Raw genomic sequence first — 72,089 nt, 5'->3', positions numbered from 1 at the left:
ACATAACAACATGTATAATAACATTGAGCAAGAAAGCTGAAGAAAGAGACAAAGGGGCTAATTCTGGCTGCACAAGACCATTAAAACAAATGCACACAAGGCCAGAATTGAGAAAACAGCAACAGGCAGGAAGTGCCACCTCTGCAAAGAAGTCGAAGAAACAGTGGATGACCTGGTTAGCTGCTGCAAGAAGATCACACAAACTGGATACAAGGAACAGCATGACAAAATAGCAACTATGGTGCTGGTGCATTGGAAGATCTGCAAGAAATACCATTTGCCTACAAGCAAGAACTAGTGAGACTCATTGAGAAACTCATAGAAAATGAAGAAGCTAAAGTGCTCTGGACTTTAGAATTCAGGCGTCTGCCACATCACATGCCAGACTTAACAATGTTGATAAGAAAGACAGAAAAGTCTGAAGAATGGACATGGCAGTATCTAGAGACAGCAGAATAAAAAAGAACTGGAGAAGATAATAAAATAAAAAGACTTGCAAATAGAAATAGAATGGCTATGGCAAAAGAAAGCAAAGGTAATACCTATAGTAATAGGCATCTTGGGTGCAGTCCCAAAACAACTGGAGCACCATTTGAACACCATTGGCATTGACAAAATCACTTATCAATCAATTGCAAAAGGCAGCTTTACTCGGAACAGCTTACACCCTGCGATAATACCTCTAACACCATCAAACATCAACAACATCTGCCTATCCAAGGTCTTTGGAAAGGATTCAATACATGGATAAAAATGCCAAATCCAGTCTGAACATCTGGCTGAGTATGCAATGAACCACAACAATATAATACAATAGCACTCCAACATTCAATCCAACCACAGATCTGTGGTATGGAAGCATTCTCTCACCTTCTGCTTAATCTGCTTTAAAGAGCTTTTATGAAAATACAACCTATTCATAAAAATCTAGCCAGCTTAGAGAAAAAAGAAGATAAATACAAATCAAATGATATTCAAGCTTTAAGGATTATTGATGTTGTGACAATAAACAGCTCACATTTGTCTACCACTTGGCTGCAAACACACACAAGATATGTTTACTGTTGCTTTCTTCACTCCTTTTACGGGCTAATGGAAGTCTGTGGAGGAGCTGATGGCCAGATGAGTTCTTCTGCAGCACGCCACTGAATGAGATGAATGGCTAGTCTCTTTTGTTTATGGTCTTTTATTGATATGGTGAGATTTATAACTCCATAATCAAAATCAAAATAAAAGCCAGATTTCAAAGTAAACAGCCAACATTGGGGTTTATGGCCAGACATATAGAGAGCAAACTGAACAGGTAATCAAGTTACCTGCTCAATATCTCATGCTCTACTCAAAATTAAAATCAAATACCCTTTGAGTGGAGCTCAGTTCCTGGTGATTTACAAAAATACTTCTGTACGGAATGATATGGCTCTATCTTTGTGTGTGCATTATTTCTCAGTTGTATTTCTATTTTAAACTATTGGAATTCTTGCTATATTTGTATTCATAGAAATACACATTCTAATCTATGCCAACCTACTTCCCATTTGTGTTGTTTTATCAAGGCAAGCTGATTGATGGAAGTATTGGTTTTTTTAAGATCACCCAACTCCCTAAAGACTGTTCTATATCTTAACCTTGGTCCCACTTTGATCCCAAAAGGATTGTCTGATTGATTGATTATGTGCCATCAACTCAGTGTTGATTCTTATAAGCAACATAGATAGATTTTCTCCATGACAATCTGATCCTAACCTTGTCCTTCAGGTCTTCCAACCATGCACACATTCCTGAGCAGGTTGGTTGTCCTTGCCTTTTCCAATGTTAAAACATTCTCCAAATAGTGAGGTCTTCTTATAATGTGTACAGGTGTGATAATTTGAGTCTAATATTTTTGCCTTGAGTAAGAACTCTGGATTAACTTGTTTGATGATCCCTTGGTGCTTATTTCCCCCTTGGTTGTCCATGTACGCTCAAGAGTTTTCTCCAACATCAAAGTTCAGAAGTGTCAATTCTCTTTCTTTCCAGCTTCTTCTTTTGCTTCCATAGAACGTCACAGGGAATATCATGGCTTGCACTTATTCTGATCTTTCTGGTATAAATGCATCACAGCCTCTGAATATCTTTTCCAAGACCTTCGTTGCTGCTCTACTAAGGACTAGTTGGTGGCCTATTTCTTGACTTCTTGCTCCTTTACTTTTGATAGTTGAACCTAAAAAGAAAGAAGCAATCTATCACTTTACTATCTCCATGGTTAACTCTAACCAAATGGACAAAATCCTTCAGATAAAACTCCCAAGGATGACCTCCTATCCTCTACTTGAGAGCCAAACTAAGAGAAATGTTGAAAGGTGCATGGCCAATGTTTCTGTTCGCTGTTTTTATTAGATATTATATACCTAACGCCATCTGCGTGCATTGTAATTTATGAAGTATGAGGGGCAGGTCTCTGCCTTGAGGCATTTGCTATCTACCATTTGACAAAGGGGAGATAACAGAGGAAGGAAAGGGAGGGCAGCAGAAGAGGAAAAAACAGGAGAGGAATATGCATCTATTTCAATTACACATTCTTAGCCTTGGCTACAGTAGGAAATAGAGATTATGGGACTAGGCAATTTTTCCCTTGAAGGGAAAAAGGTCCCTATAGGACCTTATTCAAAGGTCCTATAGAAGTAAAGGAGAGCAGCACTGATGGGAGGGACAATTTCCTCATCTAAATTGCCTCCCCATTGAAGCATTTATTAGTCCAATGAGGAGTAAAGCATTGCAGCACCCTGAGTTAGTAAACAGCAGCTTGAGGGTGGCTGGGGGAGGGGTTGGAATTGAGGATGGGGATGGGGCATGGAAGAAAGCTTAAATACCACTCCCCGCATTGTTTTCCAGGTCAAAGCTAGAGCCCAGCTGCTTTGAATGATAATAACAACAGCAGCACACCAGTGAAAGATCATTTCTCAAATCTCATCTTGCCTACTGCAAGGGCCCAAAATACCAGGGGGCACCTGTAGGTCATGAGTTGTGCACAGGTCCAGGCATTTTTTTCCCTTGGTTTTCTTTGCCCCACAAAGTAGATGACATTGCTGAAGTTCAGTGACAAACCAAACTGTGGCAGAAAGACTTTCACTAATCATCAAAATAAAAGCAAAGAAAAAAAAAAAGGTGCATCACAAATCATATTTTTTTAAAAAAAAAAACACATTCCAAATTCCCTACCCTTATCCCTGCACTGTCCCCGTTCTTGAGGTTGAATTAAAAAAGTTACCTCCCTGATACAGAAAAAGGATCTACTGTATTGCTGGGTTAAACAATGCCCAGCCTTTAATCTGGAATCATTTATGGACATGCAGAGTTTATTTGAGAAACTCTATCCACTTACTCCAGATTTCCCCCCCCCCCCCCCCCGAGAATGATGGTGGTGGTAGGTTTCCCACCCTTAAATTTCTCTCTTGAAAACCATGGAACTTTAAAACGGTGACCTTTGGTAGCATTTGTGCACGGTGTCCTAGCTTCTGAAAGGGCAAAAGCAATGAGATTTACCAAATTTATATATTTAAGAGCAAGAGAAAGATCACCGGAAAGGGAATAAGCCTCCCAAGCAAATGTTGCCAAGGCATTTATTTCTCCCTCTATTTTTTTACTTCTCCGTTAATTAGATAATTAATCTTTATTGGTTCTTTCTTTTCTTTATTACATGCCTCCCACATCATCCTGCTCTTGCTCTCCCCCCTCTACCACCGCTGTATGCATCCCAGCTGCTGAGGCAATATTTTTCTAATAGAGTATTTAAAAAGGAGATGTGAATGCACAAAGAACACGGGGTGGGGAGAGAGGGGATATGTCTTGCAGAAATAATTTTGCTTCTGTTACTAGCTAAAATAAAGCTGGTAGCAGGTAATTAAAAGGGGGGGGAAGGGGAGAATAGCACGATTCAAAGAGATGATAAAGTCATCTTTTATAATAAAAATCTCATTTGCTCACTTGCTCCCTCTTGCCTGCATGAGTTGCTTCTACTTTGTCCAGGAAGAATAGAAAGAGAATATGAGGGCCAAGAAATACTGCTTTGCTTTCGTTCCTCTTTCATTTTTTTTTTTCTTTAAATGTTCCCAAAATGAAACTATTGCTATTCTCGGCCACATAGCCACTGCTAATTAGTAATTTCTACTTATTATGTGGTATTGAGGAAAGCGTATTTGAATATATCAGTGATATTTGTGTGGTTCGTCCTTGGCAAATCTCTGGGCTGTTTACTTTCTATGGAAGGATTAAAGACCTGTTAGAATGAGTAGCACAGAAAAGGCTGCTGGATCTGGCCTGCTTCTCCCAGCCAGGGAAAACAATGCTGAGGTAGCGTTATGGGTTGATAGAAACATGTCGCCAATCTGTCTCTTTTCCTATTGATCCTTGCCTTGCAATTTGCTGAACCAAAGCATTTTCTGTCCAGCCCCTTCCACAATTACCCATGAACATGTAGGGTCATTCTGTTGGAAGGACCTCTTGTGGGATACTTTTTTCCACAATACTGGGGCAGATTTCAGCTCTGTCTGAATAAACTTTAGGTCTCTTCCCCAATTTTAAAGCCAGATTTTCCTCTTAGCAGGAGATTTGACATGGGGACTTATCTTTCTCCAGAGTAAAATGTAACAGGCATAGTTTTATAAAAGAGAAAATATCCACTAGCTCAGCTTCAAGAGACGTATATAGGAAGTCTATGTGGTTCCGGGAAAAAACTTTTGGACAGATTAACTGAGTTGAAAGGGACCTTGTAGATCATTTAGTCCAACCCCTGCCCAAGCAGAAATGGTGTAGACCCTACACCATTTCTGAGAGGTGGCAGTCCAGTCTCTTCTTGAAAGCTTCCAGTGATAAAGCTCCCACAGCTTTATCTGAAGGCAAGCTGTTCCATTAGTTGATTACACTCACTGTCAGAAAGAAAAAACTTGTTAGAACCTCTCCTTATGAAAAGGTTTCTCTTTCATTTTTTTACATTTTACTTGATATGCGTGGAAGAGCTTTACAAAATACTCGATAGGGCAGATAGCTGCCCTTTAGAGTATAAAACAGTAACATGCCTATTGTAGAGATTGGTTTCCTTCCTGCCCACTCACAATAACAACTTTTGTGGTGTTTTTTATGGGGGGTTGTAGTTCTTACACAAAAGCTGAGATTTCTTGTACCGGGATCTTGGCATGCAGTTTTAGCCACTGTTCCTGTATCAAAACATTTAATTGTTCCTTTATATTGGGCTCAATATTGCTCATCTTAATTATTACAGTAGGGTAGAGTGAAAGCAATGAATAAATAAGATGAGACAGAAGTATCATCTTTTTCCCCACTGGATTTTAGTATGAATTTAGCTAAGAATCTCCTCATTTTTATTTATTTTTTTACTATTCTGTGTAATAACCTTCTCCAGTGAGATGACTTATATATGCTGGATTTCAGGGCTCATCTAGGCTGGGAATGATGGAGGTTGTAATCCAGCATGACTGAAGGGCACCAGATTAGAAGATGCTGCTTTATATTGTAGCGCACGTTTGAGAGCTCTTTTCCTCCCGCAGTCTAACTGGCCTTACTATAGTTTGCAATATTTCAGAATCAAAAATAAGGACATGGTTATGGCTATGAATTGTGCATACCACAACACACAAAATCTCCTTCCCAACATACATTCTGTTTCTCAAACCTTAAATGGTTAGATCTAAAAGCACTTGGACTTACATACTGCTTCACAGTGCTTTACAGCCCTCTCTAAGCGGTTTACAGAGTTAGCACATTGCTCCCAACAATCTGGATCCTCATTTTACCGACCTTGGAAGGATGGAAGGCTAAGACAACCTTGAGCCAATGAGAATCGAACTCCTAGCAGTGAGCAGAGTCAGCTTGCCATTGACAACTGAATCTGAGGCAATATCTGATAGTGTTAGAATGGTCTTCTCCTAACTCCAAAACCAGAAATGCATTTAAATAAAGCATGAGAATTCACTAAGTCAGAAGTACCGTATAATTTGTCATTCCAAAACCTTAAGAATTTTTTTTCCTTGCCTGTGAATAGATATATTTAGCCGATTTTTCTTTGTGAGTTAAATCAGTGACTGGTGATCATTCAGCACGGTTGTATTTCTTGAATGTATTGATTTTGGATACTATGATTCCCCAAAAAGTATTACTAATACCGTGTATCTTGCATAGGCTCCAGCTGCCTCGTGACTTTCTGCTGACCTTGATTGCATTTTTTTTTAAAACAGGCTGGACATATTTTCACAAAATCATTACTGTACTGTTTGGGATGAATAATACATATTTCAGCAAACAAAAACTTTCTGGAAACTGGGGTTGCCCATTAGTTAGAACTTCTCCTTCGCATAGCTGGTGCCAAAATGGATCAATCCTTCTTTACCCACAACATATGGCAGGTACTGTAGAACTGGGGAAGTTTGATATCACATGAACTCCACATAAAGATCATAAAGAACTGCAGAAAAAACAATTGCTACCAACATGCCTTCCATTGACCTATATACTGCACGAGTCAAAAAGAAGGCTGTGAAAATATTTACAGACCCCTCGCATCCTGGACTCCTACCCTCAAAACGATGCTATAGAGCACGGCACACCAACACAATTAGACACAAGGACAGTTTTTTCCCTAATGCCATCACTCTGCTAAACAAATAATTCCCTCAACACTGTCAAACTAGTTACTAAGTCTGCACTACTATTAATCTTCTCATTGTTCCCACCACCCATCTCCTTCCACTTATGACTGTGTGACTGTAACTTTGTTGTTTGTATCCTTACAATTTATATTGATATTGTTTCCTGATTACTTATTTGTACCCTATGACTATCATTAAGTGTTGTACTTTATGATTCTTGATGAACGTATCTTTTCTTTTATGTACACTGAGACCATATGCACCAAGACAAATTCCTTGTGTGTCCAATCACACTTGGCCAATAAAATATTCTATTCTATTCTATTCTATTTGCAATTTCAGCCCCTATAGATTCAAGCACAGCTACCACTTCTGTGGAATTACGGTAGACTGTATGCATGTGGATAGATAGATATAGATATAGATATAGATATAGATATAGATATAGATATAGATATAGATATAGATATAGATATAGATACAGCATGATATTTCGATAATATCTCATTGCTTCGGCATGGAATTTGGCGATCTTAAATGATCCATCAACTTTCTCAATCAACTGCAATGCAGCAAAGCCTATCAATAAAAGCCTTACTGTTACTGCATTTCATTCCTTCCTGTTTCATGACATGAACAGAAATCCAGTGATCAAACACAGCAGTCCTAAACATTCAGATTCCCTTAAAAACAAGATACTTTTATATGCTTCTCCTATGAATGATGTTTGCATTCCAGCATTGCCAACCTGTCTCTGGGGATGCTCTTTTTTCTCATTGAACAGACTGACATGCAAGGACCATCTCTTTCCCATCCCAATACTGTTTTACCGATTCCAGCTTGGGGTGGGTGGGGGAATCATCTTCAAATTCAGCTTGCTACACTGATTTTCGGATTTTTCAATAACGTACAACACACGACTTGCTAGAACAGTGCCACGGTGAGCCTCTTTTTTAAAAATTTATTTTCTATCTCTTTGTTTCATCCAGCCACTTGGTGAGGGGAGTGAACTTGGCAACCGGCATGTTTGAAGCTGAAAGTGAACAATAATTGGCTGGTGTTCTCAGACCTCAGCTGTTGGCTAGTTTGGACTGAGTAATGATTGGCTGGAGGTGCTTCCTATGAAGCTCAAAACCATGCTAAACGCAATTTGGATCTGTGGATGGTAAGGATAAAATGGGGGGGGGGGGGTTGCGCAGTGGAGGAATTGCTAGTTGGGTTTAAAATGCATGGGGAATGATTAGCAAATGGAACAGATGGTGTTATGGCAGAATTCCAAGTCTTGGCCTGGTATCTGAATATCTTCCTTGGTGATCAACAGACACTATACATCATCTTTGTCCTCAAGTATGATCAATGGTTTAATAAAGCATCCTACATAGAGATTCATGGTAGGATACAATCTGTGGATCACTGGTTCTTCATGCTGAAGCAACATATTGAAGTTCTTGAAAATAAAGTATAATTGTAGGCAGAAACACAGCACGCCATTTAGCAACTGAACCTTGAATATATTTGTTAATCTCTCTTCGCACGTTCCAGATGTCTTATCTCTCCTATTTTGGGCATTTTTTTTTAATCATCACCACGGTGAGTTACGAAATAACATTTCGTGACCTCCCAAATATTCAGGATTCCCCCCCCCCCCCCAATATAATAGATATGCTGAACCATTGAATTGTAGCACGTTGGAGGACATTCTAAGTGTTACTTTTTAAAATGAGATAGCTGTATCTTGTGTGACAAATCCTTTTTAAATGGCATTCTTCTTTAAAATGTTAATAGAGGTTCACCAGACTATCCATGTGGATCAAAAAAAACCCAAAACCCACCTCTTTGATCCAATTTTGGCTGTTTGATTTGGTAAATGATGTGTACAGCCAGTGCAATATTTTGCTTGCCCTTGTTTGTTTCTTCTGCAGAAGCTGTGGAATGCCACTGGCTTGGACAATAAGGATGGAGGCATTACCTGAGATAAAAGCCACAGAATTCTCTATAAAGGTGAACCCTGAACCCAAAAGACATTTTTCCCCCCAGTGGTCGTTGCAATATTTTCAGCATCTGCATGGTTTACTGGGGATGCAACCAGAAAATGAGCCCTAACCGAACCTTTGAATCTCTTCATTTGAACACCGAGAAGAATTTTTCAACCTTGTCAAACTGCCACCTCCGGTTAGTGAAAAGGGAGGATCACTCAACCCTTGTGAATCTGGAGGATTTGAGGCAGCTGCATTTCAAGTTGGCAATACTGCTTCCCGCAGTGGAGACAGTTTGCCTCCTCGCAATGCAGAGGCAATACAGTCTGCTTCGTCAAGATGCTTTGCATTTGAACTTCATCCAGCAGTTTCACTAGCTGTCAGAGGGGGGTCTGCATCTATGTGGAACTTGTGCAGAAACCTCTTCGGACTAATGGAATTGCTGAAGCACAGCCCTAAAAGTTGTTTTTGGATGGCACCCATGCTTCTTCTTCTTCTTCTTTTTTTAATTCAGTGCAGTGGAGAAAATGACTGGCTTTCATGTATCCTCATGCATATTTCTCAAAGATTTCACTGTCTGGAACAGCTTTCCTGCCAGTTTACTGTAGCTGTCATTTATAGCAAATGGTAAATTAGGGTCAAGTAAAAAAAGAATTTTGCCTTCATTCCCTTATCTCAGGTTGACTAAAAGCTCATCTGTGCTCAGAAAAAAACCTTAAACAGTTTTGCTTTTCCCTGTTTGTGTTATATTTTACCTTACGTATATACATGTTTACGTCATGAATTTTCACTAAATCACAAGTGTGCGTTTCACCAAAGACAGATATGTTTCTTTTTCTAGATTCTCTTCCTCCTGAAGAATACGAGAAGTCTGGTTGCACAATATTTTTATTGTTTGTTGTTGTTGTTTTTTTATCTTGGCAGAGTGGAGCAATAAGATTCTGAAATAAAACCCTTTATGGATAAACGGGGGTTTTAGATGAGAGAATAGCTTAACCAGCTCTGAAGCAGATCTTAGACAAAAATAGTTTCAGACTAAGCAAGGGGCAATCAAACACTGCTTTAAATAAGAAAGATAAAGATGTGTTTAAAATAAATAAAAAAATGTATGATTCTACAGGGAAAAGCCATTAATTTTGCCTGGCTTAAAGGAAGATCTCTTTAGCATCAAGGATCTATCAGCCTGTCCCCTTCTTTGCTTATGAACTGCCTATTGAATTCCTCCACCATTCAAATTCTCCAATGTTCTGGCCATTCTTAAGCCTCTCTCACCACCTTCCTGCTGAGTGTCTTTAGAAGGCAGGTGACAAGAAGCCCTAAAAAAGCCAGAAAGCCACAACAGTGGTTTGTGAGCCAATGGCTCCCCTCTGCTCTATTTTTCCAGGAATAGTAAGGAAGGAGTAGACATTTAAAGATGCAGCTTCACTGCATGTTTCTATAATCAGTGAACCCCAAAGATGCTCCCATTCTCTGCCACATCCTGACACAGCAGGAGGATGAGGAATCCTTTTGTTTTAAAAAAGGATTGGGTACAACAACAGGGAAGCTTGCTGTCATAACACCAACCATTTCCTAACTAGACTTATTTTTAAAATATTATAACATGTAGGATGCACATTCAGACAGAAAAACTATGCACAACAGCATGCATATAAAACAGTCTATAGACATGAAATGTTACAAAGATCATAGTATTCCTCAAAACAGAAGGACAGAGAGGGGTACTGTAGAAGGAAGATGGGGTTCTACTGGCAGATATCTGTGTAATTTTCAGTAGATCAGTAACGATTTCTGACTTAACCCCATTGTCTAACATTAGAAACAGTGAAAAGCCTTTTATGTCTCTTCTGGTTCTTTCATCAGAGGCATTTTCCTGTGTCTACTTGAGGCAACGTTTTGTGCACAAAATCCAGAACAGTGTCTTCGGACTTGAATCAGAAAGTGTGGGTTTCTATTTAAATACACGGCTGAACACTAGGAAACCAACCATAATTTCTGAGTAGAGAATTTTTCAGCCAGGTTCTAGATATGCCAGTATTTAATTGAAGGATTGTAAACAATGCTGGGTTATGCTATTACGCTTTTTTGTAATCATTTTTTTTTTCACTGAGTCATACTGGCCATGTTCACATGGAACACTAAACCACAATGAGTAGATTAAATATCACACTAAGCCACAAGCCAGGAAATCATATTATGCTCAAGAAGTAAGCTAGGCACCCTTGTGTGATTCATGCCGAAGCAGAAATCTGGATGCATTGCAATAAATCCTATGCATGCAATACATACTGAATTGGGTGCCGTTCTGCAGAGAACCTTCCCCCACCAACAGATGGCAGTGGAGAGGCTCCAATAGTTCATCCTGATCTCTGTGGCTTGAAACCAACAAGTTATTACCACAAAGATGAGTTAAATAGCTGCAGATCTGCAACCATTGCTGTCAGTGAAAATGTCTATTCTGTAAAATAAGCCAGGAAAAAAAAAATTAAGTGTGACACCTTTTTACAACATTTAATAATTCTTTGTTTCAAATATGCAGCTAGAAAATTCACAACAAAAGTAAGCAGATAATCACCACATTGATCTTCACTCTTTAAGAGAATATTCCTTTAGGTCATTCTGGACTGTTTCCAAACCTGCACCTTCCATTTTCCAAAAGTCACAAATCCTAACAGTAACCTATCAGCTAACAAGTATAGTCTGACCAGTGAGAAAATGTGGACTGTATCTGAAGGAAACATCTGTCCTTCCATTTTTTTCTAACATTTACAAGATACACACATGTAATGCCAGCAATATGGGGAAAAAATGACCTGTATGATGCTAGATTTAAGATATTGTTTGCTGTTGCTATTTGGAGTTTGAGTTCTTTTTCTACAACTTTATGTACCCTGTTTTCCCCAGAATAAGACATTCCCTGATAATAAGCCCAATTGGGCTTTTGAGTGCATGGCAATAAGGCCAAGCACTTATTTCAGGGTTCAAAAAAAATATAAGACAGGGTCTTATTTTCAGGGAAACATGGTAATTGTTTGCCAGGAGTAGAAAACCCAAAAGTGGATCCTATAAGCATGGAACATACTCTCCCTGCACGAGGATATTTTAAGTACAGCGGAAGTAACCTGGGGACAATTCACATGTATGTGTGTGCATTGTTTCGTATCTCATCACTCATTGTGAACTGTTTCTCCTTAGAAATATACCTTCACTTGAGATGCAAAACCCTGGTTTGGCTGCAATTACGTTTTGGCTCTGGAACGCATAGCACCAGACATGTCACTAGAAGGCAAAATCACAAAACTGTGTCTCACTTATTTTGGCAATGTCATACAAGGGAATTCACTGGAGAAAGCAATTATGTTTGGAAGCGTTAGCAATGAAAGGAAACGAGGCCACCAAAGAACAGGGTGGTTGGACACCATCGAAGCTGACACCAGCCAGAGCAAAGAACAACTCAAAGCAATAATGCAAAATTGGAAGACGTGGAGAGACCTGGCCCATAGAATTGCCAAGAGCCAAATGTGATTGAATGGACTTCTTCTCCTACTTCTTCTCCTTCTCCTCTTCCATCATCACCACCACCATCATCATCATGATGATGTTTTGGCTCTGCCTCTCTTCTCTACAAAATCATTATCTGTCTTTGAACTAAGCAAGGGCAGAACATGTTTAGATACTGTATTTTTTGGAGTATAAGACACACTTCCCCCCCCCAAAAGAGGGTGGAAATGTTGGTGCGTCTTATACATCGAATACAGCCATTTTTGGCCTCCCGAAGCCCCGCCCCGCTTGTCCCATTTTTGCGAAAAATGGGCCCGTTTTTCGCAAAAACAAGGTGCGCAGAGGGTTTGGGAGGCCTGCAGAGTGTTCCTGGGGGCCGGGGAAAGCAAAAACCTTTTTTTTTTCTTACTTACCTCTTCAAAATCTTGGTGCATCTTATACACCGGTGCATCTTATAGTCCGAAAAATACAGTAATTCCTCTTTCCAAACATTATGCTGAAATCATCTTTGCAGAATCCAATCTGGATCAGTCACTGGGACAGAGGTTTTGTCTTCCAAGCTTTTGGACTCGTGCAGGAGCTCATCTTCAGGGAACTTCTTTCTAGCCATACTTCTGGCTAGAGAAAAGTCCCCTGAAGATGGGCTCCAGCATGAATCCAAAAGCTCAAAAGACAAAACCTCTGGTCTGAAATTGGATCCTACAACATTATTGTGGGACATGTATGATTTCATCCATTTCATTCATGAAATCATCTTTGCTCATATTTTGATTTCCATTGGCAATTACCTGATTGGTCATATGGAACAGGAGTCTGGCATTTGATAAGAAAATGAATAAACACGGAGGTTACATTCACACTGAGGATCTTTAATTTAGAAAAAATATATATTAAAGTTGAAGACTGGATGAGATTTGAGCTTAAATCTTACATTCATAATTAAATGAATGCATAATTAAGTGGTGGGGGTGGGATTTTCATAGTTGAAAATAAGGAGACTAAACATAAATTTATTGTTTGCAATACCCTTTAGGCTCTCATAAGCAATCTCTTTGGGGAAGGAGGATCTCAACTTGCTTTGAAACAATTCTGAAAACGAATTCTGAGTTAGAAACAAACATCACCTCAAACCCTTCTGAATTTTTGTAACGACTATACATCATCAGTGTCAGCAGCAACCGAGGGTGAAAGTTTACTGCATACAATTGTATGCACAAAATGGACACCTGTTGTGAGTGTTGATATTCCCTTTGGAATAGTTGTTATCCATCTTGGGAAAACTAGCTAGCAATCTGTAGTAGAACTGAAGACAAGGCTAAGAGGTGATGGGGATAGTGAAAAAGTTCATACAAAACTTTATACAACTTCAACATTCAGAAGAGTTTCAAAAATTCAAATAATTGCTCAGATATAGATAACACTGGAGGAGACTTGTTGATTTAACATTGCTTCTAGACAAGCAATGCTGGGGTACTAAAAGTGCAAAGCTGCAAGGGACTCCACCTGCTTTTCCTGCCAAAAAGTTGGTCAACTTGATGAACTGGCTGGAGGAAAACCTATCCCTAGTTATTGATACCAGCAGCAACAACAGAAAAAAGCAGATTCAGCCACGTTCCCTCCTTTCATAAACCACTGCTCTAGGATCCCCGTTCAAAATCACTGATCTTCTACTGTAGGAAACAGGTCCACAAGATTGCTAGGAAGAAGGGATAAATCTGTCTAGTGCAGTATTTCTCAGCCATGGCAACTTTGTGGACCTCATACTGGCTGGGGAATTCTGGGAGTTGGTCCATACATCTTAAAGTTACCAAGATTGAGAAACACGGGTCTAGGATATGCAGTATGTGTTATGATTTGTGCATCAAGTTCCTTGAATTATAAAGTTAATTCTGGCAAGTGCATTCAATTTAAGGATAATTGATTTCAACTCCAGTGGATGGATGAGTATTTGTACATGTTTGCAGATCCATGCAAGTCTGGCAATGGGTCTACTTGTTAATTTCTCTGAATTAATTGGCTGATCACTGTCACTAGACAGAATTATGAACTAGATGGATGGTTTTTCTGATCCATCCTAGCACTTTATACATTCCTGCCTGGGATTTGAATTCTCTAGCGTTGTCTGCAGACACCATCCACAGATTACATGGTGAAACTGTTTCTAGGTATATCATTCAAATTGCTGGTGCTGGGTTGCATGATTAAATATCATTCAAATTGCTGGTGCTGAATTGCATGATTAAATGTTTTATCCGGTTGCAAAGTACCAAGGAAATCTGTCTTTAACTAGAATTTCCAACAAGCCAGACTATGGCATCTGTTTCCTCCTCTGCCTGATCTCTGCATCGTCAGCCAGCTTGGCCCCATGAGTTCATATTTTAAAGGTAAACACGGATGAGAGCGATATTTTGTCACCTGAATACTCCATCATATAACCTACCAGGACTAATATTATCAGTAGGCCCTATAAAGCCTAAACCTCAGATGATCTTGCATCTTAATCTGATTGGTTTCTCAAGATAAACTCCTTCCTTTTTGAAATTTGAACCCTTCTAGTTGCCTGCAGGAATGGTGGTTGGATCTACCACACGTTATGCTAAGTCATAAACGACAACCACAACCACTGAATTGACTCAGTGCCAGTCAAAACCAGCCAAACCACATTATGGGTTCACATAACTGGAAATCTGCAAGTGGCACATCTGAGATGGTATCTATACTCTTGTCAAATTAATTAATTAATTATATTTTATTTTATTTTTAAAGTCCTCACAGGATTGCCAGATTTTGCAAGGTTTCTGCATTCTCACATAATAGCTCATAAAGTGTTAGTGTTCTTTCACAAAATTGCTGAAATTCCCATTGATTTGTAACAGAATAACTGAGTTGGAAGGGACCTTGGAGGTCTTCTAGTCCAAAGCCCTGCTCAGGCAGGAAACCCTACACCAGTGTGGCTAACCTTTTTGCCATCGTGTGCCAAAAATGGGGGGAGTGCGCCCTGCCCTGCCGTGCATGCACGCACAACCCCCCCCCACGTGACCCCTGCTTTTGCCACGTAATGGAATGCTGGGCCTGTTTTTCACCCTCTCCAGGCTCCAGAGGCTTTCTAGGAGCCTTGGGAGCAGTGGTGGGTTCCTCCTGGTTCGGTCTGGTTCGGCCGAGCTGGTAGCGGTGACGATATGACATCACCGAACCGGTTCTCCCCCCCCCGCCCTCACCCCCCACCCTCCCACATTATTCTTACCTTTTATTTGGTCCCACCCCCAATCTATTGCTGCCTCCTGAGTCCCAGATGATGACTAGAGGGAAAAAAACTGTTTAAACTCTTGCCGCGGGGCTTCAAAGGGCCGTCAGCTGATCAGTGTTAAAAGCAAACAAATGAGTTGGGTCGTAAGTGCGAGGACTGGTCGTAAGTGCGAGGACCTTCCAGAAATGACTCTGACCAGCTAGCCACACCCACCTAGTCACATGACCTCCAAGTCAGACCCACAAAATAAGCCACACCCACAGAACCGGTAGTAAAAAAATTTAGAACCCACCCCTGCTTGGGAGGGCAAAAACGGCCTTCCCCACCCCACCGGAGGCCCTCCGGAGGCCGGAAATGGCCTGTTTGCCGACTTCCGGTGGGCCTAGAAGGCCCAAAAATCAGCTGGCCGGCACGCGCATGCACGCCTGAGCTGAGCTCACGTGCCCACCAATAAGGCTCCATGTGCCACTTGTGGCACGCGTGCCATAGGTTCGCCATCACGGCCCTACACCATTTCAGACAAATGGTTGTCCAATCTCTTCTGAAAATCTTCCAATGTTGGAGCAACCACAACTTCTAGAGGCAAGTCATTCCACTGATTAATCGTTCTCACTGTTAGGAAATGTCTCCATAGTTCTAGGTTGCTTCTCTCCTTGATTAGTTTCCATCCATTGCTTCTTGTCCTTCCTTCAGGTGCTTTGGAGAATAGGTTGACCGCCCTCTTCTTTATGGCAACCCCTTAGATATTGGAACACTGCTATCATGTCATCCTTAGTCTCATGAGCCTGTTTTTAAATTTGGGGTAAGGGCCACCTACAACTTTGTACACTGATCCCAGGCACCTGGAAAGGTTGCTGATATCTGGTGTAATTCGCTCCAGCCCTCTGATGTTCAGCTGCTACCTCTGGAATGTAACCTCTCCTTCCCTGTTACGTGCTTCTGGGCCTTTTGATTGCTGCCTTGAGCACTTGACCCATATTTGCCCCAGATAGGTATCTGGCCTCTGGCCTCTTTGAACCAGGAACCTTCACTACTCATGGAGAAGTCTTGGTTGAGAATTATGGCTTAATGTTAGACGGGATCTTGAAGGTTACTTAGTCCAGCCCCTTGCTAAATATGAAACAGGAATATATGAACAACAATACATTGACAGCAATTGTTTGTCTGGTATGGGAAATCCCACAACCTATTGTACTTAATATCTTAACTTTAGGAATCATCTTACATTCTTTCGGCTGAACTCTGCTCCAATTCTTTTCTATAGAAGAAATATACCTATTTGTTTTGATAATTCCTCATATGAAACTTTATATGAATCTCTCTTCCTGCAAACTATTCTAAATTCTGCTAACGCTCGGGGTCCTCCACATCCTTAAGGATACCTGCAAAAGAGTAACAATAATTGTATGAAATCCATTTGCATTTTAAAGTGTAATATAAATGATCAATAATAGTCCTTTCTAGAAAACAATTGAAAGTATGCCTGTTCACTTAACATGTATGGGATAAAAACAGGGGTGAAATGCTCCTGGTTCGGACCGGCTCTCCTAGTAGCGATGGTGGCGGGTGGTTAGGAGAACCAGTAGCAAAAATCCCTCCCCCTCTACCATGCCCAGCTGAGCCGCATGATCATCAAAGGCTTTTCAAAGCATTTTTTTTCTGCAACCTCTTGGCTGAAGAGGTGGTAAAAAAAATGCTTTGAAAAGTCTCTGACGATCCCAGCTGAGTTACCTGATCGGCAGAGAGGTACTTTTTAAAAAGCCTCTCTGATGATCGCAGCTGAGTTGCCCGATCGGCAGAGGCTTTTCAAAGCATGAGAAAAAAATGCTTTGAAAAGTTTTTTTTTTAAAAAGTTGGCCACTCCCACCCAGTCACAATACACCACCACCACCAAGCCACGCCCACAGAACCGGTAGTAACAAATTTTACATTTCATCCCTGGATAAGAATTACTATGTGTACAGGCTACCTTTATTTTTTTATCCTGCTTTTCTACTTTTTTTTTTTCCTTTTTAAAAGAGAACTATCTTTTTTTTGTTTTTGTATTTATTGTTTTGAAGCATTATGTGATGGCTTTATCTACATCCTTTTCCTCCTTTCTCTTGTAAGCCATTCTGGGCTCCTCTGGGAGGCAGAATAGTGTAGAAATAAAGTAAAACAAAACACAACAGCAATATGCTTGAGCACTTGAAGAAGCTGAGTGCTCTAAAGCTCAAAGTGATTGGCTGACAGTCAAATTTTGTACCCAATATTCTACTGCTCTGAGCAGCAAGTTTATTTATGGCAAGTTTTGTCCAAACAACTGAGAATAGCATAGGCGGTCTCACTTTTTATTTACCTTTTCAATAACATGGTGAGCTGAGCTGTCTACTGCTCCTCATTTGCCAGAGACCATTATGTTTCATTGATTAACAAGTCATTCCAATAGTCCTATAGCGTTTATCGAAATACTGACCGTGACAAATACTTTTTAAACTGTGTTACTATGAAGAAAAGCTAGCCTTCAATGTTTAAAGCTGAAACCCTGCTGGAAATCTTGTAGCCAGTAAACACCCCCCGCCCCCCTCCAAACCCAATGTCTGAAATGCTGTCCATGAACAATTTTACAATGCAAGATTCTAATTGAAGAAGTCACCCATCATAACGATGTCTAGATAAACTAAATTATAGAAGAATTTTTTTAAAATATCCATCTCTGGGTCTATACAGAGCGTATATAGCTCTCAAAACATTTTAGCCAGGCTGCTATTATGATTTCATTAAAGGAAGTCGATATATCCGTATAGCTGAAAAGGCTTCCTAGAGTAAGATTTTTCTCCCTATCCCCTTCTCTTCTATGAAATTGCTATCTGGGTCAAGAACAACCTCTGAAGTAAATCATAGCTGCCAACTTTTTTTTTCAAGCTCTTTTCCATAACCCAAAATATGTTACCGATTCATCTACATCTGAAAACCAGACAGGCAGTATCCAGACGATTACATAGCTTTTATGGTAGCCACAAAATTGTAGTTGAAAATCTACATTTTCGAATAAGGGTATAGAACTACCCCCTCCCTGATATCAATAATATTGGATGAACTCAGGTAGCTAAAGAATTTGCTGCATTGGGTTATGTTCTTAGGTTGTAGTGCGCTGTTAAAACTAATAAAACAAGGCTAGGGACATTTCCTTCAAGGATCTCTTTGCTGCTTTCATACAAATGTCTGTTCCTTAGATATTTCCTAGGCATTTTTTTTTTTTTTTTGCCAGTTAGCTGCCTATCTTGGGAACTTAGCTCAATTTTGTAGCTCAATATTGGCTAGCGTTTTTCTCTGCTGCAATTTAATGTATTAGCTTCGGAGATGCTCTGGGGAAGTTACAGTACATAGCCTTGCTGTTTCTTTATGAGTTTGTCTACGCAATAACTATGACAGAGAAACAGAAGATTATGCTCTCTTGTTTCTTACATTTTTATCCCAGAATAATTGAGGAAAAGATAGACCTGCTACTAATTATGTTACCGGAAAGTTCTGTTAAAGTTATATTAACATTTGATAATAATCCAAGATTGTCATTATTAGTACTTTATTTTTTTTCTCTCAGCGGCACGAGAATAAGAATTCTTGCTGTGTTAATGTTATCTTTATTTTGGCATTATTTGCAGAATAACCTGAGTTTTGCTTGTAACCAGGATTTAGCATTTTGATAGCTTCTGGTCTAACGGCTGCAATAAATAAGTAAACAAGTTGTATAGTTACAATGATCTGATATGTGCCTTATGCATGACTGGTGTGGTTAGAGTAGTGGACTGTCCTTTGACCTACTTACAGAGTACAGCTTCTCATCTGAAAAGCAAGAGACCGGAATCTGTTATTGTCTCTGAACAACTATTCAGTCTAACTTCATTTTAAAATGAAAGACTTCTAAAAGGAGAAAAGTAGGACATTCAGTGTGAGTTGTCCATTCAGAATTGGTAACTGGCCAGCAGTCAATCAATCAGAATAGAAATGGAAGGGACCCTGGAGGTCTTCTAGTCCAGTCCCCGGCTTGGACAATGGGCTGTCCAATCTCTTCTTAAAAACCTCTAGTGATGAAGCACCCACAACTTCTGGAGGCAAGCTGTTCCACTGGTTAATTGTCCTCACTGTTAGGAAGTTTCTCCTCAATTCCAGGTTGCTTCTTTCCTTGATTAGTTGATTCTATGCCTCTGTTTATACAACCAAGGATTGCATTAACTTTTTTTGGTTGCTGCCGCACACTGCTGACTCATGTTTTTAAGTGATCATCCACCAGTACTCCAAGGTCCCTCTTACAGTTACTGTTTTTGAACCAAGTTTTGCCTAATCTGTACTTGTACCATTGGGTTTTCCTGCCCAATGTAAAATCTTGCTTTTCTCCACATTAAATTTCATGTTGTTGGATAGGGCCCATTGTTCAAGTCTGTCAAGATCTTTTTGGATCCTGAGCTTGTCTTCTGTTAATAAAAGTCAATAGTTTTTATCTATTGTTTTCTTATTTACACTAAAACAATAAATGTGCATTTATAAAATGTGCATGTATGCATGCATTAATACTGTATATGGACAAAATATGTTAATTCTTCTTCTGCCATTTCATCTTTGTCAACATTAACGTAGCCGTCTTAATTGTCTATCTTGGCCAATGACATGTGCAAATCTCTCTTCCCTGAGCAAGCTTCCAGACACACTCGAGTTCCTTTCATCACACAGTTCCCTCCCACCCTTCCAATCTTCCTGAGGTTGTTTCACACATTTTAGCAGGCGATGGTGGCAAAATGGAGTTTTTTCCCACATGTGCTTTCAACAGGAATCTGCTATCAATCACAACTTCCTGATGCACAAGACATTGTGCTGTACATATGTTGTCATTTTCTTTAAAAAGAAGGTTATTCTTTTTTGTCTTCTTCTGCAACCTCTATCAAAGGTTTATTGCAACTTAAGGAAACCACCATTTCCTACAGAACTTTTCATACAGTTTGTCTTGATATGTTTATGAAATTCTCTGCATCTTGCCTTTGATCCTAGAAACCTGAGAGTGCCCCCTAAATTGCTTGAATTTGAACAAATATAAATAAATAGCATGCACGCGCGCGCGCGCGCGCGCGCGCACGCACACACACACACACACACACACACACACATTTGGCTCAAAGAACCATGGAAAGATACATGCTTGGCATTATAAGACAAGATAGAAAGACCTGCACATGGATTAGAGAACAAACGAAAGTATAGGATATCATCAAGAGAGTAAAAGAAGTGAAATGGAAATGGGCTGGTCAATAGCAAGAAGAACTGATGGCAGGTGAACCAAAGCAGTCTGTTCTGATCTAGGCTTCCCCAGCAGCACGAAACTGAGTCCTTGTCTCGATAAACCCCTTTTATTTAATTTACAGTGAATTCCTCTCCAGCAAAGTCTTTCCTCTCCCACAGTCTTTCAAAATAGTCCACAATTACCGACCTTTATCAGGCTTGGAGAGTGAGTGCAGTAATGAACTAATTGTCTCCTGCAAACTCCACTCCCCTTTCGCTCCTCTTTTATTCCCTCTGGGAGGGGCCATTCATCATCCACCTGTGGCCTTACTCCCAAGTCGACCCTTGTTCTTTAGCTGTTCCCGTCGTCTAGCAACTCTGCGCATGCGGACACTGGGAAGAAGCTCCAGCTGTTCGTCTGCCTCACTGATGTCTGACTCCAAAGACAGCTGATAACTGGCATATGGCCCTGGCCCCTTCTCTGCCTCCAATGCAGAGCCCTCATCAGAGCCTTCCCCAGACTCCAGGACAGGCCCATGTTCCTCCCCAACCTCCTCACTGTCTGAATCTGCTGCCAGATCCGCTGGCCGCTGGTGGGCCACAACACAGTCATAAAATAGATCTCACTTGATAAAAAAACGTCCACGAAAGAGCCCAAAAACAAGACGTATCTACGACATCAGCAAGTATTGCAGGCCCAATTGGCAAAAAAAAGGCTCAGACCCTTATGGGTTGGAAACATGAGGAAGAGACCTTCATCCTGCAGTGGATAGACAATGACTAAAAATGATGATAGTGACATACACACACAACACCTCCCCCCCCCCCCCCGAAGAGCAATAAAAAAGCTATCAAAAGCTACTGGCCAATTGAAGCAAAGTCAATAATATTAAATGTCTGGGATTCACCCGTCCATCCATAGCTGTTTCCTAAGTCAATGAGAAGAAGACAAATACCAATCCAGGCTCAAAACCTCTGTCTCTTGTCCCCACCAAGTGAGATGGGGGTCATTGTCTCCAGTGAGCGCAGGATTGGAAAGTCTTATGTTGGAGTGAGGTTGCTTTGCAAACAGCTTGACTCTGAATCACATGGTATTCTATTTGTTTCAAAGCTTACGCAAATGCATCACCCAATGCAAAAATCTCATGCATTTGATGTATTCAGTAGAAATGCTTATGAATGACATTTATATTCTGCTTTTGCTTCAGATAGCTTAACATGGAAGCCACATCTCCAGGATCTCATTCTCATCCCTAAGAAAGTTAGGGATGGAGTGTTTCCAAAGTGTTTATCCAAAATAACTGCTTGGCGATGGCATCTACACACTGCCATCCAATCACTGTTCCATGTTTTTCCAACACTTCTCCCTTCTTTTGTCAGATGCACAAAACAAAGTGATGATAATAGTGATGCTGAAGAAAACCTGCCTTTTGGAGTCTGTCTTTTCTCTGGGAATGCAAAGCACTGAATATTTATTATTTATTTTATTATTCCGATTTATATGCCACCATTCTCCCGAGGGACTCAGGGTGGCAAAAACAATATCCAATACAAATCACAATGAAATTAAAATCAACAACCCAATTAAAACAGTTTAAAATTATAGCAATGTACATCCATGGCGGATCAGCTAAGTTGACGAAAGAGCCACGTCTTCAACTCACAACGGAAGGAAAGGAGGTCAGGGGCTGTCCTGAATTCGGCGGGCAAATCATTCCAGAGAGTCGGGGCTCCCACAGAGAATGCTCTCCTCCTGGGGGCCATCAGCCGACATTGTTTGGCTGAAGGCACCCTGAGGAGACCCACTCTGTGAGAGTGCATAGGACGGTGGGAGAGCGGCTGGAGGTGGTCCTGCAAGTACCCCAGGCCTAAGCCATGAAGGGCTTTATAGGTAAGCACCAGCACCTTAAAACGAATCCGGAACACCACTGGCAGCCAGTGCAGCTCACGCAGGAGAGGTGTTACACGGGAGTATCGAGAGACCGCCGTAATTACCCGCGCGGCCGCATTCTGGACTAGCTGGAGCCTCCAGATGCATCCGAAGGGCAGCCCCATGTAGAGGGTGTTACAGTAGTACAACCTAGAGGTAACAAGGGCGTGAGTGAGCGTGGCAAGGGCATCCCGGTCTAGAAAAGGGCACAACTGGCGCACAAGACGCACCTGTGCAAAGGCCCCCCTAGTTACGGCCGTCAGATGGTCATCCAAGGACAGCCGAGAATCCAGGAGGACGCCCAGATTGTGAACCCTATCGGAGGGGGTAAGAGTCTCCCCCCCGATCATTAAAGTTGGAACCTCCAGATCCCGAGATGCCGGCATCCACAGCCACTCAGTCTTGGAAGAGTTGAGTCTGAGTCTGTTCCTCCCCATCCAAACCCGCACCGCTTCCAGGCAATGGGACATCACGGAAAGGGCATCACTAGGGGGGTCAGGGGTGGAGATGTAAAGCTGGGTATCATCAGCATATTGATGATACCTCACCCCAAAACCACGAATGATCTCACCCAGCGGTTTCATATAGATGTTAAAGAGCAGGGGAGAGAGAACCAATCCCTGAGGCACCCCACAAGTGAGGGGCCTCTGGGAGGATCTCTGATCCCCCCACCCAAACAGACTGCAAGTGACCAGAGAGGTAGGAGGAGAACCACCGCAAAACAGTGCCTCCTATCCCTATCTCCCTGAGCCGCTGCAGCAGGATACCATGGTTGATGATATTGAAAGCCACTGAGAGGTCAAGAAGGACCAGGATAGAGGAGCAACCTCCATCCCTGGCCCACTAGAGATCATTTACTAGAGTAACCAATACCATTTCCATGCTGTGACCACACCTGAAACCAGATTGGTAAGGATTGAGGTAGTCTGTTTCCTCCAGGAATTGAGGGAATTGCTGTGCCACCACGGACTCAACAACCTTCGCTAAAAAGCAAAGCTTAGAGACTGGACAGTAGTTGTTAAGAACATCAGGGTCCAGGCTAGGCTTCTTAAGGAGGGGCCAAACCACCGCCTCTTTGAGTGCAGCGGGGAAGACCCCTTCCCTTAACGAAGCATTGGCAACAGCCTGGATCCAGTGTCCAGTCTCTGACTGCAGACACAAGCCAGGAGGGACAAGGGTCCAATAAACACGTGGAGGACCCCAGCTGACCCATAATCCTATCCACGTCATCCAGCGAAACAGGCTCAAACTCAACCCAGATGTTCCCATCAAGACTAGCCCCCATCTCCTCAATGGACTCTGTCCAGTCAGAGTCCAACCCAGCCCGGATCTGAGTGATTTTATCTTGCAGAAACTGTGCAAAGTCCTCAGCTCGGCCCTGCAAGGGGTCCTCCCTCGCTCCCTGGTTAAGGAGAGAGAGGGTCACTCTAAACAGGGCGGCTGGGTGGTTTTCTGCAGATGCAATGAGAGTGACGAAATAATTACGTCTCGCCACTTCCATCGCCACAAAATAAGACCTAATATAGGTTCTTAGTTGTGTTCGGTCAGATTCCAATCGGGAGGACCTCCAACCACCCTCCAGACATCTTTTCCAATGCTTAATTTCCCTGAGCTCTGCGGTGAACCATGGAGCCGCCCAGGATCTGCGTTGGATCAGAGGCCGCAAAGGCGCGATTCGATCCAGGGCCCCCACCACAGCCTGTTCCCAGGCTGCAACAAGGGCCTTGGATGAATCTTGGGCTAAGGAGGCAGGAAATAACCCAAGCTCCCTCAGGAACCTTTCGGGTTCCATCAGGTGCCTGGGGCAGAACCATCTTACTGGCTCCGCCCCCCTGCGGTGGGGGATGGTGGTGGGAAAGTCCAGCCTGAGGAGGGAATGATTGGTCCATGACAGAGGGTCGATGGATAAAGTCCCCTCCCCACGATCATTTATCCACTGTCCAGAGAGAAAAATCAGGTCGAGTGTGTGTCCTCCAATATGAGTTGGGTCCTGTACAATCTGAGTTAAGTCCATGGCCGTCATGGAGGCCATGAACTCCCGCACCAACTCAGATGTCTCACCAGCCGACGGCAGGTTGAAATCTCCCACAACCAAAAGGTTGGGGAGTTCCACTGCCAGTTTGGCCAAGACATCTAGTAGTGTGGGCAGAGCTGAGGCCATGCAGCTGGGGTAGAGGTACGTGACCAACAGCCCTGACTGAACTCCAGGGTCCCATTTCAAAAGGAGGGATTCACAACAGCCTATCTGAGGAACAGTGACCTCCCTATGACTAAGACTTTCCTTAATGACTACCGCCACACCACCGCCCCTCCCCTAGAGTCACAGCTGGTGTAGTATCCGGAAACCTGGGGGACATAAATTCAAGAGAGGGACACCACCCTCCGGCCCCAACCAGGTCTCAGTGATAAAAGCCAGGTCCGCGTCAGGAATAAGGAGGTGTCCTCTCCCCTCATTATATCAGCACAATAACAAACCCATGAAGTAGTTTATATTGAAAGGGAATTAGAAGCCCTACGCCCTGCACTTATACTGATTTGACAATATTTAAATCGGGGTTGGGGGTTGAGGGGGTTCAACTTTGGTGACTTTAAGACATGTAGACTTCAACTCCCAGACTTCTCCAGCCAGCCAACCATGCTGGCTGGGGTATTCTGGGGGTTGAAGTTCACAACTTAAACCACCCTGGTTTAAGTAAAGAATGAAAAATAGCAAAATCCAGAGTGATTTGTGTTCATTTTTAAATGATATGCTTAGGAGCAAGCATTTATTTATTTTATTTAGCGTACAGCATCTACAGAGGTCAAGTAATCACTGATATACAAATTTAGTTTAAATAAACCAGCAGTGTGTCTGTGTGTGAGATAGAATAGAATAGAATAGAATAGAATAGAATAGAATAGAATAGAATAGAATAGAATAGAATAGAATACAATACAATACAATACAATACAATACAATACAATACAATACAATACAATACAATACAATACAATACAGGAGATAAAATATCCAGAGGCACCAGATAGGTAACAATAGCAGTGGAAAGATTACTCCATTCAAAACTGGTTGAGAACCCAAAGGTAGTGCTATAGAAGTTTAAAAGGTAAGTAGCAGCACTTTTTGGCAACTAGGTTGTGGTTTTTTTAATTTATCTTATTCTTTTGTCTGAACCTGGCATGCACCTATTACTTTAAGATAATGGGAGATGAACATAACTGGTAGCCCTTGATTTACACTCACAATTGAGCCCAAAATTTCTGTTGCTAAGCAAAAGACAGTTCTTAAGTTAGTTTTGCCCCATTTTACGACCTTTCTTGCCATGTTTTTTAAGTAAATCACTGCACTTGTTAAATTGGTAACATGGTAGTTAAGTGAATCTGGCTTCCCCACTGACTTTACTTGTCCTAAGGTCACAAAAGGTGATCACATGGCCCCGGGAGAGCCGTCATAAATATAGAATAGAATAGAATAGAATAGAATAGAATAGAATAGAATAGAATAGAATAGAATAGAATAGAATAGAATGAGTCAGTTGCCAAGAGTTTTGATCCTGTGAGCATGGGGATGCTCCAACCATCATAAGTGTGAAAACAGTCATAAAGGACTTTTTCATGCCGTTGTAAATTTGAACACTGACTAAACAAACCGTTGTAAGGCGAGGACTACCTGTATTCCATACAGTCCTGGACAGAAGTTTACATTTGCTGATTTTAACTTCATGCCAGCTTTCTAGGAAAAGGACTCTGTTGTTTCTCCCACTGCCTTGGAAAGGGATTTCCCCATGCTGCTAAATGTCTTGCCAAGAGTCACATCTGGGGTTCTGCCAAGCACTTTGCCAAACTGATACCAGCCTTGATATGCAGTTTTCTTCATCCTGATTTATGATTATGCTTCTACATTGCCTGGTGACTGTAGGTTTTTTTTGGAAAACACACAAATATTCTAAAACAAATTTTAGAAAACGAAAAGGACTTTTGCAAAAAAAAAAAAAAAAAAAAGCATGGAAATCAGATCAATCATTGAGATAAAAATCAGAAGTACCAACAATAATAATATTATGTCTGCTAACAAAAGAGGAATAATAAATCTTCTGCACATAAAATCGCAACAGTAAAACTAGCAGTAAAATAGTGTTATTAAATGCTGGGCAGAATAAAAGGGATTTTCCTTGGGACTTAAGGGAACATGATGCAAGGAAGGACATTTCCTAAATCGTGCACCACCACTGAAAATTCCCCCTTTCTTGGGATTACAATACAGTACAATATCCAGAGCCGTGGTTGCGCAGTGGTTAGAATGCAGTATTGCAGGCTACTTCTGCTGCCTGCCTGCAATTTGGCAGTTCGAATCCCACCAGGCTCAAGGTTGACTCAGCCTTCCATCCTTTCCAAGGTGGGTAAAATGAGGACCCAAATTGTTGGGAGCAAGATGCTTACTCTGTAAACTGCTTAGAGAGGGCTGTAAAGAAAGCACTGTGAAGCAGTATATAAGCCTAAATGCTATTGCTATTGCTATTGCTATTACCCACATCCCTGAAGATACGAAAGGAAAGAGGCCTTTCTGTATCTTCCCACAAGCTCTTTAAAGGTTAATTCAGCCTAGAAGAGCCAGTGCAGTTGGCAAGGGCATTACATGACTGGCTCTATCTCAGTACTGTTAATTTGCAGTATGTAAAGTCTTTTTCTCCCCTTGTTGAAAAAGCTTCCCAAGAATGCTTGGACAGGAGTCTTTTAATACAAAAGTTAATATCAACGTATCAAAAGTTGATACGTTTGGTGCATATCGAAGGATTGATTTCAAAACCAAAACCGCAGAAAAAAAAAAAATAGGCCTGTGATTTCTGACATCCGGTTGAAGCGTCAAAGCGTCAAAGTGATAGCCACTACTTCCCGGCAAGTTTACAGTAATGTTGCATATTTGGATGGATAGATCCATTATGTATGTTTTGCCTGTTATTAAAGATCATATTGAGTTTATTTCATTACATGTCAGGGGTTTAGGAGAAAGATGAGGTAATCGCTAGAAGACGGAATCCTTGCAGTGACAAGAGAGAAATGCGTAGTGCTAGTGTGAGATCTGGGAATGACAAGGAAGTATTTCCTCCCATGCTTTGCATCCTGATTGGTGTGTTCTTGTTACTACATTTTGTGAGGCTTGGGCCTCCACTCTTAAGTCTTAAAAGGCCTTAAAAAAAATGAATAAAACTCCAGGCCTAAGAATAGGCACGGGAACAAACCAAGATGGAGGAGGGAAAAAAGACAATTGTTTCCTCCCATTAAAACACCCAAACTTGATAGATATGGGCAGGCCTGGCTAATTGATTCTAGTCTTTCAATTCAAGGATTACTAGGGCAAACTCCCCGACGGTCCTGTAAATAAGTATAAAACGGACAGGAAGGTAGATAGTAGGCAGATGATGGATGCGCGAAGAGAGAAAAATAAAGATTAGCTTTCAATTTTGCATGGGCAGCGGTGATAATGACTATTAATGGGTGCCACTTAGTGGCACCCATTGCAACTTTCTCTCTTCCTCTCTGATACACAAGTATGCAGACGGCACAGTTGTTTGCCTCTTTTGTCTTGAAAATGCCAACCGGATTTTTCCCTGCTTGCTTAAGTTAAACATAATCAGATGCAGGTGTTTAGAGCTTTACCAAAGCAAAAATGGGCATGGGAGGGAGGGACTCAGGCTGATTTATGGAGAGAGCCCTCCTTCATAAATCTGCAGGCAGTCTGTGTTTTTCAAGGGTGTGCTGGGGCAGCACTCAGTCTAAGTTTTCCTCTCCACACACCCCTCCTTCTTTCTGTTGGAAATACTAAAATACTACAAAGGCTTTGAGGCTCTCAGCTGTAATCCTGAACCACACCGGATGAGTTCTCACTTTAGCTGGCTGGTTGAGAAGAACATGGTAAAGAGAGTAATAGTTGAATTATCATCATATTATGTTTAATATAAAACGCCCTCAATTGAGCTTAGCTCCTGCTGTCTTTGTGGACACTTGGGTCTTCGGGGACATTTCTTGATAAAAATATGGAAATGGTCTGCCACGGCCTTCTTCTGGGATATTGGTACAGCTTCCCAGTTTGGCCTTCAAAGCTGAGATTTCCTGCTGGTCTCCCATCCAAGTTCTAGCCAGCTCTGAGATTTCTGAAATCAGCCAAGATCAAGCAAATGGCTGGACAAATAGAGGTAAACTTATTTATTTATACTGCGTCATTCCTATAAACTACAAATATATACAGGTAGTCCTCAATTTACGACCGCAATTGAGCCCAAAATTTATGTTGCTAAGTGAGAAATTTGTTAAGTGAGTTTTACCCCATTTTATGACTTTTCTTGCCACATTTGTTAAGTGAATCATTGCAATTCTTAAATTAGTAACACAGTTGTTAAGTGAATCTGGTTTCCCCCTTGATTTTGCTTGTCAGAAGGTCGCAAAAAGGGATTGCACGACTCAGTGTTAATATTGGAAAAGTGGGAGCAAGTTTCTCATACTTTACCTTGAGCAGCCAAATCTGTAGAATCACCAAATCTGTAGAGTCATCAAATCTATAGAGTCACCAAAACTGTAGAGTCACCAAATCCATAGAGTCACCATGCTGTTGCAGGAGAAATTATCTTCTCTTGAAAATCCAAATAAAGATACCTCTAACAAAATTTCTCAGCACTGGGGGAACTCTTCCTCTATGAATCCTGGGTGCGAGAGGAAGAGTATGCCCGAAATAGCATCATCTCATGAAGAAAAGTAATGTCTTGCGACCCAAGACATAGTCACCCTTGACCCTGTCTCATGTCACCCCATCTGGCCTATCCTTTGATCAAAGATTGATTGGTCAACCTGGCTATCTAAGCTCTCCCAAATGTCCAAGTAGAATAAGGCTGAACCAAGGTTCCCTATCTTTTGTTCTGGAATGAAAACCCTTAACATGAACTGGAGGGGAGGGGAGTGGAGAGAAGGAAGAGAAACCATCACAACCTCAAGAACAATAAATCGCTTCACAAACTCTCCCTCCCATTTGTCCCGAGGGTGAGAGGAGAGGAGAAGAAAAATAAGAAATAATAATAATAATAATAATAATAATAATAATAATTATTATTATTATTATTATTATTATTATTATTATTATTATTATTATTATTTCTAAAAGAAATAGGGAAAAAGAGTGGGTGGGAAGAAGAATAGTAAAAGCTGAGATAAATAGGGGAGGAGGCAGGGCAGTGGGCGAAAAAGACACACAAAGATGAAGGCTAGGAAGGAAGGACAAAAAAAAGCAAGAGATGGGAAGAAAGAATGACAAAGAGAAAGAAAAATGAGAGAAGTGGGGATGAAAAGAATGAGCAGACAAAGGAGTGGAGATTGAGAGGTGGAGGGAGAGAAGATGATGGTCCCAGTCCAGGAGGCATGCCCCCCCACTTCCACTCCTGGTGCAAGGATCATACCCTGTTTGGCCGAGAAGCTTTCTTCCTTAAATTTCTGCAGAAAGTGGGGGTGGGAGGGTGTCCCCCCCCCCAGCCTCCCATTCTCTTGCTCACTTTTGCACTTTTATATCTGAATAATTAAGTCATCTGAATTCCTATGATTTACCATTTCCAATGATAAATAGTCATTACAGGAGTTAGCCAGTTGGCAGATCTTTAGCTTGAAGTTATAATTTGTCAAACTGCCATTAGATTCATGTTTTATGCTAATGAAGGTAGACTTATTGACTCAGGGTTAGGCAGTGACCGGGTCATCAGTGCCCTGAGGCAAGGCGGAGGTCAAAAGGTCAGAGGTGAAAGGAAGAGTGGGCCCTATGGATTTTCTCCAGGGTGTTTGTGATTTTATAAGAAAGCCTCTCTAAATGATATTTAAAGAAAAGTGGAATAATCTAAGGGTTCCACCAGGTTGTGTGTCTTTTAACAAGCCAGGCACAATATTTAGATCCAGAGGATGGATAAATGTGGTTCATTGCTTTCTTTTATCAGCTTCCTCAAGAAGAAGAAGAAGAAGAAGCCTATTCATAGTGCCGAATTATAAAGTCTTGCTCTTGAATTCTTGCTCAGGAAATGAAGTGACTGCATGTGAAAATCACAATGTTTGCGTGTGCGTGTGTAAAATGACTCACAAGCCGTAAGGAGAGTGGTTCAAAGGCCAGAGGTGGTAGCTCCCAGTTTCCTGAACAGTTTCCCACCATTTCTACAAACCTATTCTTCCCACTTCTTTCCCAGACAGAGCAGTTAACATGTCTTTCATGTTAATAGTGAATACAGGCCAATGTGGAGAGCTAGGGGCTGTTGTCAAACTGCTGCAAAATTCCAGCAAATACACACCACTCATCCTAAAATCCAACAGTATTGTGTGGCCCCTTCAGGACATAAGAAATGTTTCCTTCTTCTTTTTTTTACCCATTGCTAGTTGGGCCTCTTGTCAACCCCGAATGCAAATCCTCTGAAAGATTGTACTTTCAAACCATATGGTTTAATTTGCAATATTCATTCCCAGTTCAAGGTGTCAGGATTTTTCTTCATTTGTTGTCATATACCTGGGTCACTGGGTCAGTGGGTGCCTGTTTTGTAGTTGCTGAGAGGACAAGTCAAGAATGTATCTTTAATAGGTATGACTATTTTTTCCTCAAATGATGTTCATTTGTTTTTGTTTTTTTCAGACAAAGGAGTAAGTTGTTATTTTTTTGTTGTGTTTCAGCTATTATCTTTCATCCATATTCATGGAGATCAAATTGTCAGTTTCAGTCTGGAAATAGCTGCAGAATAAACCCATTATTGCTCTGGAAAAAATTCCTTGATAATCCAGGGAATCACTGAAAGAGTAATTTGCTTTGTGGACATCACCTTTGATTATTACACTGTATATGAACCAGCTGCACTCCCAAACAATTTTGATTTTCAGATTTCTATAATCCATATCTGAATGATCTGAGGCCACATGACATGGTTCTTCAGAAGAAGTGTTAATGTGTAAGATTCTAGGTCAGAAGATTACCTTGTACTCTCTTGTTAGTAGTTCTGCAATACTTACAAGTATGGAGTGCAAACAAAAAGGAAATTATAATGAGAGAAAATACGATTCGATGCAATTTCTTTTATTGCTTCCTTCACATTTTCTCTCATTTTCTTACATAAACCAAATAAAGTAATTGGATTTTTTAAAAAATCCCATAGTGACCTGCATTGTTGTTGTTGTTTTCTGATAGCCCAGGCACATTAGAGATAGATAGCCATATTTGTAATACATTTCACAATGTCTATAACCCTGGAAGAATGTTTAATTTTTTTCTTTCCAGCAGAAAGTATATTCTCCTCGTCTTTAAAACATAACCTGAGCCCTGAGGTTTTACTGTTTCTGACCATGGGAAATCTGGATACTATTGGGAGTTTGGAAATACAAAAGTTCAAAAGTTTAGAGTCAATGCAGCACAACAAATATCCAAGGAAGCAGGTTTGAAGACTTCTGCAAATTTCAGTCAATGACAACCCAATCTCTCTCTCCCCTTCTCTTCCTCCTCTCCCTCTCCTTACATTTTTTATCTCACACTTGTGTTCTTCGATTTGTATTTTGCCAATTGATGACTATGGGTTATTTTAAAGGTATAGCTGCATTGCAATCACATTTTTATAAAAATGTTTATTTCATTCCCTCTGTTTTTCTGATATTGATACAGATTTCCTCTGCATGGGTGGGAAAAAATTACCCATTCTACTGATGTGTCCACATAGATAAGGAGCTGTAATGTACCGTATGTACGAGGCTCTGCCTTTTTAAGCAAAAATAAATAGCACAGGCAGAGCCTTATATGTGGTGTTAGAGAGGAATGAGTTTATCATCACATCAAAGTTGTTTGGATCAAAGTCCAGTTTAGTACAAGCATGGATAGGCACTTCTTCAATATTTTGTAAATATTCTTTGTTAAGGTACCACAAAGTTGAATAAATGAATAAGATCATTAGCTGATTTTGGTAGTAGATGTTAACATGCCTGTTCCTCTTGAAATAAAGAGCGGAATAAGAATTTGTGTTTATGCATCTGTATTTTTATATGCATATATTGTAGCTCTTCAGTAACAGTCAATAATACGCCTTATCAGCCCTTTTGTTGGGTGATTCTGGTATTTATTTGTTCTAATCAGCAAGTGAGATACAGTAGCATGCCATGCCATTCACACCTGACTCTGCATTCTTGCAGTGGTCAGACCAATGTTTAAAGGGAATTCACAGAAACATGAATGTAATAATGTCACTTTCTCATTAATGTGCCTCCAAATAGTATAGTACTTCTGGATAGTAGGACCCTGCAAACTTTAAGAGATTGCAGAGGGACCAATAACAAAATGTAGAATGCATAAGATGTTATTTAGCTGTAATAAACTATCTGGAATTCATTTATTTACTTGTTTCATTTCATTTCACTTCTATGAAATCTAACAACTCTTGCCACTTTACATGGTATAAGAGAAATCAATTAAAATATCCAAGATACATTTAAAAACAGCAACAGAATAATCAAATCATAGCATGACAAAACATGTACAACATATAGCGACAATAAAATGAAATAATAATACAATGAAATCATACAAATAAAAAAAAATAAACTCTTGCAGAAGGGATAAATTTCACAGAACATTTTCTGAAATTGTTTGGTTCTTAACATCTTTCTAAATACCATCAGGGAGAGTGCTAATCTCCATCATGAGATTATTCCAAAGCACCAGCATAGCCTCTTGAAAAGGAGTGCTTCCTAATTTTAGCTCCCCTGCCCTCCTGGGAGTATGGAACCTTATGTTCTCCCTCTTGATGATCTAAGGCTGGGTTGATTTAAGTTGGCCTTCTAGGCACTCCAAGTATAAAGGACTTCATAAATCAAAACAAATCCTTCAAATTGTACCTGGAAACTATCTGATAACCCTTAGAGGACCTGCAATATCAGTGTTTATATGCACCCAATGTCAAGTGCTAGTTAACATACCGGCTGCTGGATTTACTACCAGCTGTAGTTTCCAAGTAGTCTTCAAAGATAGGCCCCTTTGTACAGTGTAAAGTTAAACTATAAAGTGTACAGCTCTTTATAGTAATATTTGTAGATTGTAATGCAGGTAAAGCTGCAATTGGTGCACCTGCCAAAGGAGAACAAAGGAACCTCTTGCTACATCTTCTATTTGCATGGGTCTAGAGGGACACCACCCCCACCCCAAAAAATAAAATCTTAGACCTGCTCCCTTAAGGATACTGTTCACTTGTTCAGAGACAACATTGATGTTTATGGAGAACTGCTATGGACAAACACACTACCTCTACTTTGTTAGAGTCAACTTTAATCTGTTCTCTCCTATCCAGCTTCTTACAGCTTCTAAGCACCAGGATAGGACTTTGACAGCATCACCCCTACAGTTCAGAGTTGCAATCTGTAATTGGGTATCTTCAACATACTGATGACATCATACTGCAAATTTTCAATTAGAAATAGCGGGTGGGCCAGCCCACCTGCCCTGGCTCTAAGCTATCCTATTTAGGCACATTTTTGAGGCCAGGCGCATGCGCATAAGGTGCGCATAACATGTGCAGAAGGCTGGGCACATGCGTGGACGGGGCGCATGTGCTCACATTTGTGAACCGGTAGGGAAAGTAAGTGAATACCACCCCTAGAAACCATGTTGGATACTTACAACAAAAAAGTCACATTCCTGTAATCCTTGCATAGTCTGTTTCGTGTTCCTTGAAAGACTGATAATGTCACGTCAACACTTCGGATTTTTACCAGGCTGCTTAACTAACTGACTGTCTAACTAAATAACTAGCAACATAAATATACATACCACACTGAATTCCAGGTGAAAGTTGATATTTGCTGGGGGGGTTTTAGAACAAAATTGGAATTAAAAAAGAGAAATTGTGTGATCCCATTCCCATCGGGAAGATCTCTTTGTATATTCCTTCTAGGAACTGCAAGAGTCTTGCAAGACTGCAAAAAGACTGTGAGTCCCAGTCATAGCAGCATACAGTAGAGGTCTTGTGCATGTTGCTCCAGCCAGGGGACAGTGAAAGGAAACTCAAGATCAAATTTCTCTGAAGAAGGGGAATCTTCACACATTCTCTCCCCCACCCCTATTGCTTCTGCTCAGTTCTATGTCTCTGGAAACAGATCTTCAATTGTGCTTTCTCTGAGATGGAAGAACCTCCATTCAGCAGGTTCTGCTCAGTTATGTGCTAAAATGAAATTCTTCTCACTTCCTTTAGCTACTGAGTCTTGTTTTGGATGGTATTAGTTCACCCATGGCCGTGATGGCAAACCTATGGCACGCATGCCCAAAGTGGCACCTGGAGCCAAGTCGCTTGGCATGTGCAGCGTTGCCCGTTCCTCTTCCAGGTTTCTGGCATGCATACGCATGTGACAATCAGCTGGATTTTGTGTGTGCGGAAGTGCTGGAAACTGGAAGAGCTGGTGTTCCATTTTCCGGCATGAGCATGGGTGCTGACCAGCTGATCGGTGCATGTGCGGCAGTAACAGGAAGAGTTGCTTGCCGGCACACATGCACGCACCGGAAACTGGAAGTAGCTTATCCGGTGTGTGCATGCCCCCTGGGCAGCTCCTCTTCCTGATCGTGGCCCTGACGAGTGTAAAGTGCTTCCTTTTCAGCATTTGGTGCCCCCCTCCCGCGCATGCACGCACTCCCTTTTCAGCACTCAGTGCCAAAAAGGTTTGCTATCATAGTCCTATGCAAGCACACTACAGATAAGGAAAAGAAGAGATCATCATTCAAAATATGGTTTGGGTTGTGCTTCTTCCTCTCCTTTTTTTTCTTTCCCTTTCTTTCCCTTTTCTAATATTTTCTTGGAACTTGATTTTCAACTCCCCAAATACAGATATATATATATTTTATAACCTTCTGGTTGCAATTTTTTTTACAAATATTTTTGGAATCATTTGTGAAATTCAGAGCCATTCCTGTGTGGGGATGGTGTATAATAACACGGGCACCAAAAGAAATATTTTAATTCTTTCTGTCTTTTTTAAATGCTGGAATTTTCTGAGATCACTGAATCTCGTAAAATATTGGCATTTCCATTCAAAAACATATAGATAGCTGTTCATATAGATATTGAGCTTTTTATTTTTATTAAAGAAAAATGTGCCTCTCTCTCTCTCTCTCTCTCTCTCTCTCTCTCTCTCTCTCTCTCTCTCTCTATATATATATATATATATATATATATATATATATATATATCACGGTCTTGCTTGAAATCTTGTGAGATTTGATATCCTTGGAACATTTTGGTCATTACTAAAATATTTTTACACAGACCTTTGGACAACCACCTAAAATTGTCACGTTATCATGATGCCTGCAGATGTCCCTCTAGCAACCCCTGGGCTAGAATGTGGACCTTTGCAACCCAGCTATTTTCCTCTTTAAAAAATTAATTCAGATGCAGGTAGAGCACCTGATGAATATTTTACTAGCATATCATCTCCATGGGTACCATTCTGTTTATCCCTGGCCCTGGATGTGCGACGAGAATAGTTGTGCATGGAAGCACTTGTGTTTCCTTAAAAACCTACAGAACTGAAAGCTTGCAACATTCTCAATAACTCATAAGTAGGACAATTTGCTATGTTTGCAAGCCCATACTGGCTGTGCCTTAAGGACATAACTGGAGGTGCTCAAAACAGTAGCAACGGGGGCGGGGAAATCCTCACAAGCTCCTCCAGCAATTTCAGAGCTAATAAGAAAGCTAGGGTGAATGACACAAACTAAAGTCAGCCACATTTCCTCTCTTGGGCAAGAATCCAGCTCAAGCCGTAGATCCTGGTTTGGTTCTATGGAGATTCTCAGTCATCCAGGTCGTAGTTGCCCGAAAGGTGCTTTTTTCAAGAGGCACCTGGACTTTCTGGTTTTTCTTTGAAGACGTTTCGCTTCTCATCCAAGAAGCTTCTTCAGCTCTGACCGGATGGTGGGGAATGGAAAGATTTATACTCCTTGCAGACAAGCTGGTCATTTGCATCCTTTTAGAGAGTCGTTGAGGCCACTTGGAGGTTTATCTGTGTCCTCAAAGTCACCTGAGTGGTGCAAATGGGGGTGGCGCCTTCTTGGAACTGCTGAAAGGACTGTGTTGTTGAGCTGTGCTTTCTGCAGGATGTTTTCTGGTATAACTCAAATATTTCTACAGGGGCATTCATCAAAACCACCAACATTCAAGCTTGGTCACGAAGTTGTGCCCCTCCCAATGGTAACTTTTTCTTCAACTGAAATGAGATAAAATCGATTAAAATCTATCTGCCGTCTATTGCATATTCAAAAGCTTCCAGCAGCGATCTGCCTGCCTGAATGAGCCACCACAGAACTAGTCGCCCAGGCAAAAGCTTCACATCCCTTTGAGCATCTTCAGGGAGTCCATAGATTTCGTTCGGTGAAGGATTGACTAGAATAATCAAGCAGGAAGAATCTGAACAGTTCACCCAAAGTAAAGCTTCAATTGATGGAAATTAGGAATCAGAAAGGAAGCTTCTCTTCCCCCCAACACTGGCACCTACCCACCCACCCACCCACTCACACCCACGCATAAGTTCTGGTGATGATTTTGCTGTCTGCTCCTGATGTTTTTTGTGGCTCATTTGACACATTCCCACTGAGGCAAATGTCAGTTTTCCTTGTATTACTCCACTGGGAAGTACACCCAATGATAGTCTTCTGAGATATTTGCTAACATGTTGTGGCAAGTGGTTGTTGCTGCTGCTATTGCTATCCTACATGTATTATCTTACCTTTTCCTCATATGTTCATGAAGTATCTTAGACTTTGGTCTGTTTGTTTATTGATACAATTTAGAAGCCATCTGGCTTCAAATGGCTCGGTGGCTCACAGTTTAAAATAAGAAACACAGAAGAAAAATAATTCCTAATGAATTTAAAAAAAAATCCTACAGGGACTTGACAATCATCCCAAACCAAGATCTGGGAGAATAGCCCAGTTTTTAGTGACTCCCTCAACATTATCAGAGTGGGAATCTGGGAGCATATTGTTATAGAGGGCAGATGCCACAACAAATATAGAATTCAGAAGTATCATGTAGCTCTCGTTCTTCCTCAGCTTCAGTATCCAGACTCCCATCACTCACAAATAATTTCTCAGAAGGTTTATGTTGGTACACATGCTGTAGAATTGGAAGATGAGAAGGCACCCATAAATAGGATCCCTTATGTTAATTAGTTCCATCCTAAAGTGAAATAATAATCACAGTGGTAAGCAGAAATGTTTTTCTGAAGAACACAATAGCATTTATCCTGAATCTAATACAAATATACATTTTGTTATAAACTAATGTCCAACCTCCAGTTAGATTAGGAGATATGGACCATTCAACATTGTTGTCTTCTCTGGTTTCTATGGCCTATGAGCTAAGCAATTGGGAATAACTCAAATGGACTTCGGGGTTCCCTTGTATCATCTGTGGAATAGGGTTTCTCAACATCTGCCCCTAAATCCTGTTCTTGCATGAAGGAGATTCATCTCTAAGCTCTACTCTGTGGGAACTTGTGTCATAATACTCCTCTTTAAACTGTGAAAAGTTGCTTTTTGTACTAGAGACTTAATAAGGTGAGCTTTGAAAATTATTGCATTATAACTTATATGTGTATTTGAAAAGTGGAACTGGGGTTGTTGGGGGTTTTTTTTTGGCTACCTTTGTTAAATCTTACATACTGGAATCATAGTGTTTACTATTGCATATGGCTACATACTTGTAGCTCATCCCTTTTATCTCTCCTCTAGTTTTCCCCAATGCAAAAAACTTCTGCACCACCCAACCTGGAGTCCATAAGGTAGGTTGACAATTCTGTCTTCAACCAAGAGGCAGAAAGAAGTGGATGAAAGGCATAATCATGTTCAATTATGGAGGTCACCAAGATGAAAAAGACAGCCTTAAACATGGTTTCCTTCCCGCCTCCTTTTCTTCTCTAAGATTGAGTGTTCAGCAAAAAGTTGAGAGTCCTGTATGTTTCAAGGCTGCGGGGGGGGGGGTGTTCCTTCCTCCCACCCCCCCACCCCCAAGGTCCAAAGAAGTCAATGTAGCATGAAGACTTGAAAGGAGGCAGAAAGGAGGTCAGAACAGAAGTTGAGTAAAGAAATAGACGCCTTAAAATTTCCTTCACTTTAAAATAACACCTATACTAATAGTAATAATAGCAGCTGGGCCTATTCCCACCACAACCTCATTCTGTCTCAAATAATTTTGTAAATTGCGGTAGATGGACCACACTTTTATTCTTCCCATATGTTTCTTTATCTCTCCCGTCTTTAATTTCCCCCTTGCGTTGCAGTTATTTCTCAGACCATCTTGCTGATCAACAACGATCTGAATTGTTGCAAAAACCAAGGCTGTCAAAATCATAAACGACCCCCCCCCCCCCGCTCTCTCCAAGTATTGTTCAGTGTTGCCTTCCGCTGCCTGGAAAATCTGCCGTGGCTTGCCTTGCCTTTTTCTCTTCCTTATCCCCAGTGTGTTAACAACGGAATGCCCCAGCGGTTCTTCCACATATTCAACCAGCTGAAGAGGTGCCCACGCGGGCTTATCCTGGAAAGATACTGCCACGTACACGTGAATCTCTTCGCAGCGGAGCACTGCGAAAGAAGCAGGCAGCAGCTTCCTTCCATTGCAGCAGGCTGTTATTATTCCCTGCTCTTTGCAGTGCAGAAGAAGGAGAGAAGTCATCGCATGACTAATTAAATCAGTTTTTTTAAACAGGAAAAAGAAAGAAAAGAAAGCTGGGTTTTAAAAACGGTGCATTCAACAACAACAACAACAACAACAACAACAACAAAAAGACTTGTTATTTTGCTCCTACTTGACCCCGCATGTTTCGCTGAGTTGGATAGTTTGGTGGCTTTTTTTTTCTTCTTCTTTTTTTCAAAATCTGAAAAAGAGCAAATGTTTCAAAGAGCAAGATAATATATTCTATAAATAGCTACCCACTTCCTGCTCCCGCAGGAGAAAATACATCTGTGCGTTGTTGGTTAGACCTGAACATTGTGCAGATAATTGTGGCTTCCCTTTTTCCAAACTTTGAGGACGGATCTGGCCTAGGAAGTCTAACTCTACTACTCCCTCTGATGAAAGTCCCGTTGAACTCAGTGGGGCTTCCTCCCGGTTAATGGGCAACGACGATATAGGATTGCAAGAATTTAAATACTTCTGCTGTTACCCTACGGCTCTTGTTAAAAAAAAATATCTGCGTTGACAAAAGCTGCCGATAAATACGAAGCAGTCGATCTTCTCGTTTCTTCTCCTTGTCTTTCTTCTTATTCTTAAAAAAAAATAATTAAACCAATCTTTAAACTTTGGAATTTTTCTCCCACCCAAACAAGCAGCTTTACTCGGTAGGTCTTGAAAGCCGCCATAATTAATTACATTCCCCCGCCTCTCCAGTGGCTTGGAAAAGATCTAAATGAATAAAATATCCCCAAGTCAGAAATCTGTTTCAGAATCGAAGAAAAAAAAAAAAAAGACCGCGTATTCGGCCTCAAAAAAACAACTACATGAAACGACGGATTTATACGCCGGATCTTATCGGATCGCTTCATTTAGATTCGTTTATTTATTTTTTTAATCAGCAAAAATAAATGCAGAAGTGGAAGAAAATACAGCTTTGGCGAAAGGGGGGGCGGGAGGGCGAGAAAGGCTTTCGATATTTGATATGCGTCGAGTGTGCCCCCAGATAATGTATCTCGTTTGAAAATCGCACACCCAAAAAAAAAATGTTTTCGGGTCTTTGGGAGGGCCGTAGCATGGAAAAGCCCCGCTCCGCAGTTCCCAAGGGTCTCTATCGTGAGCTTTCACCCCCTGTATATACAGCGACAGGGATCCGGAGAGGAGCGAAGCAGAGAAAAGTCAATTTGTCAAAAGATCAACCGACGCTCTCCGATCTGAAGCTTTCGTTTTTGCGCTTTTAAAAAGCCGAAACCGGCGGCTTTCGGACTTTCGCGGGACTTCGCTCTTCCTTATCCAGTGCTGGGTGAACGAATCTTTATCCTTGCAATCATTTCAGTTCGAGTGGCCCACGATGGTTGTTTTCGACGGGAAGATTTTTTTTTCTTAAAGAGGCCCCTTAAAGCAGCCAGTTTCGAGTAAGTCTGTAACAACTTCTTTCTTTCCGATCTCTCTCTCTCTGTGTGTGTCTCTGTCTCTGCCGGCCGGGTCGGGGTGGGGTGGGGGGAGAGCAGGGAAACGTTGGTCTAACTTCCTTCCCAAAGCCAACATCGCTGAAGAAGATGAAAAAATAATAAACCAGGCAAGCAAGGAATGGGAGAAATAAGTCCAACTCCCCCTTAAATAAATATCCCTTTCTAATCCCATTCAAAGAATATTCGCTGTTTTGTAAAGAAATAAGTACTCTTTTAACACAGAGACATACAAATCACCCACTCACACACGCACCCGTTTTTTCCTTAATTTATTCTGCTTTTTGAAAGTTTCAGAAATACAAAGAATGGGGTAGATCGGTAGCACCCATCCTGGATTTTTTTTTTTAAAATGAGATTCAACAAACTTCGAAGCATTTCTGCCAGTAAATCATAAAAGAGATACAAACACACGCAATTAATTAAAATGTCGGCATAACAGCTCACTATCTTCTCAGCTCTCTCTTTTTTTTTTCTTCCTCCCACAACTTCGGAAGTTTAAAATGTTTGATAGCATCCATGTCCCACAACTGATAACTTTGCTGTTCGTTTAAAAGCGGGTTTTAAAAAAAAGCAAGGGAGAGAAATGTATAATTTCCGATCCTGATTGAATGATAACAGTTGCCCCCTCATTAGTGTACCCGATCGAAGTTTGATCTAAAATACACGCAAGTCCCGTCCCTCCCCCTCAACAACCTTTATAAAATGTCAAAATATTTCCGAAGATTCCCCCACCCATCACAAATATGTTCACGGAGCATGTATGTGTGGTTGTTGCTTTAATTTTTTTAAGGGGAAAAAAAAAAGCACGTCCTCCAGAATTAAGTTTGGAGCTAAAATATCCCGAAGGAAAAAAAAAATAATTGTGAAGGGTTTGTTTTCAATATCTCTACGCAACCGTAGCTTGTTGTGTTGGGACTTATTCAGAGAGAGAGCTTTGGGAAATTCTTCCTGAAGGTCGTTTAAAAACAAACCGTATCCTGCCTATCTATGAAGAGTTTCAGCAAAAGCTAAGACTAAACCTGGTTTGGAAATACAAAAAAAAAAAAAAAAAAAGCAGCAACAACAACAACAGATGATGGGATGCGATTTGTTTTTAAGATTTCTCCCTATCTCTCCCTCCCTTTTCTCTCCCTATCTCTCCCTCCCTTTTCACCAAAAAGCCTTGCCCTCTAAATGATGCTCAGCGGTCCCAGTGAAGCCAAGGAGTTGGGGGTCCTCACGTGAGCTGCTTGGCAATGAGACCCCCGGCGTTTCACCCTCACGCGTGATGGATGACCTTCGCCTACCTACCGGGATACCTCCAGTATCCGGTGATGCGGCAGGCGCGCCAGCGAGGCGTCCAATTGGAGCCTCCTAGCACTCACCTGTTCTTGCGGGGCGGGTTGCGCTCAACTTTCAGCCATTCAAAAGTTGCCTCCGCAGCCTGGCCCTTCGGCTGCCCGCGGACGAGCCCGGGGGAATCCCTCCTGCCGCTCGGGCTGGGCCTGGGGAATCATCTCGCTTAGGGAGCCTGGCCGGGGTGGTCCATCAGCCGAGCCCCAAAGGGCGGTCCAGGCGGGCGCACAAGCTGGGGATGCGGAGAGGAGGTGGCGGCGCCGGCGAGGAGGAAGCCGCTGTAAGGTAAGGTGGGCAGAAGCCGAGGTCGCTCGAGTTACCGGCCAGCCTCAGGGCCCGCAGAAAGATAAGGAGGCGGGGGAAGGCCGGCGGAGATCTCCCCGGGGGATCCCGTCCCTAAGTGCTGCAGTTTCCACGGAGCTGCCTCTCCAGCCGTGCTGCCCTCCAGGAGAGGGTCGCTACCAATTGGCCACCGGCCCTTGTCCCACCTACATAGGCTGCTCTAAATGGGGACCATCCGTCATTGTGTCCTGATGGCTCTCCCACCCCCACCCAGCCCCTGTCCCCCTCCCCCCTGTCCCCCACCTTGGCCCTGATTCCTCCTGGTCAAATTGGACATTTCCCCCGCTTCCCAAGGAGGCGGAGGCGGGGGGTGGGGGGGTGGGGGGGGTTGAAAAAAGAAAAGCCAGCTGACATTCGATACAGTGGCAAGAGGAGAAGCCACGTGACGGGCGTTTGGCCAATGGCCAAGGTTCACCGAGGGGGAAAAAGGCACAGTTTGATGAGCTCATGGCAGCAATTTGTAACTTTCAGTCTCTCTCTGGACAAACACACACAAGAGGGATGGGAAAGAAGAGGCTCCTTTCTCTCTCCGGGCTGCCAGAAATAGACACAGCCGCCCGCTTCCCTCCCCTTTGCTGGAATCTCTCTTGGGAAGTTGAAGGTGAGTGAATCGATCGATTTTTATTCTGTCCGCTGCTGCATCTCGGGCTCGGCTTTTCTCCTACGGGAGCAGCTGCTCCTTTTTTCCTTCCTTCCTTCCTTTCCCCCCTGCCTTCTCCCTCCCGAAAGTAGATCTCGGTGATGCTAAATGTCTGACCATAAGAGCCGCTTCATCTTAATTTAGCTGATTAAATTTACAATTACTTCTGCAGTGAAAATGAATGACTCCCCAATCCCCATCCCTGCTGCTCAGTGGGGATGTATTACAGTGTTAAGGTGAGGGATTACAACTTTATGCTACAGTATTCCTGAAAAGTGTGTACATTGAATGTGTATTGTGGCAGCAGACCACAAAACACATTCTCCCTCTCTCTCTCTCATCTCTCTATCTTCTATCATCTCTCTCTCTCTATCTTCTATCATCTATCTATCTATCTATCTATCTATCTATCTATCCTATCTTCTATTATCTATCTATCTATCTATCTATCTATCTATCTATCATCTATATCTATATCTATCTATCTATCTATCTATCTATCTTAATGGTTAAATTGTTAAACTAGGACTCAGCAATCTAGGTTGCATTTTGCCTCCAATCATGGACTTTGATCCATTACTGTCTCAACCTATCTTGGAGGGTTGCTGTCATGGGGGGAGGGGAGCTAAATGAAAGCCACTCTCTATGTAAGCTGCTTTAAGCTCCTAGAGGATGGGTGGGAGTAAGATACAATTGAAACAAACAATAAACAGCATACCTAATAAAGTAGCTCCATAAAGAGAACAATCTCCATAAAGAGAACAATCAGGTTGTTGCTGCTGCTATTAATGATAGTGCTTTCATCCTTGAGACATGGGCATAGTTGCAATGAAAACCACCTGCTTGGGGATACCGGTTAGTGACTTTGGGATTTAATAGGTATCTGCAAGGATATTTTTAATTGAAGTCAAGAGATGTTTTGAATGCTTCCCCATGCTCTGAGTTACTCTCCCCAGAACACCATAAATGCAATGGGGATTGGATGTACATAGAAGAGAAAGGAGGGAGGGAGATTTATGTTCCTTCTTTGAATGACTGTGGAGGAGGGCTGGAAAAGTCCCTCCAATGTAATAGAGAAATCTTCAGAGCAACAGACCCATTGTAACCTTTCGGTAACAGATAGGTGAAACACCCTGGTGGTACCATGATGAGTGTATTATTAATAAGAATAAGGACATCAATTATTGTCACTCAAAAATCAAAGGCAGTCCTCACTTTCTTTATTCCAGGTATATTTCCCAGAGACTATCATTCCTACTGAAAAAGAATTAATCTAAATTGCTATTAATAAAGGACAGTTAAAAATTAATTGACCTTCCAATCAATCATTTCAACTTGTTAACATTAAATGAACACAGCACTCTTGCTTAAAACCAACTCATGTTCAGTTATTTTTTTATTGGCAAGGTTGATGGGAGAGGGAGGAGAGAGAGAAATGTTTAAAGCTTTGAAGGAACATTCAGAGAAGAGAGGGGGCCCCCTGATTTTACCTGTTCTTCAGTTGTTAGCTGAAAACAATACTAATAACTTGCATATATGAACATTTTTTAAAAATTACACATTAAACAGAAAAGTCAGAAGGTGTCAGAGGTATTTAATTTAAGCAGGTTACAAACTTAGCTTGAGAGTGTGTGGTACATACACACAAAAGCTTTCTGTTGTTGTTTTTCAAATACATGTTTCAAGGATCGAGAAATGCTTCATCCTAGTTCCCGCATTAAATCAATTACAAAGCTCCGTCATTCATTGGTGAATGTTCAGCCCATTTGAGGAATTAGGCCTGTCTCAGACATTCAAGGTAATCCCTGGATGACATCACTGGATAATTCACAGCCCCAGGTGTGAATGTCTTCCAATCAAAAGGACATGCATGTTATGAACATCGAGATGATTTCACAAATGTAAACTATTGTCTCACGTTGAAGGAAACATTAGCATAAAATTAAGAGTTGTGATAGGGAAGTTGTTGGAAGTAACTTTTCAGGACTGTAAATCTTTAGGTCTGATCCCCCCCCCAAAAAAAAGGTATTGAAAAGGTATGAATATAGCACTGTGCTATTTATTAAACAGCTGCATCTCTGGGGCTGCCTTCTACAGCTGCCCAGCAATTCCAGGAAAGGACCCAATTGCTTTAAAGACTTTCAGACAGATGTTCTATTTGCATCCCTGTCTGCTCCAAAGCACCTTTTGGGAATTGAACCTGAAGCACTGCATAATCTTATTATTGATATAGCTCAGATTTAACTTTGTTAAAGTTCATTACAATCCCGACGGTTTCTTTATTGTAGCATAAAACGAATCATATGAATGGTTCAAAAGATAAACTTCTAGTTGAACCTCAGCTCAGCTTTTACAGAGGAATGAAGTTTGAATATTTGGGTGGTTGAGAAATAAACTACACACACCTGTGTATGTTGGTTGTTCTATAGAGCAAATCCACTTTCTGCATCTGCTCAGGATGGCTTGGCTCCCATGATATTGTGTGCAAGTCACAGGTGAACTTACATCTATAAAATGGCATATAGCTCTGCATATGGAACAGGTGACATACACCTGTCCAAGTACCATTTGTGGGAAGGCCATGTTATGAGAATAGAGTTTGAAAGAAACAATGTCTACCTAGGCTCATTGTAGGACAATAGAGCTCTTTGTGGCAGATTAATTATATAATTGATTGCAATTCTAATTATGTGGATAATAAAACTTGGCAAGAATCTAGACTTCTCTGTAATTTCTCTTCTCTCTGCTTTGTACAAGCAGGAATTTAAAAACCTGGCCTCTCTACACACTGTTGGATTCCTATATAGCATAACAGTCAGAGATGAATAGTGTGGTAAGCCATCAATTTCTGAATAACCACAGATTCCTGTGTCCTCTCTCTAGAAAGAGAAATTAAATGGCCTTTAATTTTGCAGTATTCCATTATCTTAAAAGATTTATAAGGCATTCTTAAGATAAACCTTCATAAAAGTTATATTCATATATAATATTACAATGACTTTATCTCTCCATTATAAGCTACCATTTGAGGTCGCTATTATTGAATTGCAAAGATGTATTTGAGAATGAGTTTAATAGATACATGATCACAAAATGCTCCTTCCTGATCCAAACTTATGACCTGTTGTTTCCATAAAACATTTGGGGCTAGTAAATTACACATTAAATTTAAACTTGTTACTTAGCCTTAATTTGTCTGCCTCGGAAATGGAAATGATAGTAATAAGATTGACTATCCACACTAAAAAATGTTTCAGCCAGTCTAGTACAGTGGAATTTCTAATATTTATAGAGTTTCCTTGAACAAGGGTTGGAGCATTTTCTTGAGTCTTAAAATTGTTCACATTTAAAGAAATCTCTAGCCCACTGGGAAATCTAATAAAATACTGAAACATAGTATTGATTTTACGTTTTAGAAAAACAATCTTCTGTTGGTAGAAGCCATTAGGTTTCAAATGGGTTGGTGAGGTTATTTCCCATCTGTTTATTTCCTGCAGAGCTACACTGTACGTGTGTGTGTGTGTGTGTGTGTGTTGGGGGAGCAGGGAAGCAATAGTGATATTGATTAATTCTTACAGAGTTCTGTCTTTTTAATTTGCACAGCAGCTCTTTGTCAAACTCCAAATCTGATGCAGAAGGACCTGGAACGTCGTGAGCAGAGATCAACTATTGACAAAAAAAAGAGAAGAAGAAGAAGAAGAAGAGTCAGAAAAACTACACAACACTCATGCAACCTCTCTGTTATGGTGCTAGGCTAAAAAAGGAACTGAGAGCTATCTTTTCCCTGACAGAAGACGAACTTGCTGTATTTCCTGACCGATAGCTTTGCTCTATTCCATTCCAAATATAAAAAGACCCGTCTTTTCTTTCCTGAGTGTTGGGCTAAGCTGGGAGCGAGCCCAGCAAATGTCGAGCTGATCTGGTGATGACATGGTGGGAAGTACATTTTCTTCTGTACAGATAGTCCTCAGTTAACAATGGTTATTGAGAGTGGAATTTCTATCCCTAAGCAAATGTGGTTATAAAGCATGGTGTTATGTGAGTGCATCGCTTAGCAACAGCAATCCCAGCAGTCCCTATTGCTGGAGTTAATTGAATCCCACAGGTTATTAGGCGAGGACCACCTCAATCTAGGCCATTCCTGGCTTGGTCTCCCCCAGCCCCAAGTTCCAGTAAGGTAAGGGACTGCCCCTTTTGCTCACTGTTGAACTTCACCCCCTCCCCACCTGTCCCCCACCATCTCTGCCCTTTAGGCCACTCCTCTACCTGCTACTGCCAGCTGCCACACTGCCCAACTCTGTCACTCCACCTACTGTACTGCCCGCTACTACCGTACTTGCTGGAACCTTCTTTCACGCCATTGCCTTTTGCACCAGGGCAGTTGGGGTTATCTTGCACCCTGTTCAGAGCCTCCATTTACACCCTAACCGGGGCTTCCATTTGTGCCTCACCCAGGGATAGAAAGGGTCTTCTTCAATGCTAGCACAGCCAAGTCTTTTCCCACAGAGGGCTTATTTTGTGAAAGCTTGAATGGGGGGCCTTAGCTGGCTGATGTGCAAATGCTGTGGTGGGTAGGGCCAGGCAGTAGGGGAAGTTGGCAGCAGTAGGTAGGTGAGTAGCCAAAAAGGAGGTCATAAGTGCAGGTGGGCACAAGTGGGCCTGCATTTTGTTCATATGACAGTAAAGAAGGGGTGGGCTTCAAAAATTTTAGCAAGGGGTGGGCATGACCTAGTCGGCCTCCTGCACCACGGTGGGGAAGGGGGTGTTTTTGCCCTCCCCGGGCTCCAGTCTTTCCTCAAGCCTCCGGGGGAGCGAAAATGGTCTCCCCAGGCTCTGGAGGCTGTCTGGAGGCAGGAAACAGGCCCATTTCCAGCCTTCCTGAACTTCCGGTAGGCCCGTTTTTTCACCCTCCCTGAGTCTCCCCGCGCACGCCCTGCACTTACCTGCATCCAAAATGGGCCGGTGAGGGGACTCCTGGGAGGGGTGGGCAGGGTGGGGCGGGGCCAGCCAGGAGTGGATTTGGGGGTTCTCCGAACTGCACAGAATCTTAGCTAGAAGTTCTCCTGAACCCCTTCAAATCCCAAGCAGCCCACCCCTGCAATAGAGGTGTTGCTGGAACTTCAGGGATCAGTCATAAATCCCTTCATTCACTGCCTTTGTAACTCCAAATGGCTGCTGAATGAGTGAGTGTTAAGTGAGGACCATCTGTATAGTATGGGACTGTCATTGCATGTTGTTGTTTTTTTTAATTGGTTGTATTGCCATCTTTTTTTTAACCGGATGGGTGGCCCCTATAAATCTTTGATATGAATGAATAAGTGAATGGTGCATACAAGGGCTACTGAGTACCTGCGTTTTAACATCCTATTCTAAAAACACAGGATGTGAATGTGTCCATATACATTTAGCCTGAATTGTTATGTTCAGTGAGTGGGCTTACATCTACCTGTTGATAAAATTACAACTGAAATAAACATGATTTCATGACAAACTAGAATGTGGTGCTTTTTTCTGGGATACAGCATGTGATGGAAATGAAACAAGAAATGTGGAAAAGAAGAGATGCGGGTTGGATAGAAACCTAGCAAAGTATTAAAAAAATACTTATATCTCAATTATTAGATCTAATATTAATGCCTTGTTTGAACATGTACATAGATAATATGCCTCCTTTCTCCTGCTATTTTAAACTACAATCATCACCATCCCCAGTCAGTATGACAGAGTGGTTGGTAGAGTCAGAGCATGGAGCTGCATGCAAGAAAAACGATTTTTAATTGTGTGTCTTACCTCCATGACTTGAGCCTCAACAATTTGTCTTCTGTGGTATTTTGAGAGCAGAAATACACGGTTTGACATGGGTGGGGTAAAGCCGCATATCCACTTTGCACTTAAGTTCTGGGGCAAGTTTTAACTTCGGACAGTTTGATTTCTGTACCTGGTTATGAACACTATGGCTGCCATTTTGTAAATAGTCAAGTTCTTCCACAACAGACCTTTTGGAAGCATTTCCACAACATATTTTCAAAACTCAATATGTACACTGCCTTCAGAAGTTTCAGGATTCCTGTTATTCTGTTGCCCTGAAGTTTCTTCGTTAACTTTGAACAAAAGAATGGCTCCTTCACAATAAAATGTTTCTACCTACAGTATTGAGGATTGTAATCCTCCAGCCAAAAATTATAGGCTGGCCAGATTTTTGTAGATGAAAGTTTTTTGCATCTGCTCTGGGCTACATGGCAGCTTGACAGAATCCACTATAAAAAGTGAAGCAGGGGCTTGGTTCTTTCATCTTTACACAGCCCAAGGAGGTGGCTTAGATCTTGAGCTCTGCCACCTGTGGGCCTGGCTCCTGATCTTGGCATCCTCCAATTGAGGCAGCTGCTTTACTTCGTACAGCAATATATCAAGATGTGCATTTGGGTCTTTTGGGGCAAGACCTTCCCACCTTTGCTTTCAAATTGCAGCAGCTTCAGATAGATCCACTGCCATAAAACTCACAGAAAGGTAACCAAGGACATAGCATTAAGCATAACATGAAAAAAAAAAAAAGCCACAGTATGTCCTTCTTTCTCTACTCTTCAAAGTCATCTTTAAAAGTAGCAAAAGCCCTGACCAAATGTTTGGAGGAGTCTATAATTAGACATACATGAGCAGGGTCAGATTTGCTTTAAACTGATTAAGATAATTATCTTTTGTGTTTCTTATGCCCAAGTATGCAAAAGAGAAGAGAAAATATATAACAGAATGGACTATCCCTTTTCCAAATATCATACATTTTAAATGGCCTTTCCAATATATATATACATATACATACATACATACATACATACATACATACATACATACATATATATATATATATATGTATATATATATATATATATATGTCTTTTTCTTTTTTCATAGGCTTTTATGTGCATATTTTTTCTTTCTAGCCAGGTTCCACCTATGTAAGCTAAGTTGTTCTTCAGCCCTAGTTCTGTGAAATCTCATTCACAAGTTTCTGGGCTTTTCAGCAGGATACAAAAAGCCCAGAAACTTGTGAATGAGATTTCACATATATTTGCTATCCCCAAGCAATATGGTCATAAAGTACAATGTCAGTCCCAGTTGCCAGTTGTTAAACGAGGATTGGCTGGGTTGTTAAGCATGGATCTAATGCAAGGATGTCAAACTCAAGGCCCATGGGCCAAATCCGGCCTTCAGGGAGGGGGGCAGTGGTGGGTTGCTCCCAGTTCTGTCTGGTTCTTTAGACTGGTAGTAAAAGCAGTGTGACCCCACCCGGACATCATAAATGATCTGTGCATGTGCAGAAGCGTGCGAGCGAAGCAAGCGAGCATGCATGCTCCTGTTGCAGATCGGTAGTAAAGATAAGTAGAACCTACCCCTGGAGGGGGGGTTAGATCTGGTACCGGGGGAGGGGGCACCCTGGAAACAGTGAAAGACTGGCCCGTGGTGCCTCTGCCAGCGAAAATGGCGTTTGTGAGGGCTGCGTGTGGCCCTCACCAGCTCTGTTTTTGCTGGCAGAGGGTTGCAGGAGGCTGTCACAGCCAGAAATGAAGCTTGGGAGCCTGTTTTTTGCTGGCGGAGCAGTTGGGTTGCCACAAGAGCCCCCGACATGAGTGATGTTGAGCTGGCCACACCCACCCCAGCCTCCCGAGGTCAAACACCACCCTGATGGAGGCCCTCAATGAAATCAAGTTTGACACCCCTGACCTAATGTGATTGTGACTTCCGGCTTCCTGTCAGCTTCCCCATTTTCTTAACTTGAGAAAAGCCAGCAGCAACTGTCTGAAATTGCAATCACAAGGCCACAGCTTGCTAAAATGTCGTCATGACCTGACTGCAGGGATGTTGTAAGGACCTATTGTTCATCCCCCTCATTGAGTGCTATTATAACTTTGAACACTTGTTGAACTCAATCTTTTTGTAAGCAATCTTTAATAATAATAATAATAATAATAATAATAATAATAATAATAATAATAATAATAATAATAATAATAATAATAACACCCTGACCTTCTAGGAAACACTTTTAGTGCAAATATTGTCTTTCCCTTTCAGTGCTCTTCCACAGCAAACTTTTTTTTTTACTATAACGGGCTGCAGAAATTTAAAGAAGATACACTTTTTAGAGTTAGTGCTAGCAAACAGGATACTGTAATCCCTCTGGGGTTTCTGCAATTCTTTCCAACTTTTGATAAGCATAGATTGGACCACAAAAAGAACTCAAAGCAACCCACTCACACATGGAAAGATGTTTATTTCTGACAAGTCTTTTGACCCTTTTTGTGGGGGAAGTAGACTCCCCCTAAATTGAGCAAGATTTGTTTTCAAAGGAATGCGTTTCTGCTTCAGTTTATATTGGTTTATAATATGTTACTCTCTTCTCCTTTAAGCCAGGAGCCGCCATGCTTAGAATGTGTTCTGGGCTGTACTGGCCCCTGATCAGTGGTGGGTTGCCCCTGGTTCGGACCGGTTCGCAAGAACCAGTAGTAAAACTGGTGGGAGGCCCCGCTCACCACCCTGGATGTTGTCATCAGTGATCTGCGCATGCACAGAAGCAAGGCGTGCGTGCGAGCAAATGCGATCCCGTTGCGAACCAGTAGTAAAGAACCCACCGCTGCTCCTGATCACTCCTAGGGACAATTGTAGAAGGCTTTCTAATGGGGTGGTTAATTTTCCTGGCTTTGTCACATTGCTTTGCAACGTGGCACAATTCCTGAGTCATCCTTGAAACCAAAGAACTCTGGGAATTGTAGTTCCATGGTGATGAAAAACTCTTTGCGACCTCATGAGCTCATTCTTTCACTGCATATTAATGTCTAATTGTAGCTCCATTGTAAGAAACCATACTTTTGTGTACATGCATTTTTTTTCATATTTGTCTCTTTTAATTCTCTTTTTTGTCCTCTGCAATTGTTGGATTATGGAATTGTTCTTGAGTGGGAAAAAAAATCTATACAGGTAGTCCTCAAGTTACGACTACAATTGAGCCCAAAGATTATGTTGCTAAGTAAAATATTTGTTAAGTGAGTTTTATGACATTTCTCGCCATGGTTGTTAAGTGAATCATTGCAGTTGTTAAATTAGTCACTGGATTATTAAGTGTATCTGGCTTCCTCATTGATTTTACTTGTCAGATGGTCGCAAAAGTTGATCACGTGACCCCGGGACTCTGCGACCGTCATAAATATGAGTCAGTTGCCAAGCATCTGAATTTTGATCACATGACCATGGGGATGCTGCAAAGGTCCTAAGTGTGAAAAACGGTCATAAATCACTTTTTTCAGCGCCCTTGTAAATTTGAACGGTCACTAAATGAACTGTTGTAAGTTGAGGACTACCTGTACTGTTAATTCATACTTTGTTTACAGAACACTAGGCATATGAATAGTTGGCTGCCCACTGCCTGGATGAGTCTTCAGATTCAGGAATTGTTATCAGATTCCTGACAAATCAGGACTGATCTTTTCACAAGGACAGAGAACTGTTCAAGAACCCTCCTGAGGTCAGTAAAACACAGACCTTAACAACTATCACTTTTGACCAGTCTGGCTGTGATGCTGGAAATTGTACGTCAGCAACATCTGGAGACTACAGATCTCCCACTCCTGGTCTGTCAGATATTAAAGTGTAGTTAAAGCTTTCCCACAGTTTTAATTTTAAAGACAAAAGAAAACCAGACACTAACTCTCCTTTAGGTTTGGTATGAATTGTGGAAAAATAGACATCTTGCCTATAGGTGAGTATGTGTGAAATCCTGATGCTTAAAACACTTCGGAGGTCACTATGCAGCCTGCAATTAGCACAGTAAATTACATCTTATTTGAACACCGTGGCCGGGAAATTAAAGTGGCCCTTGATTACATAGAATAGTTAAGCAAATACAATTCAAGGCTGCATCAAGGGAAGTACAGGTCAAAATTCAAAAATTTCCTTTGGCTCCTTATTTCATTTTACCCTGACACTTGTAATAAAAATGTAACATTCAATGACGTTTTTGTCCAATGGCAGATAAATTTACAAGGCAGTGGGCAAAAAATTTTGGCAGGTCAAAAAGGAACAAGAGCCTTCCCTTCTCTTCTTCATTAGTCAATGTGCCCAGTTCTGAATGCCACGTTTAAGGAAGACAGCAATCAATATGATCGCAAAGCAAAAGGCTACGGGATATGGAGGCACTGGATGTGAGGAGAAAGATGATACTTCTCCTTGCATGATATGAAGGGGCCTTATATAGAAGGCAGGGCAGGATTGTTTTGATCTGCTCCAGAAGGCAGGTCAAGAAGCAATGGGTATAAGCCACAGAGATTTCAGCTGGATATCGGAAAAATAACGCAACAGCTGTTTGGCAACGGAATAGCTTGCATAGAAAAGTTGTGGATTCTTACTGGACTAAAATCCACACATGGTTGGAAAAAATGACAAAAAAACACATAGACTTTAAACCAGAGATCTTTTTATTAGGGATTGTACCAGAAATATACAATAGAGAATTGAGATATTTGATTGTGAATGTACTAACAGCGGCTAGAATTGTGTTTGCTAAAAATTGGAGAAATGAGAAAATACCAATGCAAGATGAAGTTATTAAGAAAATTGTGGAATGTGCTGAAATGAGCAAATTGACATTTGAAATTAGAGAACAAGAAGATAAACAATATTATAAGATATGGGATTTATTTTATCAATGGCTAGATAATAAAACATGGAAATGAAATTGGGATGAGATCAGTATAACATAAGAATGGTAGAAATATACAAAATATAATGCAAAGTTATATGAATATGAATATTATAATATAAATATTTGAAAATAACTTTTATGAGAAGAGGGGAAATGTCATAGCTGAATGATTAATGAGGATTATATTGCAAAGATACTTATTAGATTGGTAATATGAGAAATTAGATAATTAGTAGTAATGAATATGGTGAGGAGGCACAAAACATTTGTAACCGACTGACACACTGTTTGCAATTGTATGGATGATGGATTTATGTTTTATGTTTTTATGTTTAAATTTTTTTTTTTTTTTAAAAAAATTGTGGATTCTCTTTCATTGGGAAGATTTAAATAGAGGGTGCATGGTGATCTATCAGGAGGCTGTAGCAATGGATTCCTATACAGCCATGGGTTAGATCAGGGGTGTCAAACTCCTGGCCTGTGGGCCGGATGCGTCACATGATGGCCACGCCCACCTCCATTTTAGCAAAGGGGGGGGAAAGTTGCAATACGTCACGTGACAGCAATGTGATGCTGCGAGTTTGACACCCCTGAGTTAGATTATATGATCTGCAATATTTCTTCCAATGGTTACATGTAAGATTCCATTGTATCATTGCATTATGTTTTAATTGTAATTATTCATCATCATCATTCTTACCATTGGCTATCCAATGCAGGATGAAGGCCTCTTCTGCATGTTTCCAACCAATACGGTCCTGAGCTTCCCTTTACCAGTTGGGCACACTGGCAAAGTACTAGCAAAATGCTGGTTGTTGCTGATGTTGTCACTCCATCTTGTTTTAGGTCTCTTTTGTGAACACTTTTTATCAAGGGGGATCCATTCTATGACTCTCTTGGTCCACCTGCCATCAGTTCTTCTTGCTATGCGACCAGCCTATTTCCATTTTAATTCTTTTACTCTTTTGATGGCACTGTATATTTTTGATGATAATCATCATAATAGCAATAGCACTTAGATGTATATACCGCTTCAGAGTGCTTTACAGCCCTCTCTAAGCGGTTTACAGAGTCGCCATCTTGTCCCCAACAATTTGGGTCCTCATTTTTACCCACCTTGGAAGGATGGAAGGCTGAGTATAATAATAATGATGACGATGATTGATCTTTTATTAGTGGTTACATTATACTACTACTATTATTTTAGCACTATTATTATTTTCAATGACAACATTTTTTTCCCCAGAATTTGGCCTTAATTTCAAGATGACCAATCAATCTCATTTTACAAGAAGAAAAAAAAGAGAGGCTAATCATTTAAAAAGACAGCTATGTAAATATTCCAAAAACGTTTATTAAGTCTTATTAACCACTTTTGCTCTTCTCTCATATCTGTGTACACATAGAATAATGCAATTGTACAATATGGTATTAAAAACAAGACAGTATTGAAAACACAGATATTAATATTTTTGAATCTGCTTTCATTACACTTCTTAAAACCCCACACCAATTCTTAGGATTCTTCAGGGGGAAAGCTTTAACCGTTAAAATCAACAGCAATAGAGGTTTAGTGAAAATATATCCCAAGGGTCAAACTGGAGCTATACTGTACTGTATTAACCGTTCATTTAAATGTCATCTAGGAGAAAGCTTCCTGCTGCAGGGCTGCATTAAGAGGCCTGCTGAGGAGCTATATAGGAAGAAGCTCATCCAAAACCCTATAAATATATCCAATTATGTTACCATGGCTAGAGATGCTTCTGTGTTGTGCGGCATTTGGATCATTTTTGTGGAGAGAACCGGCATTTGGCCTTTTCCACAAAGACCGTCCAGGTGCTCTAGAGAGCAATATGTGTCAGTTCTATTATCAACCCTTCAGCCAATTTCTTTTTCTGTTGGCTTCCATTGCTTTGCTTAAGTCCCCCCACCCCCTGCCAAGTACCTGTCATTGTTACGATGGTTCTGGCTAGCTCTCTGCATGTCAGTGTTGACAAATATGTATCGAAGGGTAAGCAGCTGGTTGAAAAGCCTTAGTAAGGGCAACTGTGTCTGGGCTGTATAAAGCTTGACAATTTGTAAATGGCAGGCAAAAGATATAGAAAATGAACTCTTCGCTACCATCTCTTAAGGAGACATAAAAGTGTGCTCTCAGTGTCTTTTGAGCAGTAAAGCAGGGATGAAGAGCCTTGGTGGCGCAGTGGACTAAAGTGCTGTTAAAGTAGCACTTAGCTGCCAGCTGCCTGCAATTACTGCGAGTTCAAATCTCATCAGGCTCAAGGTTGATTCAGCCTTCCATCCTTCCGAGGTAGGTAAAATGAGGACCCGGATTGTGGGGGCAATAAGCTGACTTTGTATATAAAAAAGAGGACACCGCTTAGGAGGGGCCAAAAGCCCTACTAAGCAGGTATATACAAAAGTATGAAGGCTATCGCTTAACGCATTGTAAGCCGCCCTGAGTCTCCGGAGAAGGGCGGCATATAAATCGAACCAATAAATAAATAAATAAATGAAAGGTGGCTATAAAATACAGGGAGTCATCAACTTATGACCACAATTGAGCTCAAATTTATGTTGCTAAGTGAGAAATTTGTTCAGTGAGTTTTAGCAATAACAATAGCACTTAGATTTATATACTGCTTATAGTGCTTTACAGCCCTTTCTTAAACAGTTTCAATATATCACCCCCAACAATCTCAGTCCTCATTTTACTGACCTTGGAAAGATGGAAGGCTGAATCAACTTTGAGCTGGTCAGGATCGAGCTGCTGGCAGTCGGCAGAATTAAGTCTGCAGTTCTGCATTCTAACCACTGTGCCATGGAGTTTTATCCCATCTTATGACTTTTCTCACCACATTTCTTAAGTGAATCATTGCGGTTCTTAAATTAGTAACCTGGTTGTTAAGTGAATCTGGTTTCCCTGTAGTTCCCCTTTGCTTGTCAGAAGGTCACAAAAGGGGATCACATGACCCCGGGACACTGCCACCGTCATAAATGTGAGTCAGTTGTCAGGCATCCGAATGTAAATCACATGACCATGGGGGGGGGGCTGCAATGGTGATAAACAGAGGTGGGTTCTACTTACCTTTACTACCGGTTCGCAACGGGATCGCTTGCTTTTGATGATGTCAGGGTCAGTGGGTGGAGCCTCCCGCCTCCCACCAGTTTTACTACCGGTTCTATAGAACCAGTCCGAACTGGGGGCAACCCACCACTGGTGATAAAGTGTGAAAAATGGTCGTGAATCACTTTTTTCAGGGCCCTTGTCACTTCAAACGGTCACTAGATAAACTGTTGTAAGCCAAGGACTTCCTGTAAAGCCAAGATGCTGGCTGGGATTGTAAAGTTGAAGCCCTACTCCTTTTATATATATTACATATGCAACATGTGTGGAAAGAAGGCAGGGCTTTGACTGCACTGTCACATTCACCATCTTGACTATTTATTTGTTTATTTATTAGATTTTTATCCCGCCATTATTACTTTATAAATAACTGAAGGCAGAGAACATACATAATACTTCTCCTAGTTTCCCCACAACAACCCTGTGAGGTGGGTTGGGCTGAGAGAGAGTGACTGTCCCAAAGTCCCCCAGCTGCTTTCATGCCTAAAGCAGGATTAGAACTCACAGTTTCCTGGTTTCTAGACCAGAACCTTAACCACTACACCAAGGAATTTTCTCTTGGTTTGAGTACCACAATTTGCCTTTGAAAGGCATACTGGGAATATATTCCAAAAAAGCAGTGTGAGATACCAGGCAAAAAGCTATTCTTTATTTCTTTCATGTCTAGTGATTTATTTAATTTATACCCTGCGGTTCCACTCTAGCAAGACACTCCTGGTAACTAATAATACTTTTTAAAATGTGAGAAGCAAAATCAAAACAGAATCTAAAAACAATAGTCCTAAATTAAATCCTAAATTTAACGAACAGATGAAAGTCTGACAAAAGAAATGCATCACAGAGGAACCATTTTCACAGCTATTTACTGATGAGTTGACTTCTGGGTCCCACAGAAGACTCACCCAAAAATAACTTCTGGGTCTTACACAGGTCCCAGAAGTCATTTCACCAATTAAAACAGCTGTTCTCAGTGCTGAGAGAATAGAGGGCAAACAGATCTTCTTTTTTTGATATATTCAAATTAGAATTTGCTAACTGGTAGCAGTCTCTGACGGTTACATTCAAGGCCTTCAAGAACATAAATGCCCATAAGGCCTTAGCTTCTCTATTAGGCAAAAATATTTTAATTTTTTTTCCTAATTTTTTCCCCCAAACTTCGATGTGATTATTTTAAATTTATACTGGAGTTGTTTTATAGGGCTTTTTACAATTTCATTTATTATTGCTGCTTTAATGTATTTTATGAGCTACTTTAAAACATACTGGACATTTTTAATTTTTGAATCAAAAATGTATTACACCACAGCCGTATGAACAGTGTATTCTACAGTCAAACGTAATCGGTAGGTCTTATTCCCTGAAAAAAATACAGGACTGCAGACTCAAATTTGAATATAGGTACCCAAATACATATATATATTCCTTGATCTTCTTAGGGGAGGTCCAAATTAAAAAAAAGTAGTCAGTTAACTTAAAACCTACGGCATTGGCTTGGGAAAAATACATATTTCAGTATGACTATTGTCAAAATTATTTGGCCCTACACAAAAGAGTGCTTAGGAAGTAGTGTATCCACTGATTTGTCATTGTTGTATGAGAAGGACCCCCTTGTTTGCAAAACAAAAAAAAAATCCAACACTTGTCTGTCTCTTACCCAAACCAGTATGAAAGGCGTGGGCAGGTGTGTGAGCTGTGGCTACACAGCCATCCAAATTCGTGAAATGTGTTTTTCCTGAGATCTTGTTTGAGGAGAGCCAGCTGTTTCTCAATGCTTTTAGCTCCAAGAGAAGGTGGAGGAGGGGGGGAAAAAACCCTTTGGGCAGAAACTTTCTGCACGTCAGCTCAGGCTGATGATGGATTGCCCTGTGAGCTGGAGGGAAGTGGTTTAGTGTGGGAAGAATCTCTATATAGGAAGGTGTAACAAAATCCTCTTTTACGGCAAAGTGACTGCTTTAAAATTGCTACAGGATGGTGGGAATCTGAGGCTGAGGAGATAAAGCCAACTCGTGCAAAGTAAACTATGCAATAAAAGGGTGAGGAAAGAAGAGAAACCAGGACAGAGGAGGGATCCTGGAGCAACAAAGGAATGACATATATAGTATAATATATAACATACAAACATAAAACCTATATTGTTGGAATGCATAATAAGAGTGAAGTGTGAATTACATTTATTCCAAACTCTCACAAAACATAGAAATTCTATGTAACAGTAACTCTCTTCCTTATCTCAATCCTTCAACGTATTTGTGATTTTATGTCATTGTCATCTTCGTGATCATAACTATTTATATCTTCTCATCTGATAGAAAGTGGTGGAAGAGACAGGAGATTTGGATAACTGTATGTCAGCGGAATCAGAACCAAAGCTTGATGGTTTAGGAGGGGCTATTGGGAGAGGAATGTGGTGTATTCTGTGGTGAAGCAAATAAGGAAGGTTGCTTTCCTCTTCGAGCTTTCTTGCTTGTTTTCCTTCCTTCCTTCCTTCCTTCCTTCCTTCCTTCCTTCCTTCCTTCCTTCCTTCCTTCCTTCCTTCCTTCTTCTTCTTGCTTCAAGTATCTCCTAACGTTGCTCCTCTCACCAAACTGTTGCTGTGATCTGCTTAGTTGGAAGAATATTTCTTTGTTTCCTGCCTTTATTATTTTCACAAATAACTGAAGGCAGCAAACATATCCGACACTACTACTACTACTACTACTACTACTACTACTACTTCTTCTTCTTCTTCTTCTTCTTCTTCTTCTTCTTCTTCTTCTTCTTCTTCTTCTTCTTCTTCTTCTTCTTCTTCTTCTTCTTCTTCTTCTTCTTCCTCTTCCTCTTCCTCTTCCTCTTCTTCTTCTTCCTTTCCCCCCCATAACAACAACCCTGTGAAGTGAGTTGGCCTGAAAGAGGGACTGGTCCTAGGTCACTCAGCCGGCTTTCATGGCTAAGGCAGGACTTAAACTCACGGTCTCTTGCTTTCCAGCCTTAACCACTAGACCAAAGTTACTGAAAGACTAACTTTTGTTGGCTTCTTTGCAGGATTTGATTCAATGGCTTCTGGCAGCCTTGAGCTGGGTTCCTTCCTTGGCATGCTTCCTTCGCCCATTGATTCGTGAGAATTCAGAAGAGCTCCTCCTGCTACAGAATTGCATTCCTGGTTTTAAGATCTGTGTCAATGCACAAGGTTGATTTAACTTTCAGTGCAACCCATATTTAATTTTAAGAGGTATACTGATATAGCAATATTGACCCATCTGCTGGGGTGAAGAGACTGGTGATGGGAACGCAAGGCTCATTTAACCCTTTCCCACTTTTTATACTCTGATAAGTGACACTTACAAGCAGTGGCATAAATAGCACATTTTACACTGTCTCTTCTGTGGCGGATGCATGGCACTGCACCAACTGCCAAATAGTTGATTGATGTTTCAGGCAGATGTGAACCCACCACCAACCTTCCAAATACCCTCCTTTTTTTATCCCCAAGTCACCAGATATTGCACCCCCTTATTGCCTGCACCTGAGCAGACTACTCCCGTCACACCATCCTGTTGACCAAGATGGGGAGCGGTGGGAACATATATATTTTTTTAATTACACTGCTTGCCTGGGTGAACAACCTCATTGAAAAGTACTAGGGACGTCCAGCACTGCTGTGCAAGTGACGTGCACTTTGGATGAAAAACAACATCAGATCAAAGATTTCCTTTTCTCTCCTTAGAATGCGCTAGATGTAGCATGGGAAAAGGGCAGATGTACAAAGTATTTCCAGCCTGTTCACGAACTGGGGCTGTGAAAGTTGCTCTTGTTCTGGCAGTTTATTAAGGAGCTCGGGACTGTAAGAAATAAGGGAATGGATGCTGTAGAGCTGGTTCCTGCTTCCTGACTAGGTTGCTCAGTGGCTAAGACACTGAGCTTGTCGATCAGAAAGGTCAGCGGCTCAGCGGTTCGAATCCCTAGTATAGGTCTCCTGCGTGAGTAGGGGGTTGGACTAGATGACCTCCAAGGTCCCTTCCAATTCTGTTACAGTTATTGTTACTGTTAAGATGAGAAACTGTTCTCCGTGGCTCAGTCACAATTGGTTGTCTACTGGTCATTCCGATGTCAGAAAAATAACTTGTAGTCCCTCTACTGATCCCTGCTCTCCCATAAGAGTCACCAAATTAAGGGCAGAGATGGGGGATGGATCTCCTCTGCTTTGTTTCCCTCCCTCCTACCAAGCACCACCAGTTGCAGAATATGGGATGGAGGTGGAGAAGAGACAAGTTTTGACCAATGGTTAGGCTGATGGATCTGTGAAAAGTTATTCAGGTTTTGTCTAACATCCATCAGTACCAGGTCCTCAGTTCTATGGAGCAGCTATGCCTCCATAACTAGCATATATTCCTTTCTCCTGCCATGTGTCCCTACCATTATATAGATCCAAGGTATAGGATCCATAGTATAGATCATATACTATGAGCAGGGGGCTGGACTAGAAGACTTCCAAGGTCCCTTCCAGCACTATTCTGATTCGGATTCTGAAAAATTCATTACTATCTGAATTCATCTGAATACAGATATTAGTTTAAGAATAGGTACTTGCCATAGAAGAGGGCAAATATGCTGATGACACTGTACAAAGTACATCCAGTGCCGTCCAAAGTCAACCATTGAATACAAGACCTGTATATGCTGCTGATCAAAGTAGCTCCTTTACCCTCCTGAATTAGTGGGGCTTATTTGTTCCAGAAATCCATGACTCTAATTTCAGGGTCAAGCCTATACTTAGTACCTGGGGGTTCATTGACAGGAGTACCGGCACTTGTCTTACATCGAGATCAATCATTGTCCTACTTCACTGTGCTTTTTTCATTCTTGATCTGCCCTTGGCATGATGTACAGTCAGGTCCAGAAATATTGGGACATCAACACAATTCTAACATCTTTGGCTCTATACACCACCACAATGGAGTTGGAATGAAACAAACACAATGTGCATTAACTGCAGACTGTCAGCTTTAATTTGAGGGTATGCACATCCAACTCAGGTGAACGGTGTAGGACTTACAGCAGTTTGCATATGTGCCTCCCACTTGTTAAGGGACCAAAAGTAATGGGACAGAATAATAATCATAAATCAAACTTTCCCTTCTTAATACTTGGTTGCAAATCCTTTGCAATCAATCACAGCCTGAAGTCTGGAACGCATAGACATCACCAGACGCTGGGTTTCATCCCTGGTGATGCTCTGCCAGGCCTCTACAGCAACTGTCTTCAGTTCCTGCTTGTTCTTGGGGCATTTTCCCTTCAGTTTTGTCTTCAGCAAGTGAAATGCATGCTCAATGGGATTCAGGTCAGGTGATTGACTTGGCCATTGCATAACATTCCACTTCTGTCCCTTCAAAAACTCTTTGGTTGCTTTTGCAGTATGCTTTGGGTCATTGTCCATCTGCACTGTGAAGCGCCGTCCAATGAGTTCTGCAGCATTTGGCTGAATGTGAGCAGATAATATTGCCTGAAACACTTCAGAATTCATCCTGCTGCTTTTGTCAGCAGTCACATCATCAATAAATACAAGAGAACCAGTTCCATTGGCAGCCATACATGCCCACGCCATGACACTACCACCACCATGCTTCACTGATGAGGTGGTATGCTTAGGATCATGAGCAATTCCTTTCCTTCTCCATACTCTTCTCTTCCCATCACTCTGGTACAAGTTGATCTTGGTCTCATCTGTCCATAGGATCTTGTTCCAGAACTGTGAAGGCTTTGTTAGATGTTGTTTGGCAAACTCTAATCTGGCCTTCCTGTTTTTGAGGCTCACCAATGGTTTACATCTTGTGGTGAACCCTCTGTATTCACTCTGGTGAAGTCTTCTCTTGATAGTTGACTTCGACACACATACACCTACCTCCTGGAGAGTGTTCTTGATCTGGCCAACTGTTGTGAAGGGTGTTTTCTTCACCAGGGAAAGAATTCTTCGGTCATCCACCACACTTGTTTTCCGTGGTCTCCCAGGTCTTTTGGTGTTGCTGAGCTCACCGGTGCATTCCTTCTTTTTGAGAATGTTTCAAACAGTTGTTTTGGCCACGCCTAATGTTCTTGCTATCTCTCTGATGGGTTTGTTTTGTTTCTTCAGCCTAATGATGGCTTGCTTCACTCATAGTGACAGCTCTTTGGATCTCATCTTGAGAGTTGACAGCAACAGATTCCAAATGCAAATAGCACACTTGAAATGAACTTTGGGCCTTTTATCTGCACATTGTAATTGGGGTAATGAGGGAATATCACACACCTGGCCATGGGACAGCTGAGAAGCCAATTGTCCCATTACTTTTGGTCCCTTAACAAGTGGGAGGCACATATACAAACTGCTGTAAGTCCTACACCATTCACCTGAGTTGGATGTACATACCCTCAAATTAAAGCTGACAGTCTGCAGTTAATGCACATTGTGTTTGTTTCATTCCAACTCCATTGTGGTGGTGTATAGAGCCAAAGATGTTAGAATTGTGTCGATGTCCCAATATTTCTGGACCTGACTGTAGTTCATCCAGCGCTCAGCACTTAATAACCATGTATGATAGCCTAATCTTCACTGCATCTTTTAGTCCAGAAATAGGGAACTTCTGTCCCCACCTTAATCTGCAACCGTTGGAAGCTGGAGTTGAGCAACATTGAAAGGCAGGGGTGGGCTTCAAAAATTTTAGCAAAGGGTTCTCTACCCAGTTGCTGGGTGGGCATGGCCATGGTGAGCGTGGCCTAGTCAGCCTCCTGTACCACAGTGGGGTGGAGTGTTTTTGCCCTCCCCAGGCTCCGGAGGCTTTCCTCGAGCTTCTGGGAGGGTGAAAACAGCCTCCCCAGGCTGTGGAGGCCCTCTGGAGGCTGGAAATGGAGCCAAATTTCCAAAAGGCCTGTTTTTTGCTCTCCCCGAGCCTCCGCATGCACCCTGCACTTACCTGCATCCAAAACAGGCCACGTGGGGACTCCTGGGATGGACGGGGCAAGATGGGCGGGGCCAGCCAGGAATGGGATTTGGGGGTTCTCCGAACTGTACAGAAGCTAGAGGTTCTCCCAAACCCCTGCGAACCCCCAGCAGTCCACCCCTGTTTAAAGGTAACACATTCCCCAATCCTCCTCTTTGGCCCATGCAGAAAGCAAAGTGAATTGGCAACAAGTGTACAATCCTTCTGCAAACCTTCTTGAATCCTGAGTTAATAGTCTCGGCCTTTTATCATTGAACGTTGTGATTCTCTTTCTATCTCAACGCCCTTCCCAAGGGAGGCATTCATTCAGCAAGCCCTTCTGCCCCCTCTATCCCTCCTTTTTTCCCATAATGTTTAATTAATCTGGTGATGGGTCCTTTAAGGAAAGAATTATATGGCCAAGAACAATAAAAAAAAGGAGACACTGGAAACTCTCTGACAAGCTGCTTAAATCCATTTTATGAGGTGATTAGACTGAGAGACATCAGCATTTTGAGTGCTTTATTTTCATCCTTCCTTTGCTCCTACAAACATGTTCCAGTGCCTTCCTGTCCTCATTAACAACCATGCAAGCATTAGATAGAGTTACAGTTTTAATAGTCCACTTTGCTTACCCACTTCCCCTCCCCACACACTGTGTACATGCTCTTCTCAGCCCCTAACTCTTTTGCTACCCCCATTATGAGCGTCAACTGAGCCAGTTGTTTATCTTTTGGTCACTGGAGTGTGATAGCACTTTGGACACCCTGCAAATCAAATGGAAATGGGTTGTAGCAACATCTACAACTCATCTCTCTTTCTTTCTCTCCCTCTCTCTCTCCCCCTCCCTCTCTCTCCCTCTCCCTCTCTCCCTCCCTCTTTCCGTTGTACTATACACTCCAGCAGAAGTTTTTTCTTCCTAGTTTGGTGGCCTCTGGCAAAAATACCAGAAAGGTTTTATTTTCAGAAGGGAGTACAAGCACCCCGCATTTATCATTCCATTGTTTTTTATTATTATTAAAAAATCCAATACTAATTTAATTTCAACAGATGAACTTATCTTCCCATCTTAATTCTTGTTGCGATCCAGAGATGCTTTTAGAGGGTGACTGCCATTTTCCTCTGAGAATTCTCAAACATGCAGAAGAGCATACTAGTAAAATAAAATGGCAGCTGCACTGAGATGGTCACCAAATAACTTCATAACTGCCACCAGTGATAAGTAATCTCTCTCTTACACGAACACCCAAAAGGAACAGTGAATGGCTGCCAATAGGATAATGTAAGCGAACTCATTTGTCCCCATTTGTTATTGGGGTTAATAACAAATCAATGAAAGTTGAACCAGAGTGCATTTGGCCCCAATTATAATTTGTTACAAACCTAAGTGAAAACTGAGCTTGTGTGTGTGTGTGTGTGTGTGTGTGTGTGTGTGTGTGTGTGTGTGTGTATAATGACCTTAGCAATCCTTGAGGATTGCAAGTTCTCAGTCAGTAGTGGAAGCTCCAAAGACCAAGGAAAATCCTTCCATTTTGTTTTATGAATGGAAGGTTTTAAGCTGAGACAGTCACCAATCAACATGGGCAAATTCCTGCAGAAATGATCAAAATAAACAATATCAATATTGCTTGATACCACCAATAGAATGCAGAATTGGATTTCATGTTGAGTCGGGGGTGGGGTGGGGTAGGGGGTGGGAGGGTCATTTAGTCTGGGCCCCAAGTTTAAAAATAAAGAAACCCTCTAGTTGAGCTAGTGAAATATTGTTTTTTGACTACCCTACATCCTAGCCAACATCCCTGGAATTCTCATGTGAAATAAGCATCTTTTGGCTTTCAGCTACTCAAGAGATGCTGGTTCATCAATGCTAGAGCAAATCAAGAACCACTGGGATATTGGGCGTAGGTTTGTATTTGTGTTTATGCACTCAACAATCCATTAATGATCAGCTTGGAATTACTGGGAAAGTGTTTGCTTGTGGCAGGAGTAACTTCATCATTAACTAACCATCCTTGACAGATGGGTCTCTAGCCTTGAGTATCTCCATTCAAGGGAACCACACAACCTCTCTTGGCAGGCAGTTCCATTGTCCAAACTGTTTCTTGGAGTGATAAAATTTCTCCTGATGTTTCATTTAATGTATCCCGGCAGCAGCATAAGCCTCGCTCCTTGCCTTTCTCTCATTTACTAATGAAAGTAATTGGTCCTCATTTTTCTTTTTACAGCATCCCTTTACATATTTTCAGCTTGCAATCATGTCTCCCGCATGTCATCTTTGCTCCAGTCTGAACATGCTGGGCTCTCTTGCCCTCTCTCTCAGAGGTCCTGTTTTGCAAACCTTTCATCATTTTTGTTTCTCTCCTCTGAAGTCCCTCCAGGATGTCTAGGGGAAAGAGAGGGAAGAAGAAGAAAAAGAAAAAAAAACCTGGCACCAGCATTTCTTATATGAAAAGATGTGTGGGGTGGGATAGTGGTGGAAGGCAGGGAGAGAATGGTAGGACAAACTGAACTCTTAGATCATATAAAGCAATATAACCTCTCTTATTATCATTCTTTAATGTTTCTCACTGAATTTATGTCCAATACTATTCACTAGAATTCCAGAAGGGTAAATTAAAAAAAAATTTTTTTTCTCTCTCCCCCAAAGCTCAATTAGAATAATATTATGCATGTTATATCTCTTCATTTGTTCTTCTGGTGTTGCTTTTGTTTTCTTATTTTTCAATATTTGGAATTAGTAATTTTTTTTTAAAATGGAGTTTTTATTTGGTTGCGAAGAACAAGTTCAGTGGTCCTGAATATTGAACAGGCTAAATACCTTTGGCTGGAAATGTTTGCGTTCAAATATGTTTTAAAATATTGGGTTTATATTCCCCAGTTCTGAATATTTATATTATTCTTATTTCCTGTTCTATCATTTACCTCTCCCGTGCATTTCTAATTAATTGTGTATAATATCCCTACATGTGTGAATGGTGGGTCAATGTCAATATATATTTATATGGGTTGTAGTGTGCCTTTTCCCCCAATTCAATTGTAAGGAATTTCACAAGATTTAGCTGCCTGTTAGTCTTATGACTTTTATTCTTTATTTGTGATCAAATTTGATAGTAAATTACTTTGCACCTAATCCTGAAAGAATAAAAAGGCATCCACAGAATAAATGAACAATAATAATCTCCAATATTCTAGTTGAGAAGTTCTAGTTTCTAGCCTCATAGTTCTAGTTTCTTAGAACTGAGCATCGGGAATTAAAGTTTTGCTATTAGTAAGTTGATATCGTCTATATACAAGCGCTAGTCATGGAATTCATGCACGATAAAGAATGCATCACTTTTAAAAAGAGCCTTGATAGTACAGGGGTTTAGTGCACCCTGTTATTAACACAGCTGCCTGCAATTTCTGCTGGTTCGAATCTCACCAGGCTCAAGGTTGACTCAGCCTTCCATCCTTTCTAAGGTAGGTGAAATGAGGACCCAGTTTGTGGGGGCAATAAGCTGACTTTGTATAAAATATACAAAAGAATGAAGGCTATTGCTTAACGCATTGTAAGCCGCCCTGAGTCTCTGGAGAAGGGCGGCATATAAATCAAATTAAAATATATATATATATATATATATGGCATAGGTGAACCTTTTAGACACCGAGTGCCCAAGCTGCACATGCGCATGTCCAAACTGAAAAGTGTGCACATGCATGCACGGACATGCGCATGCGCAGCAGAGACCCAAAGACCAGCTGGCCGGCGGGAGGCAGGGCATTCCAACATTGGCAGCATGACAAGAGGTAAGATGTTTTCTTTCGTGAGCTTCTGTTGCGTAGTTTGCAGGGAAACAGGAGCTCACAAAAGAAACGCCATGGAGATCTGACCTGGGGCGATGGCGCACGTGCCAGCAGAGAGGGTTCTGCGTGCCACCTCTGGCACATGTGCCATAGGTTCACTATCATGGGCATAGGCTGACCTACCAAACTGAGGAAAAGGCAGCCAAGATAAGGCAACCGTAATGTTGATTTCCAGAAATCTTACGTAGACCTATGATCAGTGGTGGGATTCAGCCAGTTCGCACCACTTTGGGAGAACCGGTTGTTAATTTTCTGAGCAGTTTGGCAAACTGATTGTTGGAAGAAATCATTAGGGCAGAGAACCGGTTGTTAAATTACTTAAATCCCACCACTGCCTATGATAGACTGGTAAAGCACAGATGAGTCCCACTGCTAACACCAACCAATCTCTATCATACTTTGTGATTCCTAGACTACCTTTATCTTGAAGCAAGAGATAAAAATCAACACCAAGGGTGCCATTTTCTGCCTTCTGTCTCATTTTCTTGTGTTTACAAAAAAAAAAAAAAAAAAAACGTAGCCATGTCTAGTTTTTTTTATTATTATTTTATTTTCAGTTCAGATACCAAAATGCATGAAATGATCACCACCATATGGGCCCTTCTTGAAATGATTTTCATCTGGGCAAATACATCATGATGCCATTCAGTTTTGTGAAGTATGGAATTAAGTGCTTATGATCAATAGGTGAGCTGAATGTTTGGGACGCAATTCAACCAGCCATTTGTAAGAATGAAATATATGAAGCTATGGACAGAACATTATACGCAGGACTGTAGATAACTCCGACATTAAGAGGAAAAATGCATCTTTTATTTGAAGGATTATCCCATCTAAGTCCAACGTAAAGATGACAAACGTAAAAAAAAAAAAAAAAAGGAAGAAGAAATAACCTGGAAGTCACCCTCCAACATGAAAACCTGAACAGCAGATGAACAGGTACAGATGTCACATCTTCACCCTGTGGTGAGACTGATGACTGAATTACATGAAAATTACATCTCAGTATGTGTCTATACATATCAGTCAATATATGCAAGTTTTATATATAGTCAGGACAACATTTGTTGATAGGACTTCCATTTCTCCCAGTTTTTATATTCGCATACAGTTCATCCCATTTCCACACTAGCTTCCATATTCAGGCATTCTGAATGAATATTAGAAAATATATGAAACATTGCCTAGGTACAAAAGCAAAACAACATTTTGGTATTCTCATGGGATGAAGGGAGGCATTTGTTTATTTTTGGCACATTTATAACTCATGTTTACATGCACTGGATGCTCAATATGATATTAAACAAAAAAAATCCAGATATGAATAGCTTTCCATAGTGATGTATATGACTGATCACAGGATTATATCCTTATTTCGCCCTATACTGTGGCAGTAGAAGTGGCAAAGCATATATATATCCCCCCACTTTCCCTTTACCAATTAGTACCTGGAGAGAGCAAGAATGCCTCTTCTGATGCTTTGAGATCTCTCACTGGACCAAACTTAGACCAGCAAATTGAAAACCTTCTATCTACCAACTTGTACTTGATTCAGTGTGGTAGATTATGGTCCATAACCTTCATTCTGCAGTGGGTTGATTCAGGTTAATCATAATTATATATATATATATGTATGTACATATACACACATTCTAATTATATAATTATTAATATAGAAGTGTGTGCCAGTGGTGGGTTTCACATTTTTTTACTACCGATTCTGTGGGTGTGGCTTGGTGGGCGTGGCAGGGGAAGGATACTGTAAAATCTCCATTCCCATCCCACTCCAGGGGAATGATACTGTAAAATCTCCATTCCCACCCCACTCCGGGGAAAGATACTGCAAAATCCCCATTTCCTCCCAATCAGTTGAGACTTGGGAGGCAAAGAATAGATGGGGTGGGGCCAGTCAGAATTTTTACTACCGGTTCTCCGAACTACTCAAAATTTCCACTACCGGTTCTCCAGAAATGGTCAGAACCTGCTAAAACCCACCTATGGTGTGTGTATATAATTAAAATACACACCCACCCACACACCCACACACTAATTATTATATTAGTAAAAGGATGAACAGAAACCTAGAGGAATACCTCTGGACTTGGTGACAATTCAAAAACCTGAAGAAAATTTTCTTTAGGCAAAGCCTGGTTTTGAAATGTCATAACCAACCTCCAGATGATTCAATAGCGTCCTCTTTGACCAACTTTATGAGGGTGCAACTGCTTAGCCATTAATATTCTCCCTTCCTTGACCTGAGTTTTGACTAGAATTCTTACAAATAAAGGAAAGGATATTTGCTGCTGCCTTCCAAACAGAGCCCCAAAAAGTAAACAATCACATTATTAAAATCAATAGATAAAAAAAATATAGAAACCCACTAAAATAATATTGCCGTTCTCAAATGGAAATCTTTTACAGTCCCAAAGTTGTAAAATCTTAGCACTTAAGGTTGAAGCAAAATGATCCAGCTTTTTTCACCCGTCTGCTTTCTGTGGTATATCAGCTACTCCAAAATTCCAAAAGGCATTAAAAATAATAATAATCTGCTCCAAAGTCAGAGTCTGAAATGTTCATATGGTCATGTGATATACAACTGTACATTACTCAACTTTAGTGAAAAGTGATTTTTCAAGGCTTTTCCATTCCACAGGAGATTCCTCACACAGATCCTCATTACAAAATAACAGCAGTCAGAGAGGGAAATTGCCATAAATGTCCATTATCTATATCAGAAGATAGAGTGTTCTGCAGCCCCAAAAACGCATAGTAATGTTTTTCTACATAGTGAATTTATAATGTCTCTTTTGTGGCTGAAAGACTCTCTGCTGCAATCCAGAAAGCCCTTGGGACCTTTTTGTCAGATTCTCCTTCTTACATATTTATTTAGCATTATAAAGTTCAGAATGACAAACTGTGAATTAGTCAGGATCCATGAAACATCCCAGGTACTTTCTTACTTATCAGGGTTTCATGCCGAGCTAGGCTCCTGGAGACGAAAGAAGCAAATCTATGCACTTTTCTTAGGTTTGCAATTGTGGCGAATATCTGTAGCTCAAATGCAGGATGAGGGTGAACGTTCTTTCTCCGAGCTTGTGGGTTGGTTTCCGAACTTGTGGGTTGGTTACCAGGCTAGGTAACATCTTCAGTGGAGTTTAGAGGATGTTGCAGTGGTGAAATCCAATTTTTTTTTACTACCAGTTCTGTGAACGTGGCTTGATAGGCATGGTGTGGCTTGGTGGGCATGGTGTGGCTTGGTGGGTGTGGCAGGAGAAGGATACTGCAAAATCTCCATTCCCACCGTACTCCTGGGGGAAGGATATTACAAAATCCCCACTCCCACCCACTCCTGGGGGAAATCTCCCAGGAGATTGCAAAATCTCCATTCCCACCCCACTCTGGGGCCAGCCAGAGGTGGTATTTGCCAGTTCTCCGAACTGCTCAAAATTGCCGCTACCGGTTCTCCAGAACCTGTCAGAACCTGCTGGATTTCACCCCTGGGATGTCGGTGTTCTGTTTACAAGGGCTTTGTGTGGTCAGTAGGTCTTGTGATGGGTCAGGTGTGGGTGTGTCAAGTGAGGGTCTTGTGATGAATCAGATGTGAATCATCAGTGAGAGTCTTGTGGTGGGGCTTGTGATGGGGAGGTTACATCAAGTGAGGTCATTGGGAGGTGAACTGCTGGTGTGGGGGGGCTTGCGTGGGTTGGTTGAGGGTCGGTCGTGTCTCTGGTTGGCTGTGCAGTTGATTTGTATTCTGAGGGGTTCATAGGCTTTTCTTAGTCTTTGCCTTCTTCCAGGAAGTATGTGGACTTTCCAGTCTAGCTTACAATGCTGGGAATTCCTTCACAGTCTCCTTTGCAGGTGCTAATTATGCCTGATTCTAATTAACTTTTCTGTCCATACACAATTGGTCAGGTGCTGCATCTATGTTATAATTTGGGGAGGGGAGGGTGCTTTCAAATCACTTTTGACTCTGAGCGACTCCCTAGACAAGTCCCTGCAGTTTTCTTGGCAAGATTTTTCAGAAGTGGTTTGCATTTGTCTCCATCCTAGGGCTGAAAGAAAATGATTGGATCAAGGTTACCTAGCTGCCTTTGTGCCTAAGACAGGACTAGAACTCACAGTTTCCTGATTTCTAGCCTTGTGCCTTAAACCACTGCACAAAACTGTCTCTCTTATGGTTACAACTGCAACTACTGTGTTTCCCCGAAAATACGACCTACCCCAAAGGTAAGTCCTAGCTTGATTTTTACACGTGCACCCAATATAAGCCCTACCCCCAAAATAAGCCCTGATTAAGACCCCACCCTCTCTAGGGTGCACAGGTAAAAATTAAGCTAGGGTGGGGATGGAGGGGTGGAGCTGTCCTACTGCTTCCCTTCGGACAGTTGCAGCCAGGCCTCACACACTCCCAACACCTGCCTTGCCTGCCCATTTCTTCGGCAGCCAGCAAG

General features: G+C 41.4%; 1 long non-coding RNA gene across 1 annotated transcript; it reads left to right on the top strand.

The window, feature by feature from the left end:
* Window positions 1–42,264: 42,264 nt before the first annotated feature.
* On the top strand, window positions 42,265–47,968 carry LOC139310737 (uncharacterized). Its single transcript, XR_011599899.1, has 3 exons — window positions 42,265–42,346; window positions 42,875–43,004; window positions 46,647–47,968. It is a non-coding gene; the product is annotated as an uncharacterized lncRNA (long non-coding RNA).
* The last annotated feature ends 24,121 nt before the right edge of the window (window positions 47,969–72,089 follow it).

The sequence above is a fragment of the Pituophis catenifer genome, unplaced genomic scaffold, assembly GCF_029215685.1.
Source record: "Pituophis catenifer annectens isolate HBS135680 unplaced genomic scaffold, rPitCat1.0.hap2 SCAF_2, whole genome shotgun sequence".
In the NCBI taxonomy this organism is placed as follows: domain Eukaryota; kingdom Metazoa; phylum Chordata; class Lepidosauria; order Squamata; family Colubridae; genus Pituophis; species Pituophis catenifer.
This window is presented reverse-complemented; position numbering and strand designations above follow the sequence as displayed.